The 72089-nt window shown below is 42.7% G+C and overlaps 1 protein-coding gene across 3 annotated transcripts; it reads left to right on the forward strand.

The window, feature by feature from the left end:
• Positions 1-1878: 1878 nt before the first annotated feature.
• LOC148030056 (tRNA (5-methylaminomethyl-2-thiouridylate)-methyltransferase) lies at positions 1879-50901 on the forward strand. 3 transcript variants are annotated; one of them, XM_087686329.1, is made up of 10 exons: positions 1879-2500; positions 23019-23093; positions 24114-24167; positions 24640-24718; positions 24827-24942; positions 25051-25134; positions 25232-25315; positions 38741-38892; positions 38989-39139; positions 47397-50093. In XM_087686329.1, the coding sequence occupies exons 1-10, from the start codon at positions 1958-1960 to the stop codon at positions 47403-47405; spliced, it is 1347 nt and encodes a 448-aa protein (XP_087542455.1). In that variant the 5' UTR covers positions 1879-1957; the 3' UTR covers positions 47406-50093. The 3 variants fall into 3 exon arrangements, with proteins under 3 accessions (XP_087542455.1, XP_087542454.1, XP_087542453.1); XM_087686328.1 differs by having other exon boundaries at positions 47418-50093; XM_087686327.1 differs by lacking the exon at positions 47397-50093 and adding an exon at positions 50241-50901 and having other exon boundaries at positions 1882-2500.
• Positions 50902-72089: the final 21188 nt, after the last annotated feature.

Consider the following 72089-nt stretch of genomic DNA (forward strand, 5'->3'; position numbering starts at 1 on the left):
AATTGCAAAGGATTATTTTCGAGTTTGAAGCATTGACATCCTTGCCGCGAACATGTGTGATGCAATAGATAGGTCACATATCCAACTTTATTGACAACCAGATGAACATGAAACCCATTCACATTACGTATACAGACATGGTTTTCCTGATGTGTTGCTATAGGGTATAATTGACTTAAAGAATACATTTTGGAGAGTTGTATGGAGTGCCCTTAAAGATATGCATGATTCTACACTTTTTAAGGAGTTAGCCCTATACTTAAAGCTCATTAAAAAAGAAGCGTTGCAAGGCCCAATGATCCAAGTATAGGATGAGCACATTCAACCTTATATTGTTGTAGACTCTGTATACATTTGTGTTGAAAGCATTTAGAGTGAAAGGTTGATTATACTTAGATGAGAAAAATAGATTTGATCGTCAAGTCAATAATAAGGATAGAGTCATTATTGAGAATGCATTTGGTATATTGAAAAATAAGTGGTGCATTCCTAGGGAGGTCACAACCCATTCATCTTTGGGAACTCAGATTGTAGTTACATGTTGTGTTTTACATAACTTTGTAACAAAAAGCAAGGAGAGGTAGAGTTTTAAGATTGCATAGATCCTCATCGAAATGATAGGGAGGTGATGCGAGGAGGTCACAAAGGGCGGATAGACCTTGGGACTCGACTAAGAGGAGCTTTATTTATATATTCCACCATTTTATCCTCAAGGGTTGCAGTGAACGAAGAGGTTGTGGAGGAAAGTAAAGAAGACAATGAGGATGAGCTAGGTAGTGATATTGAAGGAGAAGACGTAGGAATGGATGAAGAGTGAAATTGGTTCTATTGCCCAGTAGCTATTTTGGTTTTTGTGATGTAGATGTGCATGGTTGTTGACATGTGTAAGAATCTTTGAGGTTTTTTTAAAGAAAAGGACTTGTTTGCTTATTTGGTGTGTTGGATTTGCATAGCTTGTGATGTGTGTTTTTCTCTTCTTTTTTTTTGCTGCCTAGTCATGTGTGTGTTCCTTTGTTGTGCGTGTGGCCTACCTAGGTTGTGTGCTTGCATGCGTGTTTGAGCGTTTGGTTTTTTTTTTTCTTTGGTTAGTTAGCCTATGTGCAACCTAGGTAGGTGCGGTCTTTTTGGAAGACATTTTATTGTCAGGCTTCGAATCCCCAAAGGTCATAGAAAATATATTTTGCTTTACCTATCGGATTGCAAACCTAACATGTGCTCGTACTTTCGACAAGTTATGGCACCAATTTGAGACACACATGCTGCTCAGTCCGCCATCAATTACATGCCTACTACACTTTGCCTAATAGAACCTTATCAATCAATGTGGCCCTAATGCCCACTTTGCCTAGTGAAAGCTTATCGGTCCATGTGCCCATAATGCCAATAGAGGTCGGATGTTTTATAGCAAACATGAGCCCTTTAATTCCAATAGGGCCCAATAGGTTGGGTGCTATCGGATTGCAAACCTAACATGTGCTCGTACTTTCGACAAGTTATGGCACTAATTTGAGACACACATGCTCCTCAGTCCGCCATCAATTATATGCCTACTACACTTTGCCTAATAGAACCTTATCAATCAATGTGCCCCTAATGCCCACTTTGCCTCGTGGAAGCTTATCGGTCCAGGCGCCCCTAATGCCAATAGAGGTCGGATGTTTTACAGCAAACATGAGCTCTTAAATTCCGATAAGGCTCAATAGGTTGGGTGCTCGAGGTCTTCTGATAGGGCCCAATAGGTCACGTGCTCGACGGAAGACCTCACGTGCCGGGGTTGTCCTAGGTTGCTCTCTGTGAATGTAGGACCCCATTGGTCCACATAGGTGATAGCCAACTTTTAAAACTTTTTACACGTTCATGTGGGGGAAAAAGAAAATATTAAGATGGTCGCCACAGGCCTACGGATCCCGGGATAGTGTGCTCCCATCGCTTGCATAATTCTGCCTTAATCTAGGCTATGGCACTCTCCGTGGACCAAGCAATGCTCTTGCAGAAAATTCTGTCGACGCGAGCTCGCAGGCCTCCCTCTCTGATCTTTCCTTTCCCTTTGTCGCATGCGCACACAAGGAGTCACCATCTCCGAAGGCTTGCCTGCTCGGCCTCCCCAATATCCACCATCCAAGAAGAAGCAGAGCCAGCAGGCAGCAGCAGAGACCAGCCACTAGCTATCCCTACCTTCGACACTGACACAGGCAAAACCCCTGCAATCCAGCAGCAGCATGCCCTCCATGACTTGGAGGGCTTCGGTGGGAGAGCCCTGCACTGTGCGGAGCCTGGCGTCATAGAGGAATCATCATCAACATCCGAGGCGGCCCCTGCCCCTTCATCCGGCGATTGCAAATTCCACGTCGGCCGCAAGTACTTTGCTTGCTGCGAGCTTGGAAAGCAGCTTCGAGTTGGAGTTCTTATGAGCGGTGGTGTTGATAGCAGTGTGGCGCTGCGTCTCCTTGTGGCTGCTGGACATTCCTGCACAGCATTCTACTTGAAAATATGGTTTCAGGTGCTCAAACTTCTCCAACTTTATGGGCTTTTGGACTTGACATATTAAAAAATTTTTGTGGATGAGGGAGGCAGCTACCCGACGCGGATATTCAAGTGTATGTGTTTTATATCAGGGAAAAAAAGGGACTTGTAAGCATTTGAGTGTGTGCACAGAATAAAAGAAACAAGAGGAAGAATAGGCCAAAAGTAGAAGCAACAATGACAGGAAAGACAGTGTGACAAGAGGATCGCTTGCTCAATCAGTATCCGTCATGAGATGCCTTAATCCCAAGTCTTCCCTTAAAGCCACATGTCCCAATTGTACCAGAAAAACAAGCTTCAGAGTTGCACACAAGATTATTTGTAGATTGCTAGATGGAAAGCGTGATGAAGGGAGAGTCTCTAGCTATCTGTCCAACGCTCTCATGTTTACTCACCCATCAACATAAGTAATAACTTATTGGTGACCCCAATACACTTCTACCTCACGAGTAGCTTTCACACCCTTGTGTGGATCCTTGGGAAGGTGTCAACTAGAGACGTAATAATGTCCAATCGCTGCATGACAGCACTGGGTGGTCCAGATATGCCAAGCAGTCAGACTGGTTTTAACAAATTCGAATCTCTGTGGCAGCAGGCTGGTGGTGTTAGGATCTGGTTGATGCAAGATGAGGGAACCCTGCTTTCTGGATTAAAGAGGTTGTAGCAAAGTACTGGACAATTATCCAAGGGCCAAGCCACTACATCCCAAGTGAGGATGCAAATGCAGATGGTGCTGAAAAATAGTAACAAAAGTTTGAAGCCAAACTTGATGTGCATACGGGCAATTCTATATGCAGTGACAGGATGTCTGATCACTGCAGAGCTCAGAAGCTGGACAGTGTCTTGGTCAGGAAAGCTGAGTGCCATTTGCAAAGCTGAACTGAGTTACTGACCAAAAAGGGAGAGATACTCTAGATAGACAGAAGCTATGCCATGGTCTCTGAGAGCCTTTAAAATTCATTCGAAGTGTGTGCAAGAACCAATGGTATGGTGAGAAGGAAGTTTGATGAGATTATTCCAACCATATACCAATGGTTATCTTGAGTTGACTGGGGGGCATGTCAAGTTAAGGATGACCATAAATGCCTCCAAGCATAAAAAATAGCTGAAAACATATTAGATCTGGCCATGACCAGGGGTATGGGGGGAGGTACAGATGGGTGACAAGGATCCTAATGGGACAAGGCAAGGTAGAATATGGGAAAATGATAAGTCTTCCAGGTTTTGCACTGAGCTGTGTGTCATGAACCACAAAATTTTCTAGAAGAGCTTGACTTTGACTTGCAGGATAAAAAATATTTGTGGATGAAATCATGAATATATGTACTACACAATCTAGGTTTAGTGGAATCCAACATGGGAAACAACTGCTTGGCAAGTGATTATCAGTCCAGACTCCACTCAAAAGGGAAATGAGAATTAACCTATTACTGCATCACTCCCAAGCAGAAAGCGTTAGATATTCGGGTATGTGATGCACTCTCAACTTATCCTTGATGTTGCGTACGATGGATGAAGACAATGATGGTAGTGTAGTAGCAACATACTTGCCATTAGAAGTTGGCCACAAGGCGCCCCATACTAAGCTCCTCCTTTGAGTCATCAAAGCTCGTGAACTGGTAAGACATCTTCGATTCTACAATCACCTAGAAAGCTGCAAAGGGATGGAGATAACACGGGAAATAGAAGGCGATTGGCTACATGGACTATAGATGTGTCATCTGTCAGAAGAAAGTTGTTGTGTGTCTCCAGAAAGGGGTTGCCTCCATTGGGGAGAAGTTGTCAACAAATGCAAATTTTCTTTTTGCGCAAAATGCAGAAGGAAAAGAGCATCTACAGCCAGGATAAGGTCGCCTTGCCTTGGACAATGTTGCTTGGTCTCAAGGAGGGTTGATTGGGCATTGGATCACTTGCATGGGCTGTTAATGCAGCAAACATAGGCTGAAAATCTGTGTTGGGAAGTTTTGGGCTGCTCCTTTGGAATAAATCTCTAGACTGTGTCCTCACTTAGGAGATGATATCATGTGAGAGTGCCCAATAGAAGAGAAACACACGAGAGAGAGAGAGAGAGAGAGAGAGAGAGAGAGAGAGAGAGAGAGAGAGAGAGAATATTGCAATAATTGAAGAAGAATGACGATACAATGGGGATGGACGGATTAGTCCTTGCACGCAACCCAAAGTGTTAGTGAGGGCAACATGGCCGATGACCATGGCAACACTAAGCACAGAGTGTCGGAGTGTGCACTTGCAAATGGAAGATTGAAGATTAAAGAGTGTGTGTCAACCAAGTGGGGGAGATATGTTATAAGTAGCCAATAACACAAGAATTTGGCTGAACTACACCAACAGGTGCCATAAATGCTGGCTGACTAGCATTAAATGCACTCTTAAAAAAATGCCAGAAAAAATAGGGGAGGCCTTGGAAAAATCCCAGATAACAATGACAATGTTTGGCGGGTGTAGGCAGACTGTGAAAAGCAGGAAATGACCTAGCAATGCACACAGAAAGCCGACAACTGAAGAAAATACATTTGAATTGTTAGAGCTTCTATATCTCTGTTAGGCTCTTACAGGAGCTCACAACAAGGAGATGACTGATTGACATGACTAACATAGGTAGGCTAATAGGTCCTTCATAAGTATCTCCATCATTAGAGACTATATGCATCACTTTACTTGACAAGGAGAAGTGCCTTGAGCAAGCAACTGTGACTAGAAAAAGAGCCTATGGGCTAAAAATGGAGTTTCATGGATTGCTGATGGTTGGAGTGATGTACGGAGGTGGTCGATTCATCACATGGTTGCTTATTCCTGTGGGAAGATGTATTTCATATCTTCACACGATGCGTCAGGGATACAAAAGTCGGAAGATGTACTTACAGGAGAGTGGGTTACAGGTATTGAGCTTATTGGCCCAGAGTATGTTGTGGAATTTGTTGCAGATGGAGAGTCTACCAATTGAGCAGTAGGTGCTATCATCCAGGGATACTATCCGTATATCATAGTGTCATATTGTATGGCTCATTGCTTGAATAATCTACTGAAGGATATTGGTAGCCTCTCATGGATTGTACCTATCAGAGAGCAAGGAGCTCAAATGATTAGCTTTGTTTTAAATCACCGGTTTCTTCGTCATCAGTTCTCTCTGAGGTGCTAGGAAGCTATTTCTTAGTGATGAGCTCACCTCATAAGCATTGACAGATACTTCTATTGGTATCTTATGCTTGGAGAAAGCAAATAACTCATCTTTTTGGGATGATGTAAAGTAGATAGATGTATGGTATCACTTATTGTGCATTTTTTGAGAGTGATGGATGCTATGCGGCCTTGCAATGGTAAGGTATACGAGGCCATGGATAGGCTGAATGAAAAGTTGCAGGAGTTGGTACCAGATGATAAGGCATATGAGGAGGTACGCCATTTAATTGTGACGAGGTGGAACTCATATAGCTCACCCATGCATGCAGTTGCATTTGTTGTGGATTTGGAGTTCTAGGGCAAGGGTTAGGAGAATGACATTGAGGTTATGGATGGATGGAGACTTATTGTCTCATCTAGTGTGTGATCATGGTACTAGACGAAAGATACGAGACCAGCTTTCATGTCATAGGACCTTTTGGGATTCTTTTGGTTGTGGGGATGCACAAGAGGATTGTTGCAAGATTGGGGCAACTGTGGTGGGAGGACTATGGTTCGAATAGTGTTGGATTGCAACAACTGGCTATTTGTATTTTGTGTCAGTTAGTTAGCTCCTCTTGTTTGGAGCAATTGTGGAGTATATACACTCACATTGTTTCAAAGAAGAGGAACCGACTTGGTGTAGAGAGGGCAAACGATCTGGTATTTATTAGTGCAAATTTAAGGATGTTATGTAATAGTATGATAGCAAAGCCCAATCCATTCACAGAGTGGGAGATACAACAAGAAGAGGAGACACATGTTGATGTTGAGGATGATCATGAGGTTGACACTTTAGGAGTAGTTGGAGTAGCCTTAGATCATGATGATCTTTGATTTAGTTTGCTTATCATTACATATATATATGATCATTGATGATAGTGTGATACTTGGGCCATTGTGCCACGCTGACATTATATTTGTACTTGCAATCTTGCAATTGTCCTTTGGCCTATTTTGGCATGTTGCATTTTGCTTTAGTCTAGAGATTAGACTTCATATTTGTAGTCTTTTTTGCATGTTGTTTTAGCTTAGTTCTTTGTTTATTGTTTTATGGCATATGTATTATGTGTTTTACAGTTGACTAGCTCGACTCTTGAGTCTTGTAAGTTATAATTCAATTTATAATCACTAGTTTTAGGATGATGCATTATATCTTTAAAGCTAAAATGATTTGCCCTTGTGGATTATAAACCTTGGCTTTAATGTTTTGCACGAATTATGAGTGAAATATTAAAATTTTTCACGAAATTTTAATTCTATTCTTGTTTCCATATCCCCATTCCTTGGGTTTGGCGTCCCCATCACCGTTCCCTTCCTCGTTTCCTGTTCTCCGTTTCATGTTTCAATGGACTAAGTGATCCATATATTTAATTACACCTAGTTAGGATGAGTGGGTAGAGTATGTCATACACCCTTGTTGAGCTAGGATGAGTGGGTAGAGTATGTCATACACCCTTGATGAAATACTACAGGGGTGGTATTTGGGTTGAGCCCTCAGCTCTATCATGTGCTCCTCATGTTGTTGGTGGATGTTCCTCATCTCTCTTTGGTGTAGCATCTGTGTGTGGTATCCCCTTATCCGTGGTTGGCATACTGCTTTGATCTCCTTAGCTCTTTGGATTGTCACTGCTCTCTCTATATTGTGCTTGCTTGTAATAATGTGGAGTTTTTGACTAAGAACTAGCCTAGGTGGTGTTGGTCTGGGGACTCCATGACTAGTGCGAGGGAGGTGTCTCAGAATCTTCATCAAGAGTAGGCGTGGAAGTGTTAGACTTTTCTTTGTAGTTCTTGTTTCCGAAGACATAGCTTTCCAATCAAGGGGCTGAGTTTCTTTAGTGAGTATTAACTCTGATACCATGTAAAGAAATGCTGGTCTATAGAATACAAACACAAGTGTACGATAAACACAAAGACTGATAAAGAAACAATTAGGTTTAGGGTTAACATAGAGACAATGAGCATAGAAGGTGAATGAAATCTGAATAATGAATAAATATAATGCTCAATGCAACAAACACACTATGTAATGTGAAAACTGACCCTTGAATTTTCATGTCTCGTGGACCGGGGCAAAGAGTATGAGTGGAAGAATGTGTCCTACTTTGATGGATTCTGAAAATGTAGTAGACAGCTTCCATGAGTGACTAATAACATCAGCAGCAGTAGTAGTAGGATTCTGAATCTGTGTACAGATGGGCGGTCATCACATGCTAGAAACCTGCAAATGTAGGCATCAGCGATGATGTGGCAGCTGTATGGATGCTATAGAGTGTAAAATGTAGATTTTACTGACGTGGCAGGCAGGATGAATGCAGAAAACAGGTAAATGCAGCAGTAGGGCTGATGTGGCAGTAGGGTGGCAGGCTGATAGGCTTTATGGCAGCTTTAGGAGGTGTGGAAATAGTAATTTGCAAGCTGTTTCAGCCTAGGAGACATGAGTTGCCAGCTGGTAGAAAGCTTTGGTACAGCAGTAGAAGGTTGGAAGGCGGGCAACAGATGGTAGATAGCAATGGGTAGTAGCTTTGGCCGAGATTTCCTTTGCGAATGGGGTATGGATAGCAGAGAGGAGACACTTGCAAGCTGCAAAAACGAGATTGCGGCTGAATGGTGGGCAGCTTGTCTATTTATAGATGGTTGGGTCCTACCAAATTAGGGGTTGGCTTATGGGACACAAACACTCTCTTGGATTGCATTTCTTTTAATGAAAGTTTCGGTAATTTGATTAATTAAGCTTGTTTTGGGGCTGTTTTTAGTGGCTAATCAGCATGTAATGCATTTTTAGCTCAACATGTGATGGTCTGAAAGGTGCCGCTAGAGAAGACACGGGGACTTTGTAACCCTATCCAATTGTAGGCTGAGGCATGGAAACATAACCAATTGGTCCACTAGGTAAAACCATGTGGGTGAAGTGTGGTACCACAACTAATCCACAATTTGGAAAGCTTGGGAGGGTGTCCCACGCGCAAAGCTCAAAAGTGTGTAAGATAGAGGTTGAGCCTATGCCATAGGTGCATCTACACCACCCAGAAAAGAAACGGTCCTAAAGGATGTGGCAATGCTTGAAGAACCCCCCAATGTGATGTGAGATGTCATTGGTTTTCTATGCATAGGAAAGGTTAATGGTATGGATGGTAATGCAATGGAAGAAGTGGGTGGGATGGATGGGAAATTTTGTTGAGGTCATGATGTGTGAGTGAATTCATTAAATTGATTTTTTGAATTTAGTCTTTGGAGTTGAAATGTAGATGAAGATGGAAAAGACGAATGAGATGTTTTACCTACTTCAAATTGACCTAGAGGAGCAAAACTTGAAGGAAAACTTACAGAAGGGTGTACATATTTTTTTATTCTTTTTCTTATAAGCTCCTCTTCTTGTGTTTACATAAAGATAATGGTCCTCTTTGAGACTTATACTGATGTGGATTGATTGAATAATTCTTCTTTCTCTAGAGTATCACCAAGATATTGCAAAGAAGTAGGGACAAGATAAGATAAAGTGTAAATGGGCATATCTCACATGTGAGTAAATGGAGGGGTAGAGAATAGAGGCTTGCACTCCATGCTAGTTTCTCTAGTGGAATGGCTTTGTTAGAGATGTCATTCTCTGGACAGCAGTATTGCAGCAGGCAGTACAGATAGTGCAAGGTAGTGCCACATCAGCAGTCAGCAGTCATTGCCACGTGGCACAGCAGTAGTTGGACAGTTTCATGCAGTCAGCTGCATTAAATGCAGCCGACCTGATTTGGCTATTTTTTCGTGGTATTTCCTCTGCTATATATAGCACTCTTGTCCAGCACTTGGACACTTACATTTGACAAAGACAGCCTGTTGGTGACTGACAACACGTGGGCTGACGGAGATTGAGGTCCTCAAGGCGGAGACATACGCAGATATTCTCTCTACACGTGTGTATATTTCTGCATTCCTATACAACATTCTACATTGTAGATTTTTTTGCATTTCACTGTCTCCTCTCTCCTCTCCGTGTTCACTCTCTCTTAGTCTTGGTTCCACGCTTCCGCATCGTTGCACTCTGACATGGTATCAGAGCAATGAAGACGGACTGACTGATTGAAGAACCTACCTAAAGATGAGATTGGGCGCGACACAAGGCCGCGTTTCCAGCATTTGAGGGCGAGTGCGAGGGCTGCGCATCGGAACAAGGCTGAAGCAAGTGTGGGCGTGTGGAAAGGAGTTCAGTTGGTGAATTTGCTGCAGGTGGTTGTTGTTTGAAGGGGAGGAAGGCTGTGTTTTAGGCCTTCCATTGCAGATTTTACATTTTCATTGCTGAATAAGGGTCAGAAGTGGAGCTGAGTCTTCATAGTTAGAGGGGGTTGCTTTTGCGTTTGTGCAGGGATTGCAGGTGAAAATGTCTAGCGAGATTAACTTGGAGTTCCAGGCGATCATGGACTGGAAGGTGCTTGTCCTATTGGTTCTTCCATCAGATCAGAAGCTTGATGGTGACAATTACCGCATTTGGCGTGTGATGATGTTGGCCATTCTGGAGTCTTATGATTTGGCGGAGCTTGTGATGGAGGAGATTAACCGGCCCTCGGTGAGAGATGAGTCCAAACTCTCTTCCAATGCTTGTGTGGAGTTGACCAAGGCTCACTCTCATTGGGACAAATTGAATGCCAGGATTCGTTTTTTTCTTTTTCTGTCTTGTACTACAGCCGTGATAGCTCACATCGAGCACTTGATGGTGGCTCAAGAGATATGGCTGGAGCTCGACTAGATGTATAACCGGATGACCTTGATGAAGAGGGTTTCTTTGGAGGTGCAGATGCAGACGTTGTTCATGAATAAGTCTTCTTTGCTTCGGGAATACATTAACAAGCTTCGGCAGCTTCAAATGCAGGTTCAAAATGCGGGGAAGCCTATTTCCTTCGAAGACATGGCGATCACTTTATTGTCCCAGTTGTCGCCACAATTCGGTATCTTTTATTCCACTCTTATTGCCTCAGGGCGGGAGTCGACTCTTCGATGGGAAGAGCTGGTTCCTACGGTCTTGTTCCAAGAGGAATAGTTGAAGGGACAGAATGCTTCTAAATCAGAGGCTTTGGTTGGTTAACCCTCTTAGAAGAAGGGGAAGGAGGAGAATGGCATTTACAAATTGAAGTCTTCTTCAGCTTTTACTTCTCTTCTTCTCAACTCACACAGTCCGAGCTTTGGCATGCTCGGTTTGGCCACCTGAATATAAGTACCTTCAGAAGGCGTCGCAAGGATCGTTTGTCCGAGGTTTGCCGGACATAGTGGTCAGCCAACAGCCATGTGTCTCGTGCATTCGTGGGAAACTGCATCGGGATGCGATTCCCACCCGATAAGGACCGAGTCCCTAAAGGGGAGCTTGTACTTCATGTTGATCGTAGATGACTACAGCAGGATGATATGGGCCTATTTCTTGACTTTGAAGTCAAAGGCTTTCTCCCACTTCAAGGATTGGCTTCTCTTTGAGGTGAACCTATCTGGCTGGTGACTAAAGACCTTGCGCTCAGACAAGAGTGGTGAATTTGCGACTAATGATTTTGCTCGTTTTTATGCAGATAGGGGCATCCACTAGGAGTTTGCTAACACAAACACTCCTAAAGAGAATGGCATTTTGGAGCGGAAGAACTGAAGTGTGATCAAGATGGCGCGCACCATGATGGAGCATAGATAGACACGTCAGTTTCTGTGGGCCGAGGCAGTGGCTATTGCAGTTCACATCCTCAATCGATCTCCCACTTCGGTCATTGATAGGATGACACCTTTTGAGGCTTACTTTGGGACTAAGCTTGATGTCTCTTATTTCAGGGTCTTTGGGTGTGATGCCTATAGGAACATCTCGAAGACGAAGCGTGACAAGTTTGAGGCGACTTCCTGACGATAAGTTTTTGTTGGCTATAGCTCCCAGTCCCAAGGTTATCGTTTGTTTGATCCCATTGAGCGGGATGTCTATACGAGCTGAGATGTGCGGTTTGTGGAAGTTCCGGCCACAGAGGGGGGTAAGAAGCACCCCGTCCGTGGAGATCCAGGGGAGAGTTGGGCTCTTGAGACAGTTCCTTTGGAGCCAGAGCCTCTTGATGAAGGTTATTCTTCTGATACAAAGTCTTCCCTTTCACCAGCCACCCCAGTGGAGCTTCTGCCGGTGGATGTATCCGAGTCTTCAGCCAGATGGAGAGCAACGAGGAGAGATCCGGCCTCCTCCTCGTTGGGCCCATGACACGCTTCGAGATTCAGGGATCGGGGGGGTTCGTGAGGAGTAGGAATTGTAGGATGGACTGTGAAGGTCACAGAGGAACCTGGCACATTCTACGGAGCTTGTTTGCTCTAACTATTGTTTGATGACCCGTGTTATGCAGGATCGAGAGCCCACTTCAGTGAAGGAGGCTTTGTAGTCCGTTGACCATTGGTGGAAGGCTATGGAAGCTGAGTTGGAGGCTATTGAGAGGAATGGCACTTGGTACCTTGTGCCTTGTCCCTCTCACAAGAAGGTGATTGGCGTCAAGTGGGTCTTCAAGACCAAGCACCTTAGTGATGGTTCTTTGGACAAGCACAAGGTCCGCCTTGTTGCTAAAGGTTTTGCTCAGCGCCCAAGCATTGACTTCCATGATACTTTTGCCCCCATTGCTCGTATGGCGACTATTCAAGCTGTTCTTGCCTTGGCTGGCCTGTCTATCAGTTGGATGTGAAGTCAACCTTTCTCAATGGTGACTTGTAGGAGGATGAAACCAGCCTTCCTTCTTGGAATGGGTGGTGATAACTTGACTTAAGAGTTAATTACAGCAATAAATAAATGCACATAAAATGAAATGCACACTTTACCGTAACATTCTTGGACAGTAGACACCCTGCCGGCTCCAAAATTGGCGCCCCTTGCGATATTTCTTTAGCTTTCATTCAATTGGAAGGAGTACAACTTGAGATTCTTCAATCTCCTCTTGCTAACCAATTGCTCTTGCTGTCATAAATGACCAACAAGCCTTTTGGGTCATTTGCCCCTTCATTCATCCAGGACTTCTTCTTCTCCAATTTGACCCTTGGTTGGCCAAATGCTGCTCCAAATCAATTCGGGATGGGCTGGCTCTTGAAATCCCTTGATAATCTTCAATTATCAGCTGCTGATTTCAGTCCCTCGAGTCTTCAATCTTTGGCACAGATCCCAAGGTAGCTGCTTTACTGCAAAAATTACAGATCAGCCCACCAAAAATGGCTGAAATCTCCTCCAAATGACTGAGAATTGCTGAGAATGGCTGAGCATAGGCTGAAGGAGACGAGAGAATGCTGTAAAGAGAGAAAATTCTGAGATTTGTCGCGAAGAATTGATCAAAATCAGCTGTTGCCCTGCTGTACCAGCCCCAAACGGATGCACCAACAACGATAGGAGCATCGGAGACTGTGATATTCAGGAGAAAGTGCATCAGCAGCAATCGCCAGCTTCCCAAGGTCAAGAATATGCAATCTCTATCACCAAAATGGTCTCCAATGGCTGGGAAATGGCCCCAAAAGCTGGCAGCCACAGTCCAACACCTCTTCCCACGAGCTCCAAAATGAAAAAACGAGATTTCACTCTCCCTTCAGCCCTATTTAACCTTCCCCCACTTGCATGGGAAAGTTTTGCCAAGTGGCAGCTTTCTTAATCCATTTTCAGCAATTTCCAGCCATTTAATTAATTTTCAGAATTAATTAATTTTGAAAATTAATTCAGCCCTTAATCCATGCCCTGAAAATTGACCTTGCCTATCCAAAAATTAATTGGCTAGGCCATTTGCAACCCAAAGTGGTCCCATGCATTAATTGACCCTTGGACAAGCATTAATTCATTAATTAATGCCTACTTTCTAGTGTCACCACTGACACTTAATGGCCAATTAATGGTCCTAGGGGCAAACTGACACCAAAATTCACCTAGAATCTAACAAGTGTAACTTGTTACAACTTTTGCCTTTAACACCCATCTTTTTCTCAGGGTCCTTCGGCCTTCAACTGTGAAAAAGTAGCTTGCATCACCCATTTCTTCTTGGGTCATGAGATTTATCAGTCTCAGAGAGGGATTTTCATCTCTTAGCAGAGATACATTCAGGAGCTCTCGATGACTTTTGAGATGGAGACTTGTCGAACCATTTCTACTCCTATGGATCCGAACTGGAAGGCCACTTCACACTCAGCTTCTCCCTTGACAGATGCTTCCCACTACCATCAGCTAATTGGCTCCTTGATTTGGCTACTCAACACTCGTGTTGATCTTTGTTTGGCTGTGGGTCTTTTGGCAGGGTTCATGAGTGAACCCTAGCAGGTGCATTGGTAGGTTGCCATGAGGATTCTTTGGTATTTGAGGGGAACCTCTGACTTAGGGATTTCTGGTCTAGTAGGTTTGGATGCTTTAGATCTTGTTCTTGCAGGTTGGAGCGACTCGGATTGGGTTGGCGATGTGGACCACTGGCGGTCCACTATAGGCGAAGCAGTCCACAGTAGCCCTTTCTTCTTCTGAGGCGGAGTATCGGGCCGTGTCTTCCACCACATGTGAGGTTGTGTGGCTTCGGAGATTGTTGGAGGAGCTTGGCTGCCCCCAGACTCGTCCTACTCTTTTGCGGTGCGACAATGAGAGTTGCATTGCCTTGGTATGGAATCCTATATTCCATGCCCGGACGAAGCACATTGAGATCCAGTATCACTTCATTCGGGAGAAGCTTTTGGATGGGACCATTGATGTGGAGTATTGCAAGACAGAGGATAATCTTGCAGATTTGTTCACGAAGGCGCTTCCCCAGGCTCTTCTTTGGAGACATTCTAGATTCCTTAGTCTTTTGCCCTGTCCAGGATTTGAGAGGGGGTGTTAGAGATGTCATTCCCTGGACAAGAGTATTGCACCAGGCAGTACGGACAGTGCAGCGCAGTGCCATGTCAATAGTCACAGCCACGTCAGCAGTCGTTGCCACATGGCACAGCAACAGTTGGATAGTTTTATGCAGTCGGCTGCATTAAATGCAGCTGACCTGATTTGGCTATTTTTTCGTGGTATTTCCTTTGCTATATATAGCAATCTTGTCCAGCACTTGGACACTTTCATCTGACAGAGACAGCCTACTGGTGAGACTGACAACACGTGGGCTGATGGAGATCGAGGTCCTCAAGGCGGAGACATACGCAAATATTCTCTCTGCACCCGTGTATATTTCTGCATTCCTATACAGCATTCTACGCTGTAGATTTTCTGCGTTTCGCTGTCTCTGCTCTCTCTCTTCTCTGTGTTTACTCTCTCTCAGTCTTGGTCCCATGCTTTTGCATTGCTACACTTTGACAGGTTTGTCCCACATGGAGTGTTTGTCCTTTTTGCAAAATCAGTAGATTTGTGCATCGAATCTAAAGGAGATAACAAAGATTTACCTTATCTTTCCTTTGTGAACTTGTTTTTGATGAGAAGCTCTCCAATCAAAAGCCCAGGTTTCTTCTTTGAGTGCCTAGCTCTGACCATGTAAACAGATACTTGTCTATAGATAACAAACACAATCATATGACAAAGTACAGATTGATAAAGAACAGAGTTAGGGTTAGGGTAACTCGAAGACAATGAACCTTGAAGAAGATAATGAAAGAATGAATGATGAATATATGTACGATGCTCAATGCAGCAAACACATTGTACAAAGGTGAAATACTGACCCCCGAACTTCTGTCTCTAGGACCAGGGTAGAGAGTATGAGTTGGAGAGAGTGCCGTACTTTGATAGATCCTGAATCACAACAAATAGCCTTTGGAGATGTTTGGCAGTAGGCGACATAGCTTAGGTGCGGTTGGATCAGCAATGACAAATGGGTCAAGCATGGGTAGAGAAGCTCTCCAATCAAAAGCCCAGGTTTCTTCTTTGAGTGCCTAGCTCTGACCATGTAAACAGATACTTGTCTATAGATAACAAACACAATCATATGACAAAGTACAGATTGATAAAGAACAGAGTTAGGGTTAGGGAACTCAAAGACAATGAACCTTGAAGAAGATAATGAAAGAATGAATGATGAATATATGTACGATGCTCAATGCAGCAAACACATTGTACAAAGGTGAAATACTGACCCCCGAACTTCTGTCTCTAGGACTGGGGTAGAGAGTATGAGCTGGAGAGAGTGCTGTACTTTGACAGATCTTGAATCACAGCAAACAGCCTTTGGAGATGTTTGGCAGCAGGAGACATAGCTTAGGTGCGGTTGGATCAGCGATGAAAAATGGGTCAGGCATGGGTAGAATTAGCAAAGCGCTGATAAGTTGATGACATGGGAGGTAGGCACATGTAGTAGATTGCAAAATATAATGGCTGTTGACATGTGGTAGACTGTATGGCAGACTGCAATGTCAAAAGCAGGCAGAAACTGTCACATGGCAGGCTGGCAATAGGCTGGGAACAGTAGACAATGGCAGAAGATGGTCGTACAGCAGTAAACATAGGCTAATCAGCAGTGGATAGTAGTCACCAGCAGTTGGGAGGTGTTAGGAAGTAGATACCAATAGCCAATAGCAGCGGACGGCAACTTGAATTGAGTTATCCTCTGTGTGGGGTGTGGACAGCAAAGTTTTGGCACAAGCAATTTGCAAAAACAAGATGAGGGTGTTGGTGGGCAGCTTGTCTATTTATAGATGGATGGGTCCTCCCAAATTAGGGTTTGGCTCATGGGACAGATATACTCTCTAGGATCATGTTTCTTTTTAATAGAAGTTTGGTAATTTTGAGTTTTGGGGTTGTAATTGTTAGCCTGCTCCTCTTCAGTCTCAGTCTGTCATCTCCTGGTTGTGAGCTCCTGTCAGAGTCTGACAGGAGACAGAGGAGCTCTGTCAGTGCATTTTTGTGGCTGCCCTAGTCAGCTGCAGCCCTGGGTTTGTTACAGCCCAAACTGGGCTGTTTTTGTCCAGACTGCCCATTTTCTGGGCAGTCGGCCAGATCTGGCCAAAGTCGGCCAGATCTGGCTGGTCGGCCAAATCTGGCCAGGTCGGCCAGTTTGGCTGGTCGGCCAGTTGCTGGCCTGGGGGCTATTTATATCAGCCCCCCCAGTCAGTCCAGTATTGTGCTCTGCAGGTACAGCACTGCTCCTTCCGGCGCCGTCTCCGGCATTGGTGCTGCCACTGCTTCCAGTCTGTCCTGGTTCCCTCACTGACGCTCCGGGCTGCGTGCAGGGACTGTTCTGTCCATTCCAGTGTATTCAGCATTCATCTCAGTCAGTGCAGACTTTCTTCCTTCATTCTCTGCTTTCTCTCTCCTCTCCTCTGTGTTCGTGTTCTTCTTCCGTTGCGCACTCTCACATGGTATCATCGCCTGATTGAGAGCACGGAGGACATACCCTCAGGAGTGAGATACCCTGCTGCTGCTGCCAACAGATCAACCACAGCCAGGCGACTGCTTCAGGAGGCTGTACAGCCTGCGTTTGCTGCCCACGCTGACTGCAGAGGCTGCCACGTCATCCAGCGACGCAGCAACCCTGCGTTTTCCACCAGGCGGCCTCTCCTGCTGCTGGGCGACCTCCCTACAGGCTGCGTTTTGCTGCTCTGTAGGTCGCTTCCACCCCAGGCGGCTCTTTTCCTGCTGGAGACCTCTGTCCGGGCTGTTTCCTGGTGCTGGTGGTCTCTTCTCTGGTGTTCGACATCAGTTCTCTTTGCGTTTTGCAGATCCAGGTGTTTGTAGGCCCTCTCAGCCTGCGCCTTGGTGGTTGGTGACCACAATGCTGGTCCTATTTCGACAGCGGCACAACTTTCTTTGGTATTTTGCAGATTGGAAGATGTCTTACCAGTTTTCAGGCTTTGAAGACTCAGAGGATGAGCTTCTCTCTCATCATTCCTTTGAGCGGAGGCGGGATTATCGTGAAGTTCGACATCGGGAAGAACCTCCTCGCACTCGTCCTTCTTCAGTCCATGCATCTCAGAGGGTTCCATCTACTGCGAAGGTTTCTTCAGTGAAGACTGCTTCAGATGTGCGGATGCCTTCCTTGATTCCCTCTATTCAAGTGCCGATTCTCCCTTCCTTTCCGAAGGAAGATAAGTTAGATGGTTCCAACTACTCCCTATGGTCGTGCAAGGTGGCTTGCATCCTTGATACCTTTGACCTTTGGGAGCTTGTTTCTTCGCCCATCGACCGACCCCCCGTGGATTCGTCCGATGGCACCTCTATGGACCGTGCAGCCTTATGGGATAGGCTCAACTCTCGAGCCCGTTCCTTTCTTTTTATGAGTCTACATGATTCTGTTCTTGTACATGTTCACAGGTTAAAGACCGCGGCGGAAGTGTGGACAAAGCTTGCATCTTTGTATCAGCACAAGACATTTGCTCACAAGATTTTCCTGGAGAAGAAATTGCGGATGCTCAGTCTTGATGGTTCTTCTTCCATGAAGGAGCACATCACGAAGATGGAGGATATGCGAGGTGAGCTAGCCTCTCTTGGTCGTCTGATATCGTCTGAGGATATGGCGATGATTCTGTTGACTTAGCTGCCATCACCCCGTTATGATGTCTTCTACACCAGCCTCATCACTTCGAGGACCCGTGAGACACTCCTATGGGAGGAGCTTTCCCCGCTTGTCTTGGAGCATGACGAGCGACTCAAAGAGGTGGGAGCCAGTGGCTCCACCAAGGCATTTACGGTCGGCACAGGTGGCGGCAAGAAGAAGAAACAAAAGAAGGAGAAGGCCAAGGACAAGAAGGAGGAGGACAAGAAGGATGCGAAGGAGAAGAAGCCCAAGTGTCCCCATTGTGGGAAGGGCTCTCATCCCGAGGAGAAGTGTTGGCAGAAGTATCCCCATTTGAAGCCTAAGGAGAAGGACTCGAAGGCGGCCCCAGCCACAACAGAATCTGCGTTTGTGCATCTCTTTGTTGAGGCGTACTCCCGTTTCTGTGAGTGGCAGGTATTTGTGGAGACCCAAACAACTTCCAAGGTTCGTGGTGTTCGAGCTGATCACGGTGGCGAGTTCACTTCTCACCTTTTCTCTCAGTTTTGCAGGGATTATGGTATTCGGGTGGAGTATTCCCATCCGAACACACCATCAGAGAATGGTGTGGTGGAGCGTGCGAATCGGACCATGATTGAGATGGCCCGATCTATGCTGGAGCATAGGAGTCTTCCTCATTTCCTTTGGGGTGAGGCGGTGGCTACAGTGGTGCATATTCGCAACCGCTCTCCGACTTCGGCGTTACAGGACATGACTCCGTATGAGGCTTTCTTTGGAAAGAAGCCTTCCGTGTCCCATTTTCGCATCTTTGGGTGCGATGCCTTTGTCCATGTGGACAAGAAGAAGAGGAAGACGAAGTTCGACTCTAAGTCGAGAAAGCTTATCTTCGTTGGTTATAGTACGACCACGAAGGGATATCGGCTCTATGACCCGACGACGCGGACGGTTGAGGTGAGCAGGGATGTGATCTTTGATGAGGCTTCGGCCTCTGAGGATCCGATTGATGGTTCTATTACCGATGTTTCTTCATCATCGACGGACCCCCCCCAACCTTCTCTCCCTTCACTTCCTTCCAGGATGCCCCTTAGCACCCCCCCAATTCCTCCTCCTTCGGCTTCCCTTTCTCCTTTGGTGGATGTGCCTTCGTCTACTACGAGCTCTTCTACCGCCACTTCGGGATCTTCACGGGATATACAGCCTTCTTCAGATGCGGAGGATCTACCTTCCCTCGGTGAGGGGGAGTCCCTCTCCGATTTGGGTGCTTTACAGGTTCCGGAGACCCCCCGGTCTCCCTCACAGCAGCAGGAGTCTCTCAGGATTCCTTTATGGTATCGCCGGCTCATGCAGGATTCAGGTGTTACTCACTTTCCTGCTTCTTCTACAGGTCCCCGTCGCTCAGCACGTTTACAGGCCCAGCGGTACAGTTCACCATGTGTGAACTATGCTCTTATGTCACAGATTCTTCAGGATTCCGAGCCTTCCACTGTGGAGGAGGCTCTTGCACAGGATATTTGGCGACAGGCTATGCAGGCCGAGCTCGATTCCATCGAGCGAAACCATACGTGGGAGCTTGTTCCGCGTCCCGCGAAACGGAAGGTGATTGGTGTGAAATGGGTCTTTAAGACCAAATATCTTGCAGATGGCTCCTTGGACAAGCATAAAGCTAGGCTTGTTGCCAAGGGTTTTGCACAGCATGCAGGGTTGGATTACTTTGAGACTTTTGCTCCTACAGCCAGGATGTCTACCATCCGAGTTCTTTTGGCTCTTGCTGCTCACCACCGTTGGCCTGTCTATCAGATGGACGTCAAAGTCTGCTTTTCTGAATGGCGTTCTTGAGGAGGAGATTTTTGTTTCACAGCCTCCTGGTTTTCTTGTGCAGGGGAAGGAGGATCATGTCTACAGGTTGCGGAAGGCTCTTTATGGCCTAAAGCAGGCTCCTCGTGCTTGGTACCAGCGGATTGACCGCTTCTTTCTACAGAGTGGCTTTGCGCGCTCCGCTTATGATCCCAACCTCTACTTACGGGTTGTGGATTCTCTTTCGGTGTTCCTTATCTTGTATGTGGATGATCTTATCATTACAGGGAGTGACACTCAGCAGGTGGAGCATACACGGTCCATTCTTCAGCAGGAGTTTGACATGACGGATCTAGGGATCCTTCACTTCTTTCTAGGTCTGGAGATCTATCAGATGGCACAGGGCATTTTTATCTCGCAGCACAGGTACATCTCCGAGCTTCTTTCGGAGTTTGATATGGCTGATTCTCGGCCTATCTCGTGCCCCATGGACCCTGAGTCCAAGCTTTTGACAGCTGGAGTTCCTCTTTCCGATCCCACCCGTTACAGGTGCCTTGTCAGCTCTCTTATCTGGTTGCTTCACACTCGGCCGGATATCTCTTTTGTGGTGGCTTTATTGTCTTCTTTTATGCAGACTCCTACCCAGGTTTACTGGCAGGCGGCCTTGCGGGTTCTTCGCTATTTACAGGGGACTCGATCCTTCGGGATCATGTATGGAGATGGGATTACCCTTTCTGGATGGAGTGATTCTGATTAGGCAGGTGATGTGGATTCGAGACGATCCACTACAGGTTATGCTTTCACCCTTGGCTCTGGTGCTGTCTCTTGGAGCAGCAAGAAGCAGCCTATTGTGGCACTTTCTTCTACAGAGACTGAGTATCGGGCCCTATGTTCGACCGCTATGGAGGCAGTTTGGCTCCGTCGCTTACTCGTGGAGATTGGCTTTTCCCAGACCGGACCTACGGAGCTGCGCGTGGATAACCAGAGTGCTCTTGCTCTGGCCAAGAACCCGGTGTTTCATGCTCGCACGAAGCACATTGAGGTTCAGTATCACTATGTTCGAGAGCGAATCGTGGATTCGGAGCTGGTGGTGGTCTATTGTCCTACGGCGGCAAATGCAGCTGATCTCTTTACGAAGCCGTTGCCTCAGGGTTCTTTGCTTCATCACATGCGGTTCTTGGGTCTTCAGACTCTCCCAGGAGTTGAGAGGGGGTGTTAGCCTGCTCCTCTTCAGTCTCAGTCTGTCATCTCCTGGTTGTGAGCTCCTGTCAGAGTCTGACAAGAGACAGAGGAGCTCTGTCAGTGCATTTTTGTGGCTGCCCTAGTCAGCTGCAGCCCTGGGTTTGTTACAGCCCAAACTGGGCTGTTTTTGTCCAGACTGCCCATTTTCTGGGCAGTCGGCCAGATCTGGCTGGTCGGCCAAATCTGGCCAGGTCGGCCAGATCTGGCTGGTCGGCCAAATCTGGCCAGGTCGGCCAGTTTGGCTGGTCGGCCAGTTTGCTGGCCTGGGGGCTATTTATATCAGCCCCCCCAGTCAGTCCAGTATTGTGCTCTGCAGGTACAGCACTGCTCCTTCCGGCTCCGTCTCCGGCATTGGTGCTGCCACTGCTTCCAGTCTGTCCTGGTTCCCTCACTGACGCTCCGGGCTGCGTGCAGGGACTGTTCTGTCCATTCCAGTGTATTCAGCATTCATCTCAGTCAGTGCAGACTTTCTTCCTTCATTCTCTGCTTTCTCTCTCCTCTCCTCTGTGTTCGTGTTCTTCTTCCGTTGCGCACTCTCACAGTAATTAAGATCTAATTATGCAATAATGCATTTTTAAAAAGCTCAACACTCTCTAGTAAATACTTTGGGGCCTTAAAAGTAATTGACAAATAAATGGAGTTCCTTATCGACTTGACCTTTTTGCTCATTGGAAAATATGCAATGCTTTCCATATAAGTTTGCTTAAGCCTTACATAAGGCCAGATTTCCAGAACTAGAGGAACTCTATTGAAGATTCCTCATATGTTGAAGAAACAGAACAACTCTTGGAACTTGGACCTAGATAGAGTTTGCCCACAGGATAGGTCTTATAATTCAATCCATTGTCTTACCTTCTTTCAATATTTAGGTTTTAAGCTTTCACCATATATGTTGAGATATTCATATAATCATGGTTCCTTTGATAGATGTAACTTAACAACACTTGGGGCTTATAGACAGTCCAATTAGGTTTGAATCTTCTACCATATATATTTTAAGATATTAAATTGGTCATGGTTCTTGTAAGGACCTCTTGTATTATTGTGGTCACTCTGGACATCAGCAAGATCTTGTCTACCATGTGAATTGGGCTACTAATACCTATTTAAAGTACTGCTTTGAATGGTTTTCTTCTCCACGCCCATGTTTGAGCTTGGTTAGAAGCTCCCATTGCCATTGATTGGCGTGCACAACACCAATGAGACCACAGTTTGTAGGGTTTTCTTTTGAACGTTGATGGTAATCTTAGATATGTAGAGTCTGTTAGTAGGCTTTGGCTAATAAACCTTGATTCTACCCAGTAGGTGGGGTATTGATTTAATAGGACTTTAAGATATATTTTTTGATTCCCAGCCCTTTGTGGAGGAGGATAATTATCTTTGCTGATGTAGTGGAAAGCTTGGAAAACAAGTGGAAAATAATGTCTTTCCTTTCTGAAGACGAATAAACCATCTACTAAATGTCCTCTTATGCGTGTGCATCGATTACAATGTTGAGGCAGAATCTTAGGCTGAATTATAGAGAAATTATCAAGCAACCGTTATTAGTTTTCATGCATGCCAAACTTGTGAGAAAGCAGTGGACTCGTTGAAATCCTATATATGCTGTGCCTGTACTTGCAGTAACTCCCTTGCAGTTCATTATAATTAAATACTTGTGATAATTGGTTATTGTCCTCTTTGTTCTTTGTAAATTGATGGCGTTTCTACATTTCAATGTACCTTAGTTTCACTGTGGGATCAACCAAGTTATAAGCCAACAATGTTGAAGAAAGTAAAAAAAATGGTCTGATTGCCCACTTTATGAAGGTTATGTTGTATAAACTGAACAGTATTGCCAGAACAACATTGCTACTCTCTTTCATATTGCAGGAGGACTTTGAGAATTTTTGGGCATCTTGTCCATGGGACGATGATCTGAAGTATGCTCAAGCTGTTTGTGATGAGGTATTTGGATATTGCATATTTGTACTTATGTTACTTGTTTTGGTATGAAATAAGGGAGAATAGAGTGTGCCATGTCTTTACCCGGAAAAGAGAGTCACTGGTATGATTAAATTGCATAAGTAAGTTGGATTAAAAGGGTGGGTTGTTAGCCATAAGAAAACTGTTGCATGCGACTCCTATTTTATGCCAGTTGTGTGTCTTGTAATAACCCTCTGGATCAGATATACGTGATTATGAACCATCAATCAGCTGTGTACAATCTCAATTTTGTGAAGGGGATAATCCAGACATCATACTTTTCCCTCAATTGTGAATTTCAAACATATTCTTGACAGATGCCTAATGTCTTTTCAAAGGTTTGGGCAAAAGAACCTCTCTCCAAAATCTGAACAGAGGCAATGTCTGGTTATAATCCTGCACAAGGAACTGCATGAAATTCCTCCATAACCTTTTCTCCAGGCTCTTCAACAGCAGTTCCCTCACCCCACCTCCGCCCGTGGCCCCCAGGGCCCTTTTTCTTGTGGGTCTTTGTTTCAGTAGGAGTTGTCCTGTGATGGAATAAGGGACTGGGAATTCTATTATGCAAACTCTCCAAAACTTGCTTGAAATCCTTAGTCTGACCTATCTATATTGTTTATTCCATTGAAACCTTCATAATATCTAAGGTAAGGGCATGAGACGAAGGTTAATAGGACTTCTGAACTGGATGGGCTGGGCCATTTTGAATTCTCAAGTTTGGCATTTTGGCAAGGCATTAGAAGAGATTTCAAAATGCTGGAAGATTGGAAGGTTGTCTTTAGAGGTATGCACAAGGGGCAGGTAGACCTGATGGTGGAAGCACCATCAAAGCTGAAAGCATTTATTGGAGTTTATACATTATCGAGACATTGGCTGCCAAATCAAAGAGCTTTTTATTCTATTCAAGTCTGCTCCCTGATGCTCTAGGACATTGTGAACAAAAGAGAGTTGTCCAAAGAAATTAGACGAAAATTGTTAAGTGTGATGTTGTTTTCTTTTCAGGTTCACGTTGAACTCCATGTTGTGGAGTTGACTGAGGACTATTGGAAGAATGTGGTAAGTGTCATGCTTGTTCTGGGATTGTTCCAATCTAGATAAGGCTAAGCTCCTTAAGTTTTCTTTTTTTCTCTCTTTCCGTCAACAATTTGTAAGTGCATTCTGTATATTGATTTTTGAGGGTTCCAACTTTCAACTGTTTTACATAAGACATTTATAACACAAACTGTTATTTCCTGTGCACACTGTAACAGTAATGAATGAAAATGCTTTCAAATCTTAGTTACTTCTTGCATGCTTTGAGTAGCTCACAAAGGTGTTCCAAGTCCTTGTTTGCAGTGTAGAATTCTTGTTTTTCACCCACTTTTTTGTACAGAATGTGATTCAAATCTGTTGAGTAGCTAGTTAGCTTTGCAAACATGACTGAGACCTCTTGGTGGAACATGGTTGTGGTCTCTACATGGCATTTGGGTGTAATAATCAAAGGAGCCAAGGGAAGACACTTACCAGGATTTGGTTCTCCTTTGAGCAGGTTTCATACATGATAGCAGAATACAAATCTGGGCGAACTCCCAATCCTGATGTTCTTTGCAACTCTAGAATAAAGTTTGGTAGTGTTTGTTGATCACACTATTGTCTGTCTTTCACTTCTTCCAAACATTAAAAACCTGTAGACCTCACCACACTGTGGCATCTGAATGTATCTGTGTTATTATCAGGTGTTTTTCTTGATTATGTAAAGGCCCTAGGTTTTGATAGAGTGGCATCTGGACATTATGCTCGACTGGATCAAACTGAGGATGGATCAGCTGTACTATTGTTGTCACAAGATGAGGTTAGCAAACAAAGTCTTAGATTCGGACACTTTAAATAGTACTATCCTGCTAAAAAGGCTTTGTTATTTTTCCTTGTTTTAATTAAGTTTAAGTACTTTGCTTTTCAGGTAAAAGATCAAACGTACTTCCTGTCTAACCTAACCCAGTCACAGTTATCACAGCTAATTTTCCCTCTTGGATGTATCCCAAAGGTGACCATTTTCATATCTTTTTGTATATTTCTATCCTTTTGGCATTGTTGTTCATTTTTAATATCTGCGCTAGATCTTATGCTTCCTCCTTTTTCAGGGGGAGGTTCGTCAACTGGCCGAGTCAATGGGACTTCCCAATAAGCAGCGGAAAGATTCTCAAGGAATCTGTTTTCTTGGAAAGGTATATGCTTATCAATTACTAGTATCCTATAGTATTATAGGCAAAACTCTTTTGAAAACCAGTACCTTTTTGTATATTATGGTAAGGTGTTTGGGTTTTCACTTCATAGTGGAGTCTTTAAGTGATGAAATTTTCACTTTCAGCATAGAGAATGTCCTGGAACTGGAACATTTCACTGAGCTTTGCACTTTGTGGACTTTTGCAACTCCATGAAGGAAAATTAGGGTTGTGGAACACCCATATATATGCTTTTCTTTCCGGTAAAAGCCACTGTTCTTTTACTTTGGTTTACAAAACGAGGAAATCCTTAGTGTGTTGAAAGGTCAGATGCATGTATGATGGGCACAAATGGAGCTGGCTGAGATCTTATGGGCTGTGTGGAGGACTGCATAAAGAACATCAGTAGCATGGGTATGGGACAATAACAGCATGGGTTGTCCTCCCATAATTCAATGATCTCTAGAGGTTAGAGAGCCTGAGTACAATGATGAGGGGAATGTCATTAACGAAGGTGACTTTGGTGAGGATTGCGATGAGATCTCTAGTGGTAGTGATTATCATTCTACTTTCGATTTCGATGTTGAGTGCAAGATGAACACCTAGATTGTAATGTGCAGCCTCCAGATCCTTGCTTTTGAGTCTCATCTCTATTCACTGCTTTTTCATACACGTTACTTTTTGCATGAGATTTTGACTCATTATTATTTGTTGCTTTGGTACTAAACTATCTACTTGTTGTTTGGTACTAGACTCTCATTTCAACTTTCTTATACATCTGTCTACCAAATGTTTAAAAAGTCTACTATTTTAAGTCCCAATATTAAGTATAGGCCATAAATGTACGATTTTTTTTCATTGGATGTACACCCAAGGTTTTTAGAGAGATTTTGATTCATTATTTATTTGTTGCTTTGGTACTAAACTATCTACTCATTGTTTGGTACTAAATTCTCATTTCAACTCTCTTACCATAAATGTACGATTTTTTTTCATTGGATGTACACCCAAGGTTTTTAGAGAGATTTTGATTCATTATTTATTTGTTGCTTTGGTACTAAACTATCTACTCATTGTTTGGTACTAAACTCTCATTTCAACTCTCTTACACCTGTCTTCTTAATGTTTTAAAGTCAACTATGTTAAGTCTCAATATTAAGTATAGGCCATAAATGTATGATTTCTTTTCCATCAGATGTACACCCATGATTTTTGAGTCCAACTACTACCTTATTAACATTAGATAGTCTTAATTAGATGCCATTGGACTTGACAACACTAATGGATCCACTTGCATAACTAGGTTGATTGGGAATATGCATGGTTGTCACATGGTAGCCTAGGGAGCTGAATAGACTTATCATAAGCATGAGATGGATATCCTTGCATTAGATTGGTCCAAGTCATGTGGATCAGCATGTCATAGTCATGGGATGGGTATCCCTATGCTTGAGTAGCAGCAGGTAGAGATCCAAGGGGTGTGAGGGGTACCCAAAACAGGCATATAGGGAGGATGCCTAAGCCCTACAGCATTAGAAGAGGAGCGAATAGATCCGAAAGTTAAAGACGCAAGTGCACATTCTAATCCTAGTTTCTAAAAGCATGAGAAAGAGAACCTAAATGATCATTTGATGAGGGAGGGATATGAGGGATTTGTGAGTAGCACCAAAAACATTCTCAGGTGGAACAAAAGATATAATAGTAGGTATATATGTATGCATTCTTCTGCTTCTAGAACCTCCTCTATCAACGTTGAGATATTGATACTAGTTTGAGTCTTTGGAATATCTTAATGTTGGTTTCTGCATACCAGAAAGAACAACAAAGAGGGGTTTTAGCTCATCCAAATCAAGTAATTATATCTTCTGTACACCGAGAGAACAAATCACACTACGGAGGATATATTGCATGCATATGTCTCCCATAGACAGTTTGATTGGGAGCGTTACCTTTCTCAGATTGAATTTTCTTATAGGGCAGCCCTTACTGAAAGTTGTCACTATGCGCACATTGCCGATAGCAAGATGTATGTGATCCACATTACAGTTGGTTTGTTTCTTGAAAGTGCGACCTAATAGTGATACATTACCAGCGTCCTTAGTGTCAGGCAACACATGGAAGAAGGCCGGTAAGCTTTCAGACTCGATGGAAACGACCACCTTGCATTTCCCTAGGAGTGGGTAAGCGGTACTCCCAAACGAGGTGAGTTGAGCGTTAGTGGGCTGTAGTTGCGGTTGACCAATGCATGTCCAATGGTCATGTGTTAGGATGTTGTAGTCAGCACCTTCATCAATCAAGGCGTCGAAAGAATACACCGCTCCTGCTGCAACTGTGATCCGCAGGTATGCCGGTGCCACTACTTCTTCGTCCTGATCTGTCAGGTCAGTTACAGTAGCCATGCGGACGTTCAGTGGGGGTTCTAGCATGGGTGGCTCGTGTAACGGATGTGAAGGAGGATAGTACTTTTTAATGCGGCTGCCATTAAAAAAGCCTATTCCCTCACCGTCAAGTGTCTCCAACTCGACATTTCCGGTCCTACCGATTACGCGTACCCTGAAAGGCCCTAGCCCCCGAAATTTCATCTTCTGTTTATGTCCTTTTACCGAGTACAGCAGAACAAGGTCCCCTTGTTCGAAGTCTCGTTGCGTGACATGCTTGTCAAACCACATCTTTCGTCGAGCCTTTTCACAAATCAGAGAGTGAGTGGCGAGGAGTCGGGTCTCCTTTAAGCGCTCAAGTTCTACTAAGCGGTTGGTCCAAGCCTCTCTTCCCTCCCAATGTTCCTGGATTGCTAGCCTCAAACTAGGGATGATGAAGAATTCTACGGGCAAAATGGCTTCAGTTCCGTAAGTCAGCCTAAAGGGCATCTGTCCTATAGCCGTTTTATAAGCTGTGCGATAGGCCCATAAGGCCGCCATTAGCTTGTTATCCCAGTCACTTCTCGAAGTAGACACAACTTTTGTAAGCACATTGACTAGAATTTTGTTTGTGGATTCGGCTTGGCCATTAGCCTGAGGGTAATAGGGAGAGGACTTCCGATGAATTATTAGGAAGGTAGAGAGCAAGTGGGCAATCACTTCATTAATGAAGTGTGTGCCTTGGTCGCTTACAAGTTCGATTGGACAACCGAACCGTGAAATGACCTGCTCCCACAAGAATTTTGCGGTGGTCCTAGCATCGTTCTTCCTCGTGGCTCATGCCTCTGCCCATTTCGTTAAATAGTCGGTTGCCACTATGATGTATCGAGCTTGGGAATATTGTGCTGCAGGACTGACAGGCCCAATAAAATCGATGCTCCATTTTTCAAAGGGTTGTCGGGCTATGACAAGGGTCATCTCCATCTTGTCCTTTCGCACAGGCACTTTGGTCCTTTGGCACTCATCGCAGTGCTTTACAAATTTAGCTGCATCGCGGAATAGGGTGGGCCACCATAGCTGGGATTGTAGCACCTTTCGGGCTGTTGTGTCCCCACTAAAATGCCCGCCAGCGATTCCGCCATGTGTTTCGTTTAATGCGTCGTGCATCTCGTACTCACACACGCATCTGCGCAATAAACCGTCTTGTCCCAACCTGTAGAGTTGGCCAGCTATCAGTTGGTAGGGCTGAATTTTCAGGATAAGTCTCTTCAGCCTGGCCTTCTCAATGGGTCGCTCTGGTAGTCCATTTTCTAGCACTTGCACTATGTCATCGGCCCAATATGGTGTCAGATCCGCTCTAAACAATTCTCGTTCACTAGACAAGTTAAAAAGATGGGCGTCCAGTAAATCATCAGACACGCCTTGTCCAGCGGCTTCTCTTGTGGGTATGCGGGACATGTGGTCAGCCATATAGTGCTGCTTTCCTTTGCGTACAACCACAGAGAAGTCAAACTCCAGTAAAAGGAGTAACCATTTAGCTATGCGGCCCGTAGCGCAAGGCTTGTTCACAAGATATAGTAGGGCTTGATGGTCAACGAAGAAGACAAAGGGAGTGGCCAACAGGTAATACCTAAATTTCTTTACTGTAAATACCATGGCCAACCCCTCCCTTTCTGTCGTGGAATAGTTCATCTCGGTTCCTGTGAGCTGCCTGCTGGCAAAACTCACCGGGTAATCCAAGTTATGCTCACCAGGCTGGCATAGCACGGCTCCAACGGCGAACTTAGAGGCGTTTATGTGCACATGGAACGTTACGTTCCAGTCTGGGGCTCGCAAGATTGGTGCAATCGTAAGAGCCTTTTTCAATTCTTCATATGCGCGCTGGCATTCCTCCGTCCACTCAAACACTATCAATAGCTTGTACAAAGGTCTAGCTATTAATGCATAATTTAGCACGAATCGTCGATAGAATCCAGTGTGTCCCAAGAAGCACTAAACTCCCTTGTAGTTGTCGGGTGGCGGTAGGTCAACAATGACTCTGACTTTGGAAAAGTCAGTGGCAATGCCGTTCCTTGACACTACGTGCCCCAAGATGCATCCATGTTTTACCCAGAACTGGCACTTTAAGGGGTTTAGCGAGAGGTGGTACAGCCTACACCTTTCAAAGACAGCTCGCAATTTCTTCAAGTGTTCGTCTCAACTAGAGTGTAAACATAGGTCATCTACGAACACTTCCAGTTCGCGCCTAAGCATGTCTTTAAAGATAGTGCACATTAGGTGCTGGAAAGTTGCGGGTGCATTCATTAGCCCAAAAGGCATGACAATGTAGGCGAATACGCCCCATTCCGTGGCAAAGGCAGTCTTGTGCCTGTCGTCGGGGTGCACTTGCACCTGATTGTAACCCAAGAAGCCATCCAAAAAACTGTAGGCTTCCTTCCCTGCTACCCTCTCCAGCATGTGCTCGGTGTAAGGTAAAGGATAATTATCGCTTTTTGTAGCGGCATTCACTTTTTTGTAGTTTACGCACACTCGGATTTTTCCATTTTTCTTCATGACAATCACGATAGGTGACACCCAGTCCGTGTGCTCGATCTCATATATGAAACCTGCCCTCATGAGTTTGTCAATCTCCTCCTTCACTGCATGGGCGTGTTTAGGATTCATGGGGTAAGGTGGTTGTTTTGTTGGCACTGCATCTGGAATCATTGGGATGTTATGAGTCACAACCCTAGGGTCGACTCCCTTAAGTGCAAACACGTCGATGTACTCTTGCAGGAGCGCAACAAGTTTGGTTTCTTCCTCTTCCGCCAAGTCATCTGCGACGAATACCGGTCTTGGTTTTTCGCCTTTCCCAGCCAAGTTAACCTCTTTGACTTTGGTGGGTCCCTCTATCGGTTCACTAGTCTGACCTTGTCTTTTTGCACCTAGCAGGACCACCACTCTGTCACCCTTTTTAAATTTTGTAAACCATTTGGGTAGATCCTGTGGTTTCCTCTGTCTTTCCGCTTCCGAGCCCCTTGCTTGCTTCCTGGCCTCCTCTTTTAGCCTCCTGCGCCTCAGGTGGACTGGCAAGTCTCCCTTGGTGCGTTGACCTCAGAGGGTTGCGGTATCTCGGGATCACTCTCAATACTAACTTCCGACTCTGAGTTGAACTCGCATCCTTCACTTGAGGAAGGTGTTTTCCCAGGGAGTCTTAGTTCCATAGGTGAATCTGTCTTGAGCACTGGGATTACCCATCGTTGTGCTACTCCAGCTTGCTCGTAATCCACGGCTTCTATTCGTTCCAGCCAGGATCTGTCACACTCCATTAGTATGACTCCTTTTTCGTTTCGACTGAGCCCTTCTTTCCTATGCCTTAAGTTTGCCTTGATTTGCTCTATCGCTTTTCCCTCCGTGTCGTACTCTATCGTGTCTACCTCTTCTTCACTCTCTTTTCCCGCAGAGCGACAGCCCTCATACTCCTCATCGTCCGGGTCCTGTTCTTCTGACTGCTCATCATCCCCTAAGCTTCCCTGTTCACTCTCCTTGTCGTCAGTAACTAAAGCCCAGTTATATAACAAGTTCAGGTTATGGACTTTGTTCCATTTCCATTTTGGTTTAGCTAAAAGGTCACGTAGAGGCTTTAAGTTAGCGGCCAAATTGCCGTTCAATTTATCGGTCAGATACTCTATGATCTCCTGAAGCTCTAGTTTGTTGTTGAGGATGCGAGATGAGGCCGGTTTGCCGGGGTTGAGCTAGCTTCCTACTATCATGCAAAGCGGCACAACTGGCTCCTCAGTTGGCACGGTGGCGGTTTTAGCAGCCTGCTGATGTGGTCCTTTCTCATTCGAGAATGGTAGGTCAATGGTTGCCAGCACGTGCATCCAATCCCTCTCATCCTCAGGGCAAGGAATATATCTAGCTAGTGATCCATAGGGCTTGGTCGGTTGAGTATTGCCTTTTAGCATGGCTGAGATGACAGCCAGGTCAACAGACGTCGTCGTCCAAGTGTCCATCTCTACCCTCATTGCACTAGTTCTGCTCCCTAGGAAAATCAATCCATTGCCCCAATCCTCTATGACTCGTGCATTCCTCATCCAAGGTCGGCCTAATAGTATGTCGTAATCCACTCTCTTCATGACAATGAAGTTTACCGAGAATTGCACACCGGCAATCTTTACCGGCCAATTCTTTAAGACCCCAAATGGTCTTACCTTCATTCCGTTTGCTAGCATGACATTGAATCTAGCGGTCTCTACGGGAGGGTTTCCCCATTCCTCTAGGACCGCATGGTTTAGCACACTAACACCGGCGGTGTCTACAATTCCTTTTCGAGTCATGTCTCCTAAGGCTAGGACGGGTAAAACTGCGTGCATTTCAGTGCCTTCCCAAAAAGCATTGATGTGCAAAGACTTAGGATCTGCGTGTAAAGTTAGACTTGGGATCCGTGTAACTGTGTCGTGATCTTGCGGATCAGTGTTCGCAAGTTCCGCGAGTCCCTCGATCGAGTCTTTTAATTCCTGCCACAAGGAGTGATCCTGTGGTTTTGAGGGTGAGACTGGTGTGCTAACACTGGAGAAGTCGTCCATAGGGTCTTCCAATATGGGTTTAGCATCTTCAAGGTGCTTTTGGGTGTCCTTGACCCACTCCTTGACCTTGGCTATAGCTTCGAGTTGCCGTTTGGGATGGGGATATTCCTCTACCTTGGGACTCCCTAGCTCTGCTGTCTTAGGAGCCGAGGTCTCTGCCTCTGCGTCTGTGACCCTCTTTCCCGTTATCAGCGTAGTCGTTTCCTCTGTTTTAAGGGTTATCTTCGCATCAGTTCTCTTTTTCTGTCTCCTCCGGCTTTTCTTCCCTATCGAGGTTGCATCAAGGTTACTTGGCCCTGGTAAGGAGATGCTTGCTTGTTTCGTTTGAGCTCGCGTCATAGCATGTAGTGGGATGGGCATATTCTCACTACCGAAAGTTTCAACTCCAAAGAGCCTCAAAGGCACCGATGGCATGTTGGCAGCGCTCGTTGATGGCTTCCGCCTAGGACAGTCAGGAAACAGATGTGTGATTCCACACTCTGTGCATCGGAGATCCGCTTTGTCCTTGTTAGCTTGTTATCGCTCTGGGCAGCGTGATGAAATGTGGCCTGGGTGGCCGCAAGTCCAGCATCCTGGCTTGGCCCTCCAAAGCCTCTGCCTCGTCCTCTTCCTAAGGCCATCACCAGCACTGGTCGATAGTCCATCAGGACTGGGTTGCCCTCCTCGTCGTAGGATACATAAGGATTGACATATGCCTCTTTCTCATTAGGCTCCTCCACAAAGTGAACAGGAGCATCGCTAGGTGGGTGAGTCACAAAAGGCCTTGGTGGCCTAGGTATACCAGTTGGGTTCATCTCCTGCCTAGGCACGACAGGTCTTGGGTCAGTTGGTGCTAGAAGAGCTAACTGGGTTCCCCTGCCAAAGAAATTAGGTGGCCTATTACCTAAGTATGGAGGGTTGTACTGCTGCGTATATGGGAGTCTCCTCGGCATTCTGCAATGCGCTGCATCATGTCCCAATCTACCGCAATTTGAGCACGGCCGAGATCTAGGATCTTGGCACTCCACTGGGAGGTGATTGCCACCGCAGTACACACATTGTACATGCGATCTCACAGGCTTTCTAACTAGCTCTTGCAATCGCGCAATCTCCAGTCTCATCTCTGCCATCCCTTGGTCGTGGTCTACACTCTTTTCCTTGTCCTGCGCGCTAGCAGTTACTTTTTCCCCTAAGATGGCTGATCTCTCAGGGTCCCTCTGGCTCACACTATCTCGGTTGGTAATCCTCATGCTACATTCCCTGAGTTGGTCATCTACGTGTATAGCCTCCTCGAAGACTCGAGCTAGCATGTCTCGTTGTAGGGTGGAGTTACTGGCCAAAGCCTTGTAGAGCTCCTCGCTTCGAATCCCGTTCATGAACACTGTAGACATTGCCCTCTCGGTGGGTCGTTCATTGGCAGGGATTCTCTTATAGAGACTGCGCACCTGGGTAACGTAATCCCTAACGTCCTCCTTCTCCCTTTGACTGATATTCATCAACCTAACAATGAGGTTGTCCGAGTACCCTGCCTCCGAAAACCTCTTGATGAAGAGGCGCTTAAGACGAGCGAAGTTTGTACGCTCTGCGCCATCCAGACTAGAGTACCAGGTCCTTCCCTTGTCGCCTAAGCACAGGCCGAAGGCTTGAGCTCGCTGCGTAGGGTCAGTAAGGCCGTTCGCCTCACATACTTGCTCGAACTGCTCCATGAAGCTGTACGGGTCATTGATAGGTTCGTATCGAGCTAGTTGTTTCGCTACTATGGGGATTCTAGCCTGCCCTTTAGCCCCTTGCGTGACTCCCAATCCTGACAGTAGCGCGGTGGCTAGGGCAGTAGCACTTTGCTCCACGGATGTATTGTCCGTCGCTTTGCCACCAGTTCACTCAACGTCATGCCAGCCTCTGCTGCCCGTTCCCTCTCTTCATTCGGTCTGGACTTGGCTGCCCCAGCTAGGTCTAGTACTCGTCTAGTCTCGTACATATCCACGTCCTGCTGCAACCTTCTAGCCCTCTGCTCATGGTTGTAGGCAATTATGCCTTCCAATGCTCTCTTGATAGCTCTTCTCTCTTCTTCCAGGTTAGCCACCACTTTCTCTACAGGTCTACCTTGGATCTCAGTCCTGGTGAGTAGATCGTAGTCGTGTACCAGATCCTGGACCGAAGTTGGAAATTCTCCTAAATCTAATTGGTCTTCCCCTTGATTGCCTCTTGATCCCGACATTGTTTCTGCTTCCAGCTCCACGAGGTTGTCGATGAATCCAATCAGCTCCGGTAGCTTCCACTCCTCTATCTTGTTGCTTCCCGTGTCTTTGTGTTTTCTCCAGGTACTACTAGTAGGGCGCTCAGGCACCTGTCTAAGTCTTGGGGTCTCCTCCTACTAGTGGGTTCCTTAATGTTATTAGGTATCCGGATGTGTTCCTTGTTATTTGAAAGCAGCGTCGATCCTTACTCACACGTTGTGCTTAGTGCTTTCGTGGTGCTTGGTGCGAAAACAGGCTTTTCTCTTTTCTTGCTGTGTAGGTTTAGTGGAGCACAAAAGTGAAATGCCGATGCAGAAAGAGTTTGATGCAAGCTCCACCTTGTTTCTACCCACATTCTTAGCCTAATTTGAGTTTTCAACTCGGTTCCCGGCTATTCTATGGTCCTTCCGCACCCTGAGTTCGATAAATCTCTGAGGTTCTAATGGCCAAATTGGGTTCTGGGGGTGTTCAGGGTTGCGTCTTGGGGTCAAGTCTCAGGTCTGTGGTCAGGTCAGTAAAAGATCCTTGTCTTTGTGTTCTAGCAAGAACCGGGATGGTCCGACTCTAAGAGTCGGACGGTCCGATTCTGGAAATCGGACCAGTCTGGTCCGACTCTAACAGTCGGACGGGGGTTGGTCCGAGTCGGACAGGGGTGGGTCCGAGTTCTTCGATCGGACGAGGTGTCTGATCGGACAGGCTGGTCCGAGTGGTCCGATCGGACAGTTGAGTGTCCGATTATAAGGGGCAGTCCGAGTGCCACGTGGCACGTCCGATCGGGACGGTCTGAATCTGGGAATCGGACCAGTCTGGTTCGACTCTCTCTCAGTTGGACGGGGTCCGATCCTGGGAGTCGGACGGTCCGACTCCAGAATTCGAGTGGTCCGATTCTGGGGATCGGACCACTGCGGGTTGCCGACTGCGTCGGCGGCGGGTGCGATTCCGGCGCGTTTGAATCCTACCTAATGCCTGCTGCACTCAATCATCACAAAACATCCCATAACTGATTAGAGCGCCACTGGAACACACTGGACCTACCTAAAGTAGCACGAATCGATTGCGCCTAGAATCGGGGTTGCGTTTCCTCGTCCTGTGAACTGAAAACTCTCTCTCTCTCTCTCTCTCTCTCTCTCTCAAACAAAGCCAACTAAGAAAATAAGGTCTGTCTTGGCCTCCCAGGCCTCTTAAGGTTCTTTCCTAGCACTGCAACACCTTACAGCCAGTTCCCTGTCCCTGTTTCACCCAGAAGCTTGAATTTGGTCCCCTGTTTTCCTGTTTCCAGCAGCAACCAGAACCTCTGTTTTCTCTGGTTTTACCCTAATCTAACCTCAATCTAGTGCAGCCAATATGAAAAACAGAAATGCAGAACAGTAGTCCTAATCTAATGCTTCCAACAAACCCAAATACTTACCTGTTCCTCAGATTAAAACCTCCTAAGTCTCCTAGTTATCTCGAGCACTGGTTTAGGCTACAAACCCTACTTCCATGCTCGATCTGATGCGCGCGGCGCTCAAAGCTCGATTCCGCCGGTCCCGGCAATGGAATCAAAATGTGGGAGCTCTTCAAGCTCTACCCCGAGACCTACGGACCACTTATTGCTCAAGTGTTTCGAACCGAGCAGCCATGGCTACCTCTCACATAGCCGTCGCGCAATGCCTACCTTACGGGTGTAGTGAGCTTACCTTGATGCTCGATCGAGTACCTTCCTCTCTCTTGCACCCCTGCAGCTCCATGATCCTTGAGGTAAGCTCAAGCAACCTCAATCCCTCTCCCATGAGCTTCATCCTCCATAGCCACGTACAAGACAAGAGAAGAGAAGAGAAGAGGAGAAGATGAAGAGAGAAGATGGAGAGCTCCTTCTCCAAGATCCCTCACTCTCACACAATCACTCCCTCACTCCCTCACACTCTCTCAATCCCTCTCTCAAGCACAAGCAAGAAGGCAAGAAACAAGAGGAGAAGAAGAAGAAGCTTTCTGCCACACACGAGAATGAGCTTCTCGTTCACTTTTTAACTTTATATACATGCCCTAATTTCCATGGGCGGTCATCCCCCTTTTTTTACATGGCCGGCCATTAGCCTAGGCCCCTTTTCTCATTGTCCGTCTATCCTCCTAGCTTCCTTTCCACCGCCTGTCTACATTTACAAATTGCACGGGTGAGAGCCCGGCGCTCTTTTACAAGATTTCAGGGTGCGCCTTTTCCATTTTAAAATGTGCCTTTCTCCTTCGGCATTTGCCTTGGACTTTTAAGGTTGCCCTTGCGCTTTTGGTCTTTTTTCCTCTTCTTTCTTCAGTCGGGCGACCTTTTTTCCACCTTTGCCCTGCGTCTTTTCTGCTTTCTTTTGCTTTCTTCGTGTTGGGGTTAACACTATGTTCCATGTTAGTCATTTGAAAGAACGATTGGAACAAGGTGAACCGATAGTTGTGATTGAGAATGTCCCGTGGCTTAAGGATACTACTCGCTATATTTCACTCAAACTTGAATCGATTCTCGGCCATAGGACCAAACAATCTCATTTGATCGTTTATCCCAAGTATTTGGGCAAGTGGAAAAACCACCGATAGGCAAAGTCTACCTGGGAGTTGGTACGTTCGTTGAAGAGTTGTTTTCTCCACTTCATCTTTGAGGATATTGCCGAGGACAACAATCATTTATAAGGGGCGAAGTGTTATATCCTTGGACATAGGGATGGGTGCTAGGAGCATTGGTCACAATGGTTATGAAGTGACACTTCGGGTTTAGGATACTCAAGGCCCTATTGTGCATAGGGTTGTGTGATCACCACTCTTGGACTCTTGGCGCGTTGGCCAATGCATCTGTATACCAGGATGGTGTGGATTGGTTGTATGAGATTGGTCTTTGGGACATGGTCATGACCTGGAGTGCTACTAGCTCCTAGGCTTGAGGTTGTGCTTGCTTGGCTCTATGGCTAGGAGGTGAGTTTGATTTCCAGTCCCTTATATTCATGAATGTGGCTTGTGTCATATCTCATGTGCATGTTGGATGTTAGTGGGAGGTTTCATATATTCTATGTTGTCAATTACCGATTTGGAGCATTCAAATAAGAACAAGTTAGCAACCCTTCAATGAGCAATTGATCATGGTCTTATTAAAGGGTGATCTCATAGTAGCTATCATCATGAATTGGGATTATTGTCAATTGCAGAGAACCCTTCTCTGTCTTTCTTATATAACCCAATGAGATTGTATCAGCTAGAGCTTTCTTTACCAGCTAGAGTTCTTTTCTTTAGCATTAGCTTTCTTTTGCTGTTCATTTACATTTACATTTGTTGTTTCCTATCAGATAGTTGTATCATCTTACAGATGATTGTAACCCCATGGTCTCATAGTTCATTTTGGCCTTTTGGCTTTAATATATCATGTCATTTCATTTCTACCTCAATGGTGCTTGTGTGACTGCTTAGAAGTTTTGTGGTTGAGGAGATTGCCTGCAAAGGCTGTTTTTTGACAATGATGGTTGTTTGTGCTTTGGTTTGAGGAGAGCTGCTTGGGCTATTGCAAATAACCCAATATGTCTTGGTGACACAAAGCATTGAGATCTAAGATCCTTTTGTTCTGGATCTCATGCTTCATAAGGAGCTAGACCCTGTCTGAATGTTTAATCTGCAGACAATGTGGTAGACGTCATCAAGAAGGCTTTTCCATTGCCTTTGATTCTTTGAACTGGCTTCTTGGGTATTCACACCCACTTAGGATCTAAGAGGGTGATAGCATGATGGTTATTTCCTGCTTGTGAGATAGATCAGTGAGTTAGTACAGGACATTATGAGCTCTTTCTGTAGTCAGTTTGTTTTTCATTTGGGATGTTGTTTGGAACTTTAGGCTGCTGTATGGCTGCCTATACTTTTTTGGGATGGTTTCATAGTCTCTTGGTCTTGCCTATGTTACGCATCCTAATATTTGGTAAGTGTTAGCACAACCTATTTGATACTGTTTTCTTCCATGCACTCTCTTTGTGTTTTGCATTCGGCTTGTGTTCAATTCATTATATCTTTTTGATTCCACATGTCTATGTTGTCACATTTAAATGTGAACTTTGAATAGAGATTCTTTCTTAAGTCATTATAAAGCTAGGAGATAAAAATATGTTTTAGTCAATGCTAGTTCTCTGATTCACATAGATAGGTGGTCAAAGAGCTGTCTGTTTCTGCACTTAAACACTTAGTACGTTTCTTTCCAAACACCTTCAACTTAATTTAGGTGTGCAATTGAGTAGCTCAAGTGAGCCAATATCAGTATACTGACCAGTATATCAAGTGATCATGCAGGTGAAATTTAGTGATTTCATCTGTCGTCATCTTGGAGAAAAGGAGGGTCGAATACTAGAAGCAGAAACTGGCAATTATCTTGGCAATCATAAAGGTTATTGGTTCCACACCATCGGTCAGAGGCAAGGATTGCGCTTATCACAGGGACCATGGTGAGAGTAAGTAGCTAAAAAAACAAGTATGGATTCTGCAATGAGAGGGTTTCTCTGTCTACTGCAGGATTGATTGATAAAATGATTCAACTGCAGGTATGTTGTTGATAAAGATCTTGAAAACAATGTTGTTTTTGTCTCTAAAGACTATTTCTCAGTTGACAAAAAAAGACGAGTATTTGAAGTTCAGTTGCTGAACTGGTTCAGTGGCCATCCCCCTAACGGCACATCAGCGTTAAGATGCAAGGTTTGCCACCTTGAAGTTTGTGCTTTTTGTCAATGGTTTTCATACATATGTATTACATTTACTTTTGTAACACTTCCATGTATTACATGCAAGAAGTTAGAGTGAATTTTTGGTTTTATGTGTTGAGGACTCGACTAGGGAGTGCTAATGATATCTAAAGCACTCACAAGAGTGGATTGTTGTTGAATGACTTACAATCGTTTCCTAAAAGCTATAAAGTCAAACATATGAGCTCTTTGAACTTTGAACTTTGTTTATATGTTTATCAAGTGAAAATGTGAGATTAAACCAAAAAACAGGATAATGGCTTGTAAATTAGAGTATAATTTTGATGCATATCTAGAGTTTAATGGGGCTTAGCATTAGTGTTTTCCCAAACCCCTAAAGTCCACTGTAGATCCATTATTATGATCCCCAGGTAGAACAGTCAACACTGTAGAGTTCATGGTCAAGTTTTTGGTGCTAACATCTAGTTCAACATCATCTTACTATATGTATGTGAAGCTAAAGTTAGTACTTTGTCAGCCTTTTGACCTGATTCAATGGTCCAAGTTGTATTAATGTTGGCTGTTAGCATGTCCTCTACAGATTCTAATGTCTTTAGTTGGTACCTTTTAAATATTGCACTAGTGCTCCACAGAGATGTGGTCATGCACAACTGTGAAGGCTGAAGCAAACAGAACTTTTTCTTTCTTTCTTTCTTTCTCTGTATCTCCATTTTCCAAGGCACTCCTTAACACTCAAGCCTATGCCAAAGTCATTCGCTTATTTGCTGTAAATACTTTCATCCTTTGCCTGTGGCTGGATTCTTATTCAGCCCCTGGGCCCTTTCAAGGATCAAGTCAACAACTAACTATTTAGCTACCTTATCCTCCTCTCAAGTTTACCCCCTTAAAGTTACTCAGCATGTGATCGTGAGGTTGTGGCCCATGGAGTTGTGGTTCAAAGTAACAGCTCATGGATCAATCATCAACTTATTGTGTTATTACAGCTGTGTGACTGAAATCCATTTTCTTCCAAAGCTTTACATTCAGCTGACCCAAGGGCACAGTGGACATTCTAGATTGTCTCATACAAAAACATCCAGATTGATTAAGGAAAACCCAGCCTGAGAGATAATGCAGCTCATGTGACAAATCTTGGCGAAGATTTACTTGAGCAAACTCCAATTTGAACTGTAGCCTAGATACTTAAGGATTGAGGATATAAGTAAGAGGTTTTGCATCATGGGTGAAGACATTCCCCATCTTGGGCCGGCGGGTTCACCTGGAGTTCTCATTATGGTTGTGGCTTTAGCCCTCTTAGCCAATACTCCATCCAACCAGTCCTGTTTACTAACTGGGCAGGCTGCATTTGTCTAAAGCTTGATCCAGCATGCCTCTCATTTTGAGTTAAGGGTGTATTGCATCTTAGTTTTGTGAGTTCTAATGTGACATACCTAGTGGCTTCCTAACTATCTCTACATTGTTGGATCCTTTCCAAGTGATAATAAGCACTGGGAGTACTCAGTTTTGTCAAGTCAATTGATTCAATAAGTTTTACACAATCATTCAATGCAAGCAGGCTGCAACAAGAGATGATGATAGCTTGCCTCTTTTGTCCAACATCGGTACCTGATTTGTAGTTTGACTGGAATGAACAGTTCAAAATGGGATCCAATTTTCAAATCAGATTTTGGAGAGCGTTATGTGATGATTTTGGGATGCGATACAGGTTTCTAGAGTATTTCAATCTGCAGGTACATGTGCAGACTGAAATTTACAATCATCTGGCATTTGATATTTACAAGTGTTAGTGTGACCAGTTGTTTGAAAGGGTTGCTTTGTTCCATTGAGCAGCCGAGAATTACACACATGTCAAGGACTGAGAACATTGGTAAAGCTTCATATGAGGTTGCGTGGAAAGCTCTTCAACTCAGTTTGGGCAGAGTCTTTCACATTGAGTTGGATTTTTAAGAAATTTTGAAAGATCTCGGAATTTGTGAAGGAACACTTGGTCAAAGCTTAAGATTATGAAGCAAGCAAGAATTGTGATGTGTCACATTTTCATTTTGTAGTTTTTGCCCATTTCAATCATATAAAAGACTCATCATGTCTTGGTATAAAATTCTCATCTCCGGCCTAGCTAGGCCCTAGTTAGTATTGGAAGATCCTTGCAAGTTTAGTCCTTAACTGAAATGCAAGCCCAGTAGTACTAGGAGAATACATGATGGCTTGGGTACCAATGCTGCACATTGACATACTAAAATGCTTTGTGGTGCAAGGCTAAGGATGCAAAGTGAACCTAGAGAAAGTGCAGCATAAGGTATAAATGCAGACTTACAAGATGTCTAGCTAAAGATTTTTCTTAGCCTATTTTAAGGGCCCTTATCCAGAAGAGTAGCTTGACTAGCCTAAGGATCCTATTGGACAGCCTAAGGATAGGCCACCACTGCACCCTGCTGCTTACAGCCAATGGTTGTGAGAGGTAGATGTCACGAGTCTTTCTGGAGGGACCAAGGACACATGATGTCCAACAGATTAGTCAGTCAAGCCTTTGGGAGATCTAAAAGGTGCTGGCTGAGCATTGATCATGTGTAGGAATAAAACCCCTATTATCTGCCAAGGAAGATTAGCTTGGATTCTCCTTGGCATGCTCAGGGTGCAGTCAATGTTGAATCTTCACTACCCATTCATTTCGTAGCCCATGTATGACATGTGTTGTTAATGTGGCTAGGCTTCTAGCAATGCATACAGAATCTAGATTTTTTAGGAATGTTATGCTAGGCAGTTTCTTTGGTCTGGGGATGGAGCACACTTGCAGCTTAACCTGAGAGTCCCACCATGCAAAAGAGGGATTCCTTGCATGGTAGATCCATATGTAGCATGAAGATTAGGATATGCAATGGGAGTAGCTGCTGGGTAGTTGTAATGAGGCCAGCTCAGCATAAGTATGCCATGTGAGAGATGGAAGGAGCCATAAAGGCATGGGAAGGAAATCCTAGTGTTTTTTCTGCTTTCAGTCAATTGTGCAGAGTGAATCGGTCCCTAAGGAACCTCAAAAGGGCCATTGACGGGAAGGTTTGGCACCTCGATGTCGGCTCTTCGCCACCTGGGGCGGTAGTATGTCCCAAGGGTTGGGCTGTTCACAAATTAGGATTAGGGTTAGGGTGACTCAGAGAGTGTGAACACAATGAATAATAAAGTGAATGAATAATGAATATATAGTGCTCATGCAATAGACACACTATGTAGTGAATACTGAACCTCGAACTCTTGTATCTTTGGGATTAAGGCAGAGGTTATGAGTTGTAGAGTGTGTCGTACTCTGAACGGATCTTGAATTGCAGCAAAGGTAGCCTCCTAGTGTCAAACACCAACAAATGCAGCCAAGGAAGGTTGGATCTGATATAGACAACAGTGTAGGAGAGAGAAAGTCTAAAAACGCAGGTATCTGAGGAGAGAGAAAAATTGAATAACAGTTGTTAGGTGCAAATGCAACAAACAAAGGATAGAGAATGTTAGGGTGGCAGCTAGAAATTGAAAACACAACATTCATAGGAGAGAGAGGATCAGGGCAACAGTTCTAGGCTAATGGTGACAACATCAAGTGCGGATGTCAACATCAAATGCAACAACAAACTGTAAACGGCAGCTCCCAAGAACTTGGTGAAGGTTGTAGGTAGGTAGTGAAGGCTGGAATCAGACGCTAGATGGTAGCAGATGGTTGGGGGAAGCTCTAACTGTGATGCCCTCTATGAATGGGGTGTGGGCAGCAAAGGTACGGTTCTTGAAACTTGTAAAAACGAGATTGAGGGAGAGTGGTGGGCTGCATGTCTATTTATAGAACGTTTAGGATATCCAAATTAGGGTTTTACATGTGGGACATAGTTACCCTCTTGGATCACATGTCTTTTTAAAATAAGAGATTTTCTTCAAAACTCAAACACAAATAGAAGAAGGAAAAGAAGAACACAACTCTGAAGTGAATGAATATTGCAAATGAATGTAAGAGTGCACATATATTCAAGGGCAGAGCAGTTTGTCGGAGAGTGATGTCCATCGGAGACGGATCCAAAATCTGCGACCATTAGTCGAACTATGAAGAGAGAGGAGTCTGCAAAACGTTGACACTAGAGGCTGCCGGAGACAGAGGCGACAATTGTAGAAGGTGATGAAGATGTTGGCGATGGTTGGAAAACGCCAAACATAGCCTGCTGGAGGAAGGCGACAAATAGTGGGGGACAGCTTGGAGGAAGTCGCTAGGGCGCTGCAAGGGCTGATGGAGAGGTGGCAACAGTCTCAAAGGGTGGACAGCCAAGTAGAGGTAGACTGATGGTTGAAATTTGCACTCAAGGGTGTGAAACCTGCATAGATGGGAATGAGGCTGAATGGGGGCAGCTTGTCTATTTGTAGATGATGAAGGGTGTCCCAAAGAATTAGGGTTTTGGGGGGACCATTGAAACTCTCTCGAACTACTCCCCTTTTTAGGGTTTTTCATTAATTAAATGTGTTTTGGGGTTGTTTAAGAATGCTAATCAATTGAGAAGTGTGTTTTAGCTCAACACTCCTTCTCAAGCCCAAAACAGAGCCGAAAGGTTAGGTCAACCACTTGGATTTTTACTTATCCCAGGGCATCCCACCCCAAAGCAGCCCAGGGCATCGGAAAAAGGGTTTACGTCTATTGCTTAGTGGCCTACCAAGACTACAAAGGCAATGGTTATCTTACCAAGGGAGTCCAAGTAGTCACCTCAAAGAGGTCAGGACATCGGACAAAGGGTGCACGTCGGTTGCCCAGTGGCCTACCAAGTTCTATAAAGGTGGATGGAACCACATTGAATTTTTATAATAAAAAAGGTGAGAGTTAAATTTTATGGGATGCGACCGATTGAGTAACAGTGACCCAGAAGACGAGAGTAGGGAGGGTACACCCAAGACATTACAAAATAGTACAAGCTTATCCATCCACTCAAGGGTGTCAATGACGTGGAAAAATATGATGGGGGAGTATGGTGGTGTGGTGTCAAAAGCCACCGGCGGAAACAACTTAGGATTTACTCAAGTGGTGCTTTGCACAATGAGATGCAAAGTATGCTACATGCTGAAGAATGCTCATGTAGTAGGTGCCACTTCGACAATGTTCCTCGTGGGAAAATTGTTCACTTGCCCAAACGCCCTAGTACAAAGATGATGAAATCATGCAATGCAAAGGGGGGAAGGTACAACAGGGGAGAGAAGTCGATGTTGAAGACTAAGTGTTGAAGCCTGTAGGTACCAAGAAGGGTAGGAACCCCCTCTTGACTTGGATGCAGATGCCAAAGAAGGAAGAGGAGCTTGATGCCGGTCTTCCTATGGTGCCGAGAACCATAAAGAATGGAAGAAGATGATGAAGATGAAGTGGATGAAGCACTTCACTGGAAGAGTAAGGTAGAAGTCCCATGATAGCATTAAGAGAGATGCTGTACGATCCGTCTCGGGAGGGAAAATCGCCATGTTGGAAGAAGAGCAAGCATTCCTAGGATGATGAAACCATGAAAAGAAAAGTGCGCATTTTGATGTCTCTAGCCCAGGTAGGACCAAAGCAATCTACAAGTTAGCCCTACACTGAAAGACAAAACCTTGCAAAAGAGATGAGAATCTGGAAAGAGGTCAGTGACGAGATGCTCCAAAGAACATAATAGAGAGAAAATCTAACTGAAAAGACAATGCAACGAATGTGTATGTGTGTGAGTAAATGCAACAGAAGACTTAAGAATGGAAAAGCTAAGGACAATGAATCCTATGGGCTTGACTCTAGGAGTGCGAAAAATGGATGCTAGACTGACGAAGGGAACGCCTGACGAGATGGAGAGGAAGGTGATATGGATGCATGAAGCACAACAGGATTAGGACCTGCAGACCAATCAGCCAGTTCCTTAGGGGTAGTGAAAGAGTCTGTCTGTTGAGGTTGTGCTCGGGCCACATGTCCAGCAACAACAACGGGTGTTGAAGGAGTAGATGAAGCAAGAGCGGAAGGTGTAGTCCCACTAGACTGTGCAGTCGCAGTGGTTTGGTGCACTCCTCGTCCACATGGCCTGCTCTCTAGCAGTGTGTGCAAAACCGGTTTTTCTTAGGGAGTTGCTACCAGATAGGTCTAGATTCTTTGGTTCCATCTGAGGAAGAGGAGTCACCCTTTGATTAGCTTGCCTTCGCATCTTGCAAGTTTTTGCCATTGTTAGTTTTCCCTCCCTAAGAAGAGGTAACCAATCCCCTCTACTCTAAATAAGGCTGTGATGAGGATTTCTCGTGGACTTGAATATACAGCCTCGCGTAACGCAAGAACTGACACTGAAACTGGTAGAAGGTTGGCAATCGAGGCTGTGAAATGATGTGCTGAATGAAATTGAAGTACTTTTCGGGAAACTTATTCAAAAAGAACGTAACCTCGTCTGACCATGGTGCAAGGAGGTAGAGAATGGAGTAGAGAAGGAGAAGGTATAGGAGCGGAGATGGAAGATCCAACCCCTAGTGTGTGTGAAGCAGATGTGGAGTGTAATCCGAGATTTTGGAAGGATGAAGAGAGACGATCAAGGGTGGAGGTAGAAGAGGGTGGGATGGGAGGGAAGTGAGAAGTGTGTTTTACATGCTCAAATGAAACAGAAGGGATAGATGTACTTGAATTCTGTCTGCTTCGTGAGCCCCCTCTATTAAAGTTCACATACGCAAAAACCATCCGAATCCTGCACCTCAAAAGAAGAAACAGGTGAGGGTTTTGATTCATTCAACTTAAAAGGGTTGTACGAACTTGACATTGGGATTGGCTGAAATGATGAAGATGGATCGCCAGATGCTCCAAATGCCGTATGTTCTCCATGATCGGAGAGGTGGCTAGCCTCACCAACCGGTCCGAATGTGGTAGCAAAGCTTGTAGGAGGGGAGTAAACATTACCGCACTTGTTGCAATAGTACTCCTCAAAGTCCTCCTCTGTCACGTTAATGAAATCTAGAATAGGAGTAGAAAAAGAAGGTGAAGGTGAAGGTGAAAGTGGAGTGTCATCCTCCTCACGGAGTCCATAGTGCCATCTTAGGGCCTCCACTGATGGAGAAGCCTGATAGGACATCATAGAAATTGGAAAAGGTGTCTGGGACATTGTGATTCAGTTACGAGTTGTATTGTGTGCCTCGCACAAAGACTAACTCTCCACAGTATCCGTAGGATACTCTTTACAAGAGCATTGGCTCTGATACCATGTTAAGAAAACTGCTAGTGTTTGCATTGAGGAAACACAGAGTGTATGACCACGCAACATGCCCAGCCTCAGGAGGCTGCATTTTCAGTGTGCAACTGTGGCCTTGATCTTCCATAGCCTCTGGGAGTTGTCATTGCTTCGTTTTTGCTGTGTACTTCACCAGATCTGGCGTCATCAGTCTAAGTGTAGTGTTTTTGGGACAGTGCAGCTTGCACTGCTGTCTACTACCATTTACAGCAGTTGGTCATTGCATCGAGACTGCTTGCTGCATTTCGGTTTCCATTTATAGTACGACATACTCTCCAATTTGTCTCTATCCCAGTCCATTTTGAGACAGAGATTCAAGGTTTTGTATTCACCCTTGCATAGTATGTTTACTGCTTTAATTCTTCATTCATTCTTCTTTTACATTTAGTTTCTTTTCAACCTTTGAGTTCTATTGTTCTATCATTGTGTTTTGTGTTATCTTTTGTGCTTGAGTATCTCTTTACATAGTGTCAAAGTTAGGTACTCTTACCCCAAGCCTTGATTCGAAAGCTCAACATCAGAGACAAGAAAGTAGTGGGATAGATTTGAAAGCCATTTTAAAGCATTTTTAGTTGTTTTTTATTTTAAAATATAGAATCAAACATACATAAATACTAACAACTATTCAAAATAGAAAATTAGGTTTTAAGACATTTTATAAAAATTCTGAACTGAGAAAATATTCATGTTACAACATTTATTTTTGTTAAATGAGATAAGACGCTTACTTGACAATGCAAGTCGAAATTGCGCCTTTGAAGCCAATGTCTCCGCAGTCCAACAAAGGAAATCAATCTATCAGCTGTTCCCATCCCAATACACATTCACTTTGATGTTTCTCCATGCTCGATAATGCAAATTTTGATAATTACATGTGAATTGGGCTTAATAAGGTGAAAAGTTAAATCTTTTAAACCTTAAGGTTTAAAAGAAGATTGCTCCTAATGGGAATATTGGTCGTTTGATCACTGGATTTTGTTGCCATGATCCTTGAATGTACTCAGATGCTTGTATTTTGATTAGAAAATATGACGCCTTGATTAGGGGAGAATCTAAGATCACAATCGAAATCTTGAAATTGATGGAGCAATCGGCATCTACTCCATCCACTAAAGAGAAGGGCGACGATGATGGAAGATGATAGAAATGATTTCCCCCTTTCCTCTTTCTCAGGCGCAGCCTGTTCTTACCTTCCCCCTCTCTCTCCTCGCTCTCTCTATCCTGCTTGATGGTGCCCCTTCTTGCCTCATGACCCCCCCAATTCTGTGGCCATCCCAGAATATTACTCATCCACCTTCGGCCTCAATGCGACTGGTCTCATTGCTTCTCTCCCCCTTGTGATCTGTCGACAACGCTTCAAGTATCGATCACCAATGACCCTTGAAAAAGCAAGTTGAGCCATCTATTGGATCGACCATCCACTTGGAGAAGGAAATATCAATCACACACCATTCTTCAATCCAATTCCATCTTCATCCATACAAGGTACATAAGTCGAAATTTCTAGTCCTTTCTCCTTAGCTCCTTTTTTAATGTAAGATATTGGATTCAGTCGTGAAGAAGATTATCTACCAGTATGTTAGTACAAGCAGAGGTGATTACAAGAAAAAATTATTTTTATTTTCTTGAAGTTCTCCTTCTACTAGTCACTTTATTTTTTGTGCTTCATCTTTAATTCCACCATCTTTATTTCAATTTCCTTCGATTTCATCTGATTCACAAAATCGATAAACTACATACACTTCACTACCATTTGCACCACAATTCCAAATCCCACCCATATCATACTTTCCTTCTATTGCACCTTCATTTACATATCCATTCACACCTTCACTAGTAGCACCACACACTATGCTGGGTGAACCATCAATACATCTTATTCCTTTAGGTTCTCTGCTTTTGTGCATCTGGGTAGTAGAAGTCCACTAATGGTGGGGTCTTGTTCCTCGCATCTAACACTTTCAAGTTATGTTTTGCATGGGTTACCTACCCAAGCATATCCACCCTCGAGTGTTGAATGGGTTGTTCTAGAGTTTGCTCACATGACATTACCTAGTGGGCCTTGTGGCTATCTTCTAGTGCCACATCCTACAGTTGGGCAAGGTTTTTGGATTCTAGTGCCTCCTTCAGCATCTTATGATATCCCAAATCCTATTAACAAAGCTCCCTCAGCTCCCATGGATTGAGGGTGTTAACACTTTGATGTAAATCCTCAAGTGGTGCCCAATTGCAATGGTCCCTCATAAGACCCCCTTTGAGGCTTTCTTTGGCACTTTTCTTATTTCTCACCTTAGACTCTTTGGGAGTCATGCGTACACACATACTTCCAATGACAAGATGAAAGCTCATGCCCCTAGCAGAGATCTTGATTTTTGTAGGCCACTCTTCTGCACCAAAAGCTGATCAGTTGTTTGATCCTAAAACAAGAGATGTTGTCCCTCAGCCACGTTACTTGAGATTGTGCTGTCAAAGCTTGGTCTACTTCCCACTCCTGACTCACCTATAGAGTCTTCCAAGCCCCCTCCTAGGAATGTCCAATAGCTTTCCCCTGGTCAGAACTCATTGTCCAGCTCTAGGAAGCCATTGCTTAGATCCAAACTACTTCACCAGTTCCAAGCAGCTTCACCCTGCCTTGGGACAGCTCCACACCACTTGGAACAGCTCTGCACTACCTTGGGATTACCACCCCTGGCCAAAGAAAGCTCTGCTCTGACTACATTCAGCCTTGCAAAAAGTGCAGACAACATGATCAGCAGTGGAATTCCATGATTCAGCAATAGAAGCTGATGATCCCGTCCTGAGCATGCACAGCTTGATGAAGACCTGCTGCTGAGGAAAAGCTGTGTTTTGCTCACCTTTCGTAGTGTTTTCTATGGTTTCTTTGCATTCTATCAGCTTTTCACAAGAACGATTCAATAAATATTGTAATATGATCATTCAGCCTTTAATTCACTCCCAAAACTTTGGTCTACACCCAAATTCAATGAAACTTTTAATAAGGGTCATTGCATTACGATGAGTTAATGTCTGTACAAACTTACACATAAATTTTGTTTTTACTAACAGAACCTGAATTACTGATGGACTTGCCCCATATCCAACACAACTCACGCAATGTCCTTGACCCATCAAAGAGAGTTCCAAACATAAATCATGTCCCCATGACAATGGCTTATGGTCTTGTTGCGTAGCTTCAAATGAGACAGCCCCATCTGCTTTGGATAGGATTGAGTCTCTAAACCTCTTTCACTTTTTGGATAGCACCACCTTAAACTGGATGAGTATGTGCAATTTCAATCATGGAGGCACTATTGGGATGTCAGTCAACATAAACTGGATGAGTATGCACAATTTCAATCGTGGAGGCACTATTGGGATGTCAGTTGAACATAAAACAGTCTTTCCTTCTGTCAATGGTGAAAGCAATCCCTTCATGATTGTCATCGTTTTATTGCATTCATCAGTGTATATGCGGTGGCACTATTGGGATGTCAGCCAATTAAACCATTTCGTCTTCCTTTTCATATAGGTCGGTGTACTTCGTCAATCATGAAATCAATCCCTTTATGAGCATCATTGTTTCCATACATTCATTGATTTTAAAAGTGAGGCTTGGATTTTTATGAAAATATATAGATGAGTTGTTCTTTTTTCTTGCCTGTGTGCTCAATTGTGTCTGGTCTTTTTGGGGCAGGTGGGCCTGTGGTCGCCCCATGGGAAGGCCCCAGTAGGGGGTGTGGGGGGCGCAGGGGGGTATATGGTGGGGGCTGCAAGTGAGTGGGACAAGGGTTTAAATTATTTATGGCTGTCGTGCAAAATTGCTTCAAGCAAACTCATTCTGACTTGCAAGTTGTCTTTTCTGCCCAGGTTCGTCACGGACCCAGATTTTACGATTGCAGTATTGATTTCAATACATCTGGTAGTGAAGCAGCTGTAGTTCGGCTTTCGGAAGACGATCAGGGGCTTGCAGCTGGACAATATGCTGCTTTTTACGAGGGTGATGCTTGCATAGGTTCTGGTGTCATTGCTGAATATAAGGCTGAGCAAGCCTCAGTAGTGTCCCCTCAAGCACGCGAAGCTGCAAAATTGAAGGATTTTCCTGTTCCTGCTAAGAAGAGCAAATCTAAGAGCAAGAAAACAGACAAGCAGCATGTGTATCCTCCACCTCAACAGCCTGAAGAGAAGTATGGGTGGTTCTCAACTCTACAGAGATGGGTGAAAATTTACCTGGGCTGGTTTCAGTCAAGATGAGAAAATACGAATGCCATACTGGCACATGTAGGGACTGTACAGAAATGGGGAAAAAAATTTCCAAGCTGGTTTCAACCATGCTTAGAGAAGAGGGTTGCTGAAGTCCTGTACCGGCAAATATGGAGATGTCCATTTTTTATTGTTTTCTGATTCACCTGACGAATCCCATATAAATGTATCCTTTTGTCTACTGCCTCGTACATTTTGGTCCCAGCACAAACAACTACATACAGGTCAAGGAATTTCAAATTTCAATGGAGCACAACTGTTTGTCTTACACCTTTCTTATCAATCAGCTTGATAAATCATCTTTGAAAGTTTCTGTTTATGCCCAAGTAGAGCCTCGCAATGTCTGTTCTGCCTGTAGGATGAATGCAGCAAGCAACCTCCTCGTTTGGCAAACATGTTACATCTCTCCGTCATTACACGTACTAAGTGAACCTATCTCAGCCATCCATGCCTCTCATTGTCAGCTGCAAAGTGCAAATCATCAGATGGGATCTTGAAATGAAGCGGCTACTAAAAGCTTGAGTGAAGGCCTCAACATGGAAAATGTCATTAAGATGCAAATGTATGTATGGGTACTTCAGGAAGTAGGTTGCTAGGTACTGCTATTTGTTTGTTGAGACATCCAGACTCACCTTGAGCCATAGTAACATAGGATGGCCATTTTCTAGCTTCCCGTCCCAATCCCGTGCCCATACCATCCCAGTCTCATCCCCATGGTGTGTTTCCAGGGGATCAGTGATGGAACTGGTTGTTAGACCCCTGGACAACTGGTATCCATTCTCATCCTCTTCCCCGTTGTCCCTAAAATCTGTCCCATGTTACTATGCCAACCCAGCCTCTTGTAGGTGTGGGACTTCAAGGCTGAGTAGTTGAACCTTAAAAACCAAGCTTAGTCACTTCCATTCATGTATTTGCGATCACAGCAAGTGTACAAGGACCTTTTAGTTATGGCCCTCTTTTCTTCAAAAAACAAAGCCCTATTAAGATACCTTTGTGATAGCCATTTCTATGGTCGATAACGAACACACAATTCTGGAACATGATTAAAAAAAAAAAAAGTGGGTCAACTAAGTTGGTGTCTCTCTATCCTTTAAAGAGAGATTTGATACGTGTGAGGTATTTCTAAGTGATGGGCTAAAGAATAGCCAAAGCCGGAAATATGAAGGTGACCCTTGCTAATGCACTCCAAGTTGCCTTGTGATCTCCACCATCATTTGCCATAGAGGGTGTAAATGATTTGTCCATGTTTAGAGATGTGTTTGACATGTAGCATGGCCGCATCTAGTTATTTAGATATACCAAGCAATATTGTTGCCGTTGAGCTCTCATCTAAAATTTCAATAAACGATGGCGTCCTTTCATAACGAGGTTTGCTCAACATGAGCAAAGAGTGGGTGCATGTGTTTTGAAAGGTTGTAAGTTCCAATGAACTTACATGTGCGGCTTTGTGATGCCTTATCCTATGGGATGAAATGCCCCTCTCGGGGTTTTGTTGACGTCCCATTTCTTATTTAAAATGTTGTACATGCACAACATGATAAAAAAGTGTTATCTTGATGTATAAAAGTCTATGGTCTCTTAGAAGTCTTTATCCATAAGCAGGTAATTTGTATATTACCAAGGCACTTACCCTCTAGGTCATTAATATACTCTTTATGTGCCCTAAAAAGGCCAATCTAAGGGCTCTTGTGAAGACCTAAGCTGTAAGAATATCATAGATGTATGTTTCATGACAATCCATTCAAGTATATGTTGCCATAATTGATCTAATAAGACCTAAGCTGTAAGAATATCATAGATGTATGTTTCATGACAATCCATTCAAGTATATGTTGCCATAATTGATCTAATGCCTATGGTTGATATCCCAAGCTACTGCTCTCAAAATTTGTAAAAAGGGTGGAGAAGTGTCATGCTCGAATAAATGTTTTGCAACTAGCAAGGATTCTTGATCACTTGAATCCTTTATGCGAGGAGTATTTGGTAATACTCTACTATCACACTTCTATTACATGCCCCAAAAATGTATGTTGTTGCATTATGGTTTTGTGGGGGATCAAAGTAAAAGGCTTGTAAGGCCTCTTATTAGGTTGTTGCAAGTTGCATATCTAGAATCCATACTACTTGTGCAAATTAATGAGATAACTTGACACCCAATAGAAAATGCTTATGATTGTCAATATTGCCATATCATCTTAAAATTATTCTAAAAGCTCATCATGACTAGTGATGCGAAACCTCTTTACTTTAATATTAGTCCATCTACTAAAAAAGAACTCTACAAAGAGAAAGATGAGAGGGGTAAATGGACATTTGGCATTTGTGTATTGAATTAATTACACCTACTACCACAAGAACTTGCCTTTGTGTGAAACATCAATAATGTATTGCTTTAGAAACCTAACCACATCATTCTGCTCTCCAAAAAATCCCAATCAATTGCATCATAGGCCTCAAAATTGAGAAGCAAGACAATAAGATCACATTTCCTAGATTTGGCCAATGTTGTGGTTTCCCAAAAAATGAAGAGTATATAAGACATCACACTTCAATGGATAAAACCCATCTAGTTCAAAGCAAGGTAATCCATTGAATGGTGTCCAATTTGTCTTCACTACCCTTGGGAGTAAGGTGTATCAAACCCTTGCAATCTATATGGCATAATCCTAGCAATATGATCTCTTGTAAAGCCTATGATGACTTTGTTGATTTCCTAGTAATCTTGAAAGGCCTAGTCTAATCCATCCTTCATAGGGTACTCGCCATTGAAAGGGTTTTAAGTGCTCTCAAAGTATCCTCTCATAGAAGGATGAGCTCTCATGTCAAAATGCTTTTGAGCATATCAATGGTCACTTGTAATGATTTCTTGTGTGACTCTTCTATATAGCCATTTGTCCTAGAATGCTTGATTGCATGTTCTAGTGTCTAGGGCTCATCATCCAAGTAATCCTTGATGATAGTCTCCCACTTCAGTATACTACCACTAATATCATAAGAATCAGAAACCCCTTATTGACAAATTATTTTCATCCTGATTTGATGGATGTGATCTTGATGGGCCATTTGCTAATGCCCTTAGATCATAAATTTATGAAGTTAAACATAACTTCTTGCCACTTATCCCTCACGAAGTTCGCCTAATTGTCAATTTCTTTTTCATCAACCACAAACAACAAATTGTGTAGTCATAAGAGGAAAATACCAAGGCGATTTTGATGAATTCATATGCATCACTTATCCATTTAAAGAAGAGGATTATAGATTCCTAAGGTGAATGTCCAATAAATATCTTGTTGACATTGCCAATGATGTACCATAAAGCATGGTTGAACCAAAGGATAGAGCTATTTTACATTCAAATTAATGGCATGTAACATCACATGCACATTTGATGAATGGATAGAAGTAGTTCATATAGCCATACAAAAACTTGGCATCTTTTTTACCATCTAGTTCCTTATAGCAACACATAACTGTAAGGGGATGGGTATCTCTCTTCTTCAAAATTCTACATGGAAAATGGGTCATGTAGGCAATTTTTGGCTAAAAGTGATGGGACATCTTCATGTGCCAACCTTTAGTATTCCATAGTAACATGATTTTGGTTTTTTATCTCCTAAGAGTAGCAACCACATTTCAATCAAGATGGGACCATTAAGGTATATGTGATGAAGTTCCGTGGCTTGTTATTCTTAGTTGAGAGTATGGTTTCCAAATATCTTGGAGCGATGAATGCATCCACATAGGAGGGTTCATCTTTTTCTTCTGCCCACTTCAATGTTTCCCAAGAGATAGTAAGTATGTTAGCTTCCTCTTCCATAAAGGTTAGGGGAATGAGTGAAGTGCACTCTATTGCACAAGGGTTGGGTGAGGGGGGAAGGATTTCAAAAGCAAAGGAGCCTTGTTAACATGGAAAACATGCTTTAAGACTTTTCTTGATGATACAAACCATTTGGTGTATGCCTAATTGTTCTCTTTCATGTGTTTGTGAACACGTGCAACCCTATTACACATATGAGTCTTTTGTGCTTTGCTTTTTTTCTTTGATTACCTAGTTTTTAAGATTCATTTCTTGTCACACCTTATTAAGTTCTTGGATGGGTGTTTGGTGCTCATAGTGAATTCAGGATTGTCTTAATGCACATCCACATCCAACACATGGCTCTCCATGATTGCAACACATAAGCAATCAAGTTCTAGGACATAAGTGATAATAGTCCAACTTTCTATCCAACACATATGTAATTTTATTAGAACATCAACAACAATGCTCTAGCACATAGGTTGGACCATCTAACAAATAGGCAATGACCACTACAAATTACCTTAGACCATTTCAAACATAGGTGCACTATAATACATGGATTCACATCATGTAGCACTTTAATAACCCTCCCCATGGGCCATAGGAAACCCCCCTCCCCCCTTATCGTCACTGAACAGGTGGCGGGGGGGAGGAAGAAGGAAATGACGACGACAAAGAAGGGAAAGTTGAAGTGGAGGAAGATGATGATGACGAAGGAGAAGACGACAATGTTTACGATGAGGGGGAGGCCATGTGGCCTACCACCCCCCACCTTGGGATCAACGACTAGACCCTACAGCCCAAATGGGCTCCTTGCTACCATGCAAAACAGACATGTGGTGGAGATACCACCACCAGCACCACTTCCTCCCCACCTCTTCCACTATAAACCCCCCTCCCCCCCCCCCCCCCCCAATGGCAAAGAGAAGGGAGGCCTTGACACAACAGGCTGAGAGAGAGAGAGAGAGAGAGAGAGAGAGAGAGAGAGAGAGAGAGAGAGAGAGAGAGAGAGAACCTTATAGAAGGTTCTCCTTCTCTTCCCCTCCTTAGAGGGAGACCACACGCTCCTTCCCTTCCCTGCGAACTTAATCCCTATCCTGCGAGCTTTCCCCCCTTTTTTCCATCCACTTGAGCAAGAGGGTACTGAAATTCCAACAGGGGTTGCCCTAGAAGCAAGGAAGATCAAGAATGGCCCCTAAGCAAATAATGTCGAGTGCGGGTGGTAATCCCACAATCCGCAGTGAAGCCTCAGGCGAGGGCATCATTGTCAATTCAACTATGGTAAGTGTGACAAGAGCTAATGGAACTATGAGAAACACCCCACCTTTGGCCACTCAAGTCTAAGTTTTTTTCTCTCTCTAATAAAGAATTAAGCATCAATAAGTCTTCAATTAGTCTTTACTTAGGACAAAGGAAGATAAAGTCAAGTTAAAATTCTGCATAGTATTGCGCTAGGGAAAGGCTAAAAGATAAATGTCACTTAGAGACGAGGTATGAATGCTCTTTTTAGATTAGTTATCTCGAATTGAAATGATAGGACTTATGTCTTGTACAGTGTTTGAAACCTTGACATATGCCCTAGCCAAAGAAAGGGAGTGTTAAGTAAAATTTTGCATGGTATCACTCTTTGATCCCAAGGGGGAGAGCGAATATGCAATGGAATTGTTATCTCTTCTATTCTTTCATTGTTTGGAAAAATACAATTGGTTTTGTTGGTTGATTAAACAACATTCAAAATGCTTTTACATTCAACTAATTGTTGGATTCTTGTTTGGATGATTATTCCAAGTGCTTGTGATTGATGGCAAATTCATGGCAGCGATCTGTGACAACAAGTTGCCACGAGAATAAAGGAATGCTTTTTGAAAAATGATATTAGGACTGAATGCCTTGTTTGTGCTTGATTCTTAATTGGACTAATTAAAGAAGGATATTTTGCACAGGTGGATCACCTCCAAGATCGCACCACGAACTGACCCGAAAAGGGCACTGTTCGATTCATGGGCCGAAGGTCGAGTGGTGAAAAGGAAAACCATGGGAATAGTATTCCACTCCTAGGCAGAAGCTTGTGGGTCAGGTGGAGCTCTGGATCCCCCTTGCCAAGTCCAAAACAGAGTTGAAGACTGCTGTGGCCCCAACGTCTGTGGCGTTGGAAGATCATATTCTAGATAAAGGATGGAAATTGTGGTGCCATGTGATTTGGACCAGTTATTTCTGCAGGGCAAAAGGGATATATAATTTCTCCTGTATGGGCAGGAGACAAAGATTAACGTGAAGATAAGTTAAGGAACTTTGTTTGAACTTGTTTGTCAAAGGATTACTTGCTCTGTATTCGTGTTTGTGCCGTAAATTACGTGAACAAACCCTATCCCCTAAAAGGCTTAATTAAGGAAGTTGATTTTAGATGTCACACATAAATGTAGTAGGACCTAATTAAATAACTAAAGAATGCCTATTGAGGGAAGCGGGTGGGCGGAACCCTCGATGGGTCTGTCCTACGGCAAGGCGGAATCATGCCATTTTAGGGGCACGGAATGGGACTATGCCCTATGGGCCCTACGGGTAGAAAGGTAGAGCGTCGCATCCCCCTTGTTTCACATTCTGTTTGAACCAAGTGTGGCATGGGTATCTATGCATAAAGTAGGATGTCCAAGAGCCGACACTAGAATGTTGTTAAGAGACCTTGACCACTAGGAACCCAAATTTTAGGTCGATTCTAGTGTGTTCGGCCGTGAACGTTCCGTTGCGAGGGGGGCTCAAGAAACCCTAGGCAACAAACGCCGTAATATTCCATGGGAGTGTCGGGCAACATCGCTTAGATTCGTCTCTTGATGGACCATTAAAAACGTGCCTGGACAGCCGATAGACGAGTATGTTACAGTTGGTATCAGAGCAAAACTTCATAATGATACGTGATTGATTAATGTATGGTTCATAGACATATCCTAAACAAAGTAACCTAAGTGGTATGGCTTGATTGTCAGGCACCTTTTGCACCCACGATTACTGACATGTAAGAGAAGAAATTCCATTCTCAAGTAGATTAAGGCACTCGAGTTTGGTGGAAAAGGAATAGATGTCGCACCGGAGGCGGAGATATGGATTGAGTCGATGAATGATTATGTCTCTGCCACAGGAACTGCTTCTGCCAATCAAGTAATGATAACCAAACTTAAGTTAGTTGGCCAAGCTCGGATATGATAGAAGAAATGGTGCAAATATCAATGTATTTTTGAAGCTGTTGTCACCGAGGCTCAGCTGAAAGATGCCATACACGGACGATACCTTCCACCAACCTATCGGACTTTGAGGATGAATGAATTCTTCAAGCTCAAGCAGTTGGAACTAACCTTGGAAGCCTACTACTCAAAGTTTGTAACCCTACTAAAATACGAACCACTTATGGATATTTCACAGCAAGTATCCATGTTTTGCCATGGCCTGAACACTCCTCTCTGAACCATCGTCTTGAAGCAATGTGTCCAACAAATTTGCAAGATGCATTACTTCGAGCGAAGCCAATCATCCAAGAACTTAAAATGGGCAATTGTGACAAAGATGATTCCCAAGAGTCTAGACCCAAGCCTCATCGAGTCACAACTTTAGTCCATAAAGCATACACCTATACTCAAACCTGAGAGAGTGAGTAGAAGCTCTTCACCAAATCCAATATTGAGGCAAGCAACAAAAGCTAGAAGGAACTCGGACTGAAGACCTTGCATCAAAGAACATATATTCAGGATAGTCAACTCAAGGACCTTATGTTCTTATCCTAACACTTCTGACCTTAGGTCTCTTGCATATCATTCTAACTCGATATAGGTCGTTGAAGGCATTAGACTAACACACAGTAGGTACATAATCTCATTTTAGAACACACACAACAAAGGCTTTAGTTGTTATCACTTTGTTGAACGTGGTCCATAGGGCTAGATGCTAACGAGAAACTTATTTCTCTAACCTCAAGGAATTATTCATCATGCGATTTGCACAAGTTGGAAATGGGGGCAACTTCATCATGTAGCTCATGAGCCTGTAGCAATAAGAGGAAAAGAGTATGCAAGTCTATGTCTCAAAGGTCTAGAGGCTATGTAACAAATCCCTCTTGTAGAGAGGCCTAATACTAAGTCTATCACAAAGGGTTTTCAAGAAATAAATTCAAGATGAGTGCATATACAAAGCCATGACTAGTAACTCGACACTAGATAGGTCTAACTTAAACATAGTCTTGGACAAGGCATGCATATTGGTGATTTGCATAGAGAGAGAAATCGAGACAAGAAGAATAGATCAAGAAGTGATGTTGCATCCACAAGAAGCAACTCAAAGCTTAACATAGCACAAGACCTTCTCACTAAATTCAAGCAGCATCAAAATGAATTAGCCAAAATCATTGATGCTTTGAAACAAACCCAACCCATATTAGCAAAATATTTAATGCATGCACTATGGGAGTGACCACCTCTCATTTGAGTGTCCAAGAGCTCCTTGCCAACTTGAGAGTTCTCCTTCTTGCCTCTACCTTATCCATTGAAGCACCTTGAGAGAGAGGGGGGGAGGGATTGTGTGAAGGAGAACTATGGAGTAGCAAATTGGGAGGTGTCACACTTGAATCATAGAGCTACTTTTCAAGCCATCAAACAACAATGACTACACTGTTATAGGTAAGTGGGCAAGATCTCAACACCTCACATCTAGTCTTGCATGTTTGTTCTTCACAAATTGATGAGTGCTAGATCGAATAGAGAAAGAGTGTTGCTCCTAAGTGAGAGATAGTGTAGCTGTCATGATTGAGACTCTTAAATCAATAAGAGTTTATACCAATGTCTTGTGATTGAATGAAAATCCCATATGATCCTAGGTATGAGAAGCTTCAATAACCTTATTATCTTGGCACCCTCATTTCTATAAAAGCTTTGCCTTAGTAAGGTATAAGAAGTTTCAGTAAACCCATTATCTCGATATCATTGTTTCCACTAGAGCTTAGCCTCGCCAATGAGACAAATACATGAAGTCATGTATTGATCTATAGTAATGGTTTTAGTAGCCTCAGACTAATCATTCATGGCTTCAATCTAGGCTTCCACATCTTGTTCCATCTTTGATCCTTCTCTATTAAATTACATTGGTGGGGTCTGCTTTTGGAGAAATTTCTTTGTTTGGAACTCCTTACAAGTCTTATACATTCTCAAGTCTAGCAATTCTAAATACCATATAAGTCGATACCTTAGAATTCAACTGCTCAAGGATCTTAAACCTTTCTCCATAGTTCAAAAGTAGGAGGTTTCTCCATTATTTATAAGGCTGTATAAGATATAGGTAAGGGAGAGTATCCCTTAATGGCATACCCATTCCAAGAATGTTTCTCATGTACCACAATATAGTCAAGGGTTAAGACTTAGGTGACTTGATCATACATCTAACAATGCAAGAGCACCGTCTCTCTATTAATGGTCATAATATCATTAATCCTTTGTCTTTCAAACAAGAAGCAACGTACTAGCTTCAATTCTCCATCCACACATTCTCTTGGGATCCAGTCAAAGGTGCTCAACATGGTTCATATTAATTATGGAGAAGTTACAGGATATTCTCCACAGTATTCCTCAAGACTATCCTCCACTAGAGTTTGAATATATTGTGGGTTTGAAAGTTTCTCATGAATTTTTATCATAGTCTCTTATGTTTGAGAATTGGCAAGCAGTCTGGTACATTGTCCAAAATATCATGAATCAAGCATAAGCATGTTCAATATCCTGCAAAATCATAATGTATCCATTAGCGTAAGAGAAGATAATGATACTTGTATTCAGTAGGGGTAAGTACAAGCGTTTAACTATGTACCTCATTCAGTTTTTTAATCACAAATGTAGGAGACCTAGCCTTAATCTTTAGAATAAATAAATACTTGGAAGATCATGGTACTCAAAGAGTTGGTTCTTGGACTTGGTATGCCCTATGAGAACAATTCTATTAGAATAGATAATAGTGGTATGCACTAATTGTAATCCACTTGTTTCTTATTACAAACTTATTGTTTATGTACTTTAGCTTTGCTGCTTCTTTTGGATATAACAAATTGCATATTTCTTGGAGACTTTGTACAACTGCTAGTATCTAGTTGCATATTTCTCTAAAACCCAAAGGAGTCTTCTAGTAGTTGACAAAAACCCAAGTCCATACATAATATCATCCAATCTCCCCTCAAGAAATAGTGGACCTAGTTGGATATGGGAATTCTAGAATGAGACAATCACCTAGTTGGATATGGGAATTCTAGCTTTACCCGGGAAGCATGAGACAATCACCTCTAATAGTAATCTAAAAGAATAGATTTCGAGTGGAAGCACACAAACAAAAGTAAGAGTAAACCAAGAGGATGGGAGAGAGAGAGAGAGAGAGAGAGAGAGAGAGAGAGAGAGAGAGAGAGAGAGAGAGAGAGAGAGAGAGAGAGAGAGAGAGAGAGTTTGTTGGAATTCCAATAGTCACAATGTGTGACCAACCTTCCCTTATTCAATAGTCACTGAAAGAATAAAGAATAAAGTGAAAATAATGGGCACCCACCACCTGCAATTTATACAAGTGTGTGGATATAGTGTACAGTGAGTAAATGTGGATGGCTAGGCCCTAGTTGAGGACTAAAAGAAAAAGGAGAAAAGTATAATATATACATAGAGTACAACAGGATAAGAAAAAGATGTTATCTCATCCTATGCCCATTAACCTCCTAAGGAAGGCATAGCGTTCCATTGGGAATATTGAGCAGATCTACAAGATTCCTATTTGTAGGTATCTATACAAGCTCAATGGACTTGTCCTCTACTACCTCCTTGATGAAGTGATATCACACCTCAATGTGCTTTCTCTGCACATGGAAGATCAAATTCTTGGCCAACTAAATAGCACTCATAAAATCCAAACACAGTGTAGGAGTAATAGACATACCAAGATCTACAACCAGACAGCCTAACCATAGGGCTTCCTTGCAAACCATAGTGACTGTAATGCACTCAACCTTAGTAGTAGAGAAGGATGTGCATTTCTACACCCAAGTCTTTAGAGTATCTAACTCAACATTAGCACTCACATCTATAAGTATATCATTAATATAAATCTCTAAGTTAATAAGACTACCATCACGAGCCTTCTTTGTGTATAAAATGGATCCATAGTACTGCAAGAATACCCTTGCAAATGCACGAAAGTATCAAACTTATGGTACCATTTCCTAGATGCTCACTTAAGCCCATAAAGACTCTTCTTCAATTTACATACTAGGTGTTCCCTACCTTTCTCCACAAAGCCCTTAGGCTATTGCATATAAATATTATCATGCAAGTCCCCATGCAAGAAAGTCATCTTCACATCCATCTAATAAAGATCTAGATCCAACTGAGCAACCAAGGCCAAGACCAAGCATAGGGTAGTCATCTTAACTACACGAGAAAAGATTTCATCGAAGTCAATATCATGCTCTTGCTTAAACCCCTTTGTAACCAATCTAGCCTTATATGCTAGCTTAGGGTAACCAGGAGTACTCTTCGACTTGTACACCTATTTGTATGGCAATGCACGTTTCCCATTAGGTAAGGAAACTAAGTCATGTGTATGGTTCTTCTATAGAAAATCAAACTCAAAGTGCATAGCCCTCTTCCAAGGATGAGAATCACATCTGCACATAGCCTCCTCATAGAGGTAAGTGTCTTAGAAGAGTCTATCACCATACCATAATCCATGGAGGGCTCATAGCAATCAAGAGGATGTGAAGCTCTTACAAAGTGCCTCAAAGCTGGATGTGGGACCTATACAACATATCCTCATTGTCTAACCTGACCTTGTACAATAGGCAGATCTTGGGCTATTACATCATCAATCGCATACTATCTTGCTAGCTATACTATAGGTAGGAGGCTCCTCCTAAGAAAGACCACCTTGTGTACCTCAACTACATGTTCAATCTTCTTATGCAACTTCTCCTCATGGCTATGGATAATCTCTCAAGCATGTGGATCCCAAAGGCAATAATGCATCTCACCTATATCCTCTTATTTAAGAAAGATGCATTTGATAGACTTCTCGTCCAACTTATTGCACTTGTCTTTGAGAATATGGTAGAAAGTCTCACATGCAAAGATCCAAAAATTAGCACATGATGGAGGTTTTCCAAACTATACCTCCTCTGCGATCTAACAACCAAGAGCAGTGCATGGGGATCTATTAATGAGATACACATTAGTAGTGACTATCTCAATCCAAAAGTATTACAGTAAGCCTACCTGACTAAGCATATTAGGGACTCTTTCTTGAATAGTCTTGTTTATGTGCTCTACAATACCATTCTAGGGTGGGATGTATGGTGTCGTCAACTCACACTTAATACCTTGTTGATTGTAAAAGTGCTCAAATATTTTAGAGACATATTCACCCCCAATCAACTAAGTAGCATCAAGAGATGAAATAGCTAAGATATAGTCATCATCAAACTCATTTTGCACTACATTTATCTCTTCAATCTTCATGTTGGACTTACTAAGGATAATGCTACGATTATCAAACTTTGCACTATCATGTGGTTTCTCCTTGCCTTTCTCATTGCGCTTATCATTGTACATTATATGGCACTATGGCCTAAGATGACCCCATTGCCCACAATAATGACATCTCAACGAGGACTCAATCCGCAAGAGTTACAACAAGATTAACCACAAGATTGAGATTTGTCCCCTTGTTGAGCTAGGAGTCTCTACCACAATTACTATTGCCATTACCATCATTTCTACCTATAACAATCAATGCATGAGAAGTATGGGTTGCATCAATATTCTTCTTGTTGACCTCTTCGATGAGTAGAGCACTCACTATATCACTACATTTAAAACCACCCTCAGGGGATGGAGCACTCATAGTAGTATGAAAGGTGTCCCATGACTCAAGCAATGTAACAACAAGCAAGAACAAAGACTTGATATTATCTTCAAAATAAATACCCTGCGATACAAGCTGATTGAAAATGGAATGAAACTCATCCAAATCAGTAGACATAGACATACCCTCCTTCGTGTGAAGGTCCATAAGTTTTTTCAACTAGTATCCTTTGTTAATGATAGAATGATGGTGGACTTGTTCTACCCAATGCTCTGCATCATAAAGCTTAAGCTTGATGCCATCTAACTTCAATTGTTGAACATGCATCTTCTGCACTGAGATTTTCCATATATGTATCTTCCAGCATTGTCATTGCCATCAAGCTTTTCAATATTGAAAATAGCACTATTGATAGCTAAGGAACCTTCCATAATGATTGTAAATGATAAGAGTACAAACATCCGTAAATTTAGGAAAACAACCCCAAAACTGATCCAAAAGGGTGGGCAAAAGGGCAAGAAAAAATGTGCCTAGAGCTATCTAAAAATTAAAATCAAAAGAGTGGCAAAGTAAAAGGTCTGCTCTCCAAAAGAATGCTAAAAACCATAAATATTCAAGTAACAACCGTGATATATAAAAGTAACTAGCACTGAATAGGCATATAATTGGTACTAAAGCTTGTCATAAACTCAAGGTGTCAGTAAACACATCCCATAGGCATAGACATCATGCATGTAAGAGATCTCAAGATCAAGTGCAAAGATCCATCAAATACACAACTGACTGAGTAGAGAGTAATGAAGCTCAATACATAACCAAGAAGCATGTGTGCATCACTAACATCCTATTGATAGAGGTAATAAGGGCTGGTGTCCAAAGCATGTAAAAAAAAATCAACCCATTAGTAGGTGTAACTGTATCCAAGAACATCCAAGAGAGCTAATACATAGGGGAAGAGTATGACTACATAAAATATCCAAACATCTAATGGAAAGTATCCAAGTAAATTCAAGTATCCCAAAAATCATCCATTAAAGCATATTTGGAATGTAAAATAGCAATACAAGGCTCAGTACATCAAGTACGTAACATCCTGATGAATGGCCAAAGAGATCAACCAATACTTTCGAGAGCATAAAACCCAATAAGTCTTCAAACCCGTAAGTGACAATCACTGAAGCAACTGAAGAATATAGCCAAAGCTCCAAGACATGAGCTCAAAGATAAGTGCCAAAGCATTCCATAATCATATCCGAATCTAAGTATCAATGCTAAACATCATACATCCAAGTGATATAACCGAATGGCATCAAACTTCAATAGGCACAACCCAGGTAAATACTTGCTGTAAAAACGACATCATAGTAAGAAAACCATGTAACCACTAAGCTATTTTAACTCAAATCAATCCAATAGCATTTAAATGCATCACCATAACATCCTCCAAGCATCGATGTACCAACTAAGTATTAGTAGAGGCATAAGGGAGCTCCAAGCACTGAGCAAACACTATTTCAAACATGTATTACAACAGGTCTACTACTGTATATAGTAAAGAATAGAGGTTTATAAGCTCTAAACAATGCCCAAGTGCAAGCATTAATGCTAGGAAGTAAGCCAAGTGGTGGTCAAGTACCAAGGAGGATCAAGAAGTGATTGAATGAGTGATGCAAGTCAGGAAGAAGGTCTGAAATTTAGGCATAATTCAGGTTGATCATGCTATTGTGTTTGCTGGTCTTGCTAGTCATCTTGGCTACTATTGAGCCTTGAGTAATGGCCAATGGAGTCCTTTGAACCCTTGGAGCAAGTCTCAACAAGTGGAGCAAGCTGGGAGGAAGCAAAAGCACAATGCATACCTTGAAGGACTGAAGTAATGGTTGCCATAAAATAGTGAATGAAACTTTGTCATGGTCTAAATCAATGCTCGGTGAAGGTCCTTGAGTCTAAGCTCTGATACCAATTGAAAGGGTAGAGCCCAATGGAAGCACACAAACAAAAGCAAGAGCTATGGTGGAGGAATCAAGAGAGTAAGAGAGAGAGAGACACTGTATGTAGGAACTCTAATAGTCACAATGAGTGACCAGTCTTCACTTATTCAATAGTTACTGAAATAATAAAGAATGAAGTGATCGTGATAGACGCCCACCACCTATGATATACATATGTGCGAGTATAATGTACAGTGAGTAAATGTAGGTAGCTAGGCACAAGCACCTTTAGCCCCAACATAGTCTAATACCCACCTAAGAAAAGTCACTTTGCAACTTATCAAAGGTGAAAGTGGGCTAATATCACACTTTGGTTCAAAGAGAGTAGATCTATCTTTAAACTTCCACAACCATTAGGATTGTACTCAATTATGGTCTAGTCTATTAAAATGGTGTTAAGCTGATTCTATCCTACCGATTTAGGGTGTCACATTTTAGTAACTCTCTCTAGTGTTTAGAAAGTTACTTAACTTATCAGATCCACCTAGCCATATGCTCTCAACCATCAAGATTGAGGCCTCCCACTTTCCTTGATGAGTTTATTTTAGTCATCTAATTAAGAAACCACACTATATACATTGTTCTTTTATTCATACATGATACAAAGTCCATTAACATGGCCTTTAAGCATATAAACAAACATTTGAAAAAGATACTATAAATTTTTAGTACAAAGCCATCACTCTTACAAGAGTATTCAAAATTGTCCTACCTAGGATGGGACCTTCTAACCCTACAAGATCAAGTAGTATGTGATCACACTCCTTCCAATGTCACATGGGATTTATGAGCTTAGAGCTTGCTAAGCTCCCCTAAGACTCAAAAGCTAACCTACATTATGGATTACTTATCAATCAATCCTTTACACTACCAGATACTTTGAGTAATCCAACAAAACAAAACATCTATCACTCTTGCAAGAGTGTAGGACCCTCAACCCACAAGGCAAGTTTTTTTAACATCACAAAATGCTCAAGATTGTTGAGTAGGGATCCCAATGGTAATTACCAATATATCTTCTCTTTCATCTAGGTATCACAAGCTTGGATTTATAGTAAGTTAACCATCACATACACACATCCAAAAGCAGTAATATCACAAATAAAAAGAAAAGCTTTAAATATTTATGAACATATCATACATGAGTTGCCCTTGATTTTTTTCCATTTTTTTAATTTCTAAATTTAGTTACATAATTTCCAGGATCTTAATTAAGTCAATTTTTAATCAATGCAAATTTTGGAGCCAGATTCTACTTTTGCTATGCATGTGACAATTCACATGATTTTAAGAGAGAAAGAAAGGAAGATAGAGAATCAAGGAATCTAAAGTGAAATTTTATTAAAATTTATTTATTTATAATTTATCCAAACTTGGTTATATTCATTTGTCCATTGTCATTGCGTGGGATTGCCGAAATCTCAAGTGGTTGATGCATGACCGTAGTTATTTGGGTTAGAAGGGCTCCATAGCTTCATGGGTTTGCACCTCAACCTTGGAATGTACCTCAACATCAACCATAGATTCATTGAACTCAATTTGGTGCATGATCTCTTTGCATTATTTTGGGGCCATGGGAAATAGCATTCGGAATGCCTTTCGCTTGTACAAAAGGAAACAATCTCCAAATATCAAATATTATTAGACAAGGTAGAGCATGACCACAATAACATGCTTGAATTTTTGAAGCTCAGTCTGAAGTTTTTTGGTCACTCGAATCACCTCTTGAAGATTGTATGAGAAAATAGGGGCTAGAATAAGTGAGTTTTTGGGTAGTCTAGGTGTAGACAAACGTTAAAGGAGAGTTAATATTAGATGTTTGGGTGGGAAGAGGAGAAAAAGGTCAACAAATGGGCACCACGTTAGAGAGATGTTTGAGCACCTTGTGTTCGATTTGCCACAAACCAAGCATACCATCAAACTTCTCATAATCTCCCAATCTCACACCTCCTAGGGTTTGGATTTCTTACCCAAAGAGGGAAGTTTCAATGGATGTTGGAGGGGGGATGAAAGTGTGACATGTTTTTTCTTTTTTTCTCTCTTTTTATTCAAAAAACTATGCTATTACCTCACTCATGTCTTCAGTTAAAATAAAGTAATTTCTTTTTCTCTCTTCCTAATTTTCTACAAAAGCAAAGTAGGAATTTCTTTTCCCACTCAATTTCTTTTCTTCCTCTCATAGTTTAATTTTATGAAAAGCACATTCTCATCTTTTCCTTTTGGGTTTATCCTAGTGTACTCCCAATAGTGAATTAAGATGTTGTAATATCGAAGATGGTTAATTTTTCAAGATAAATGTTTTTAGGAAAAAAATTATTGAGTTTTAATGAAAATAGCTCGGCTTACTTTTTTACTTTTTGGTGTCTTTAATCACATTTAAATTCAATTAACTATACCTACATTTAGTAATGTGTAAATGTATAAATATGCTAATAATTCAATGTCATTGATGGAAATACTTAATTGATACATTTTGTTCATTAATTTAATTTTTTCAAAATCTCACATTGTTTATTAATACCAATTGTGTAACAAGAATATTACAATAGCAAATGATCTACATTTAAGCACTATCAAAATCTACTTGTTAGATATGCTCAATACCCCACCCTCGTAAGGAGCCATCAATGATCCATGGTGTTGTAGGCTGTAAGGCCCCAATTATGAGGAGAAGCCATGTGTGAGCCAGAACATTGGTTGGATGTTGTCTTGTATGTCACAAGAGATGAACTTAAAAATCTTTCAAGTGTGTTGTATGTTCTAGAAATTAAGAGAAATATGTTATTAGTTGCTTCTATAACTGATCTTGGCCATGAGATAAGGTTCACCAAGATGGGTGAAAAAATTATTGATAGAGTTGGTGACAACTTTGTTGGCAAAGGAGTCACCAACAAAGGTGAAAGAAGGAATAATATATATGAGCTAAGTGCTCTTATAGCCACCGTTGGTGTGGACACAAGTAAAATTTGGCATGAAAGACTTGGTCACATTGGTTTTGTAGTGTTAAAGAAGATGTATAAGCAAGGTATGGTTGCTTACCCACCTACATTATAACTAAAATGAAGGAACCATGTGAAGCTTGTATTATGGGCAAGCAACAGAGAAATACATTTCCACAAGAACGCAAGAACAAAGCAAAGGCTCCTTTATAGTCCGTACATGCTAAATTATGTAGTATTATGCCTACACAAGCCATGGGGGATCTTCTTAGCTTAAGTTGATCGTCGATGACTACAATGGAAAGACATGGGTGTACATCCTTCATAATAAGGCTCAAGCTTTTGGTAAGTTTAAATAATGGCTAAAACTTAATGAGAATGAAGCAGGGAAAAGTGTGAAGAAGTTTAGAACTAATGGCAATGAGTTCAACTCATATGAGTTTGAAGACTTTTGCAAAATCAAAGGGATTAAGTGTTAAAGAAGGCATTGTATGGGCTAAAACAAGCCCCTAGATCATGGTGTCTGTGGATAGATTAAAAATTTTAAGCTTAAACTTCAAAAGATGTGCCTTAGATGCTAGCTTATATGTTTATAGGGATGGTAAAAAGTCTATAGTGATTGTTCTATATAGGGAAGACCTTCTTATTATAAGTGACTATGAAGATATGATCTATCAAACTTGAAAGACTTTGAGCTATGAGTTTGAATGACAGACTTTGGCTTGTTGCACTATTGTTTAGGGATTGAAGTATATAAAAATCTTCCTCTCTCAAAAGAAGGATGCATGGGAGATCTTGAAAGTATTTGGCATGACCAAGTATAAGGAAATAACCACACCTATGGAGGTCAATGTGAAGTTCTCCATTAAGGATACATCAGCACTAGCAGACATTAGCAGGTACAAGAGGTTGGTTGGTGACAGTCTCATCTACTTGTATAACACCAAGTTAGATATTAGTTTTGATGTTAGTGTTTTGAGCAGGTTCTCAAACAAACCACGAGAAATTCATTGGAAAGCTGGGATGCAAATGCTTAGATACTTGAAGGGAACTCTTCACTATGGTATCACATACAGTTCTGAAGTGCTCTTGTAGAGAACTATGACTCCCATAGTGGGCTATAAAAGTTGGATTCTAGGGAGACTCCCATAGTGGGCTATAAAAGTTGGATTCTAATCCAAGTGACTCTTGAATTGCATGGCTTTTCACTAGATCAACCACATGTGACAATTGATGTAATTGCTAGCCTTTGATTGAAGTACCTTTCTACTTTACTTTGAATTTCATTTCCTAGCATTGAGATGAAGGAAGTGGAAAGAGAAAAAGTGCAAGTGGCTCAAGGAGACAAATCTAAGCAAAGCAAGCCAAGAGACCCTAAGTATGTCATGACCTTGATGTATCTTAACTAAGTATGGTGGAAAATGGGACAGCACTGGGGGGTTAGAGATGGAGCCAGCTAGCCAAGGTCACTAGACATTCTTAACTTGAGGAACCTTAGGTGTAGTGTAGTGCTTCTGAGTGTATCTTTCTTTTTCATTTTAAAAATTTTTGTCTCTTATTTTTTTCTAATTTATTTTTATGCTTTTCTTTCTCCTTTTTTTTTGAAAAATTAATAGTGGCATACAACTTGACTTGTAGCCTACAAAAGATGAAATTTGTTGTATAAGTGATCAAAAAGGTTGATTGAAGATAGAGAACTTGACTCATAAAATAGAGGGTGCCTTGGAGTCTGTACAACGAAGGGTGAAATACTAAGCTTGGACATTTAAAGTGCAATGCCTAATTGTTGTTGATGAAGTTACTATTGAAGAAGAACTAAACTGTTGATGAAGACTTGTGTGGTTGATAAAGCAATTTGCAAATCCTCCTATGGAAGTAGATGACCATTGGATGTTGAAGTCAAGGTATAACATGGTTGAAGAAATTAGGACTTCGTTATGAATGGTCTCCTCATGTTTTTGAATCTTGTTTGAGACTATATGATGGACTTTCAACTTGATGTTTTCAAATTTTGAATCTTCAGGAAAATCTATTATTGCAAATTATATTATCTTCAAGCCTTGAGTTTTTAGTGTTTTTCTTTGTTATATATTGTTATCCTACATTATCTTGCATTCATGTGGTGAAACTTTGAGTGTACCATGTAGTATATTCCAATCCAAAAGATAGAAGAAATCATTGGCAACTTTGTTATTTTCTGCCATCGTAGCTCTACCATTGCATCAAGCTCATACTTTATATCTTGCCCTCGCATAAGCTATAACAATCTTTAAAAAATCGAGGGGTTGCACGGTATCATTATTGAACATAATAATTCCTCTATTGGTACAAAACTTTGAGTAAAAAAATAAACCATGTATAGAGTTAACTAGGATTAGTTATATACAATAGTTAATATTTTACAACTTTAGGAGGCTAGCAATTGTATATCGATTGCAATTTTTGCACACATGTTCAAGGAATGTAAGGGTTTGAGACGTACTAAAAGCACGAACATCATAAAAAATACATCAGAGGATTATGTAACAAGGATTCTAGGCAAAACTTGGACATAAAAAATAACTCACAGTCCTGACACAGTGGACGAGGGACATGGAGGCAAATTTTTTCTCTCTTAGCTGACTATTATCTTACTTTGGGATGAATCGACTAACTTTCCTTTCCAATTACAGGTACTTTGTCGCACGACAGACTTTATACCTAGTGTTCAAGTATCGTAGACGGAGGATGCTTAAGGGTAAATGGTTGTGCCTTGATCAAGACATGTGTGAAAGTGCAGCTGTGGATGTTATTGTCATTTGTGAGGGCCGTGAGCCCCAAGTGTTACAAATGGAGGATGATTGGCCCTTGAGTATAATGCGCCAGGAAATTACAATGTTAATGCATAATCCACGTGTTAGCTTCTATTTTAAACTAGATGGTAGGAAAATTTGAAGCCGAGCTGAGGATACTATTACTAGCAGAAAGTGTGTGGCTCCACATATTTTAGAAATTGTAGAGTCTCCCTAAAAATCCCAACACCACAAGTTGTAATATCCAACACCTATAAATTTTTGTATTTTTTTGGCTAGTAGAATATTGTCACTTACAAACTTGCAATATTTAAAAATTATGGTATTTATGCAAAATCATACACTTGTTATACACTTTCTACATCAACACATTTACATATGCATGTAAACTTTACAAAGACGTAAGTAAAGCCAGAACAACCCTTAATGGTTTAAAACTTAAGGTTTTTAAGGTAGAACTAGTTTAGTTCTTATTTCATTGTTTCATTTCACACTTTCTCTCTTCATCTCTTTATATCCACCACATCCCTTCTACCTGCTACGATGGATACTCGTGCACACTTTGATGAGTGGATCCATGAGACTATCAGGGTGATGAGATATTCCAGTTTTTCTCTAAGAACTTCACCCTTGAAAGCGTGCTCTCACCGCTGGATCCCCCCCTTTAGGTTTTGGAAGACTTTGTGAGCACCATTGCTACATGCACATACTCCATTGAGGGATCCGACATGACTTGGCTACCTCTGGGATAGCTCATGGTATTTCAAGCAGGGAAGAATCACCAAAAAGTGGTGAATAGGTGTCTGGCCCATGTGGATCCTTCGCAAAGAGTATGCACTGTTCCCATGGGAAGTGCACTAAGTACATCACCTTTGGATCTTGTGGAGTGTGATTGCGCATTGGCAATTTACCTCCTTGCATTGGATACACCCCTAGAGGAGAAGAGTGATGAAGATACAACTCCACAAGTTGTTTCTATCACATACACAGGAGAAGAACTGATTGAAGAGCTCACAAATGTTGAAGAGGAACATCAAGTGGTGGCAGAGCAAGGGTTGGCTCTCATG

The sequence above is a fragment of the Lygodium microphyllum genome, chromosome 10 (genome assembly GCF_053477565.2).
Source record: "Lygodium microphyllum isolate KBCC chromosome 10, Lygodium_microphyllum_v1.1.10, whole genome shotgun sequence".
Lineage (NCBI taxonomy): Eukaryota > Viridiplantae > Streptophyta > Polypodiopsida > Schizaeales > Lygodiaceae > Lygodium > Lygodium microphyllum.

Coding starts and splice junctions, on each gene's coding strand:
- LOC148030056 (XM_087686327.1), top strand. CDS start 1,958: ATGGCACTCTCCGTGGACCAAGCAATGCTCTTGCAGAAAATTCTGTCG. Junction 24,168..24,639: donor AGGACTATTGGAAGAATGTG/GTAAGTGTCATG, acceptor TCCTTTGAGCAG/GTTTCATACATGATAGCAGA. Junction 24,719..24,826: donor CAACTCTAGAATAAAGTTTG/GTAGTGTTTGTT, acceptor TGTTATTATCAG/GTGTTTTTCTTGATTATGTA.